The 72,089-nt window shown below is 41.2% G+C and overlaps 2 protein-coding genes and 2 pseudogenes across 2 annotated transcripts; 1 reads left to right on the top strand and 3 right to left on the bottom strand.

Moving 5' to 3' along the window:
* Window positions 1-23,832: 23,832 nt before the first annotated feature.
* Window positions 23,833-24,915, bottom strand: LOC120101040 (TD and POZ domain-containing protein 2-like). The gene has a single exon (XM_039103932.2). It carries the CDS (start codon window positions 24,913-24,915, stop codon window positions 23,833-23,835), a length of 1,083 nt encoding a protein of 360 aa, XP_038959860.2.
* Window positions 24,916-27,010: 2,095 nt separating this feature from the next.
* Window positions 27,011-31,117, bottom strand: LOC134485936 (zinc finger CCCH domain-containing protein 11A-like). Its single transcript, XM_063282906.1, has one exon. It carries the CDS (start codon window positions 31,054-31,056, stop codon window positions 28,675-28,677), a length of 2,382 nt encoding a protein of 793 aa, XP_063138976.1. The 5' UTR covers window positions 31,057-31,117; the 3' UTR covers window positions 27,011-28,674.
* A 17,899-nt stretch (window positions 31,118-49,016) lies between these two features.
* Window positions 49,017-50,346, top strand: Nip7-ps8 (nucleolar pre-rRNA processing protein NIP7, pseudogene 8; annotated as a pseudogene).
* A 21,224-nt stretch (window positions 50,347-71,570) lies between these two features.
* The window catches only part of Nip7-ps13 (nucleolar pre-rRNA processing protein NIP7, pseudogene 13), a 614-nt pseudogene continuing 95 nt past the window's right edge, over window positions 71,571-72,089 (bottom strand).

Genomic DNA, 72,089 nt, shown 5'->3' with positions numbered 1-72,089 from the left:
GTCCAAGTCCACCACTGCCAACCCTGCATACCTGATTCTGTTCTGGATAAAGCCACTCCCAATTATGATGCAGATTTGCTCTGTATCTGGCCAGGATATGTCAGTCAAGTCCAGCCTGATGTTCTAGACATGCCCAAAATCTATAGAGAAATCATGCTGTACATTTGAAGATAGGCCATGGACAAGGGGGACTGGGTTTAGGGCAGATGATGAGTTATATCTTATGTGAAGGGGATCCAAAAGTAGCACCTGGAAGTGAACCAATCTGGTATTGGACAGCCATTGGCTAATAGGATTCTTGAGGCTCCTCTCAATAGCACAGTAGGTGGTGATAACAAATTTCTGTTTCATGGTTTTCTTGTCAGTGTCCTTAATGAGCAGGACAGTAGTAGATCCAAAGGCAGGCTGGCCATCCTTGAGTCACAAGGCTCAGCTTCTCAGCTATGTAAGCCTGTTCTTTTTCATGACCCAAAGTTTAGGTGAGCACCCCCTTGGCTACCCCTTTTCTTTCACCTATGTACAGGTGGAAGGGTTTGTGTATATTTAGAAAGGCCAGGGCCAGTGACTCTAACAAGGGTGTTTTCAAGCTCTTAAAATCCATGTCTATCTCAGGGATATATTCTATCTCATCTTCTTGACCATATTGGCCTCATATAGTGGTTTGACTATTTCAGTGAACCCTGAAACCTAGAGTCTACAAAACCTGACAGATCCCCAAAATTCTCATACTTGTCTCATGATGGGATGCTAAGGATGGTTTGCATCTGGCATTTGGACTCCTGACATATCTCTAGTTCAGGGGTGATATGTGGATAATCTCCCTTCTGGCCTCTCTGAAAATTGGGTATTTCCTGATTCAGACTGGGGTGAATTCAGCCTTCAACTTGACTAGAACTGAGGTCCTATGTTAGGCAAGTCATATTGGGATCTTCTTTCCCAGACCTCAACATTTTCTTCCAGGAACCTCTGAAGGAAAAGAGAAGGTGAGAGATGTGAATGAGGCACCAATTTGTAAGTGAGAACAGGGATGGAGCCATTTTTACCCAACACTCATACTCTCTGGGTCAAAATGTATTTGGGTTTCCATTTGGTGAGGAAATCTCTTCCCATCAGGGGATGTGAGCACTCAGAGATAACCATGAATGAATGAGTTATCCATCCCACTTACAAGTCTTTCTTTCTTTGGTTAGGCCATGGATAGTTCTTGGTGACATTTGCCACTGTACCCCAAGTTTTTTTTATTTGAAAATGGTTCCAGTGCTTGTTTCAAGACAGAATGTTGCACCCTGTGCCCACAAAAAGAATATGGCTTCCCCCTCCACCTTTAGGTTTACCCGTGAGTCATAGAATGGTTTTGAGCCCCAAACCTGGTCTGTAGCCTTTGAATTATCCTGCTTTTCTCCACTACTCTGGAATTTCATTTACTGAAAGTCATTACCATTGACTTATTAAAGACCTTACAAAAGGAGCCAGTGAACCTGAGGTTCTTATTCACCATGTCACCTAGACTCCTTTCCTGAAAAACCTCAGGACAAACCTGTATCAAAGGGTGTCAGTAGAAGGAAAGGTAAGGACCAACTGCACTCAACTGGATTAATTATATTATTCTATCAATTCTATTACTTATATTATGATATAAGTAATATAAATCTAGAAAGTGAAAACAGGGCTTTGTACCTGCTGGGCAACATGCTTTAATGGTCACCCATATACCCTTAGACTAAGAGTAGTTTTCACAATTCTTTTAGAAGTGTGACACCTGTGACAAAACATCATTAAGGAAATAAATGTTAATGTATGGAAGTTCCCAACCTTTGTTGGTGTATCACTATCACTACATTAGTTATGACAAATGTGTCACACCCATGTAAGATTCCACTAAGGCAAAGTTCATTTAGGGGAGAAGAAGCATAAGGAAGAGCAGAGAAGGAACATGAAATACTGTATGATTTTTCAATTACAGTACAAGATGAAAATATTCAGTGAATAATTCGATTAAGGAAAGGATCCATAACTAATATAAAACGGTGTATATTTCGGTAGGTCAGAGGTTCTAAGAAGTTGGCAGCCACAGTTCGATAAGAGGGATATCGAATCTCTCTGAATTAGTACAGGAAAGCACAGAAGGAGCTCGCTCATGGACTGAGGCTGACCTTGCTCCCCACAGTTCATATGGTGAACTCAATCTCCTAAGATGATGTTAAGCAAGACAAGCCTCAACTGGGCAATGTGCAAAGAGTGAGAGACTTTGGAAGACTTCATATATAGAGGTATGCCATTTATGAAGAAATGAATGTGCTAACTTTCATCCTTCCTGACCATTGCACTATGGCAATTAATTCCAAGGTTTATAAATTATACACTGTAATGTAATTTATTATACCAGAAATGCATGTTATCCAAGTTCCAATAAGACAAGAAAGAATTAGACAGCAGATCCAAAAGCCTGCAAACATTTGCAATAGAGGAGACAATGAAATACTTCCATGGACTCCCAATCTGCACAATATTCAGAATAGTCAGGAAAAAGATTGGATAAAACTGAGAGTGGGAAGATGGAGAAATGATAGGGCCAGAGGCTGAACTTCTGATTCCAAAGAACAAGGCAGAAGACTAACCTGAAAGGAGAGATTGTGCTCTGCTACCTCTGTACCATAGAAGCTCTTAAAATTCATTTGTCCAGTTCCCCGTCAATAAGACCTCATGCTGAGGACAACCACAGGGGTGTTATCAGAACCAAGTGTGACAGGGTCTGAAGAGATGACTGAGTACTTAGGAGCACTGGCTGACATTCGATAGGACACAGGTTTCATTCCTAGTAGCAAAAGTCAACTCACAAACATCTGGATGCCAGTCTCATGACATTAAGTGCCTTCTGGCTTCTGTGGGCAGCACACATGAAAGTAGTGTACAGGTACACATATAGGAACAACACTATGAACATGAGGTAGACCAGTTTTTTTTTTTTTGAAGGACAGCATTTAATTAGGGTAGGCTTACAGGTTCAGAAAGATTCAGGCAGATATGGGGCTGGAGGAACTGAGAGTTTTATGGGTAGACCAGTTTTCTAAAATAGTATTAAGAAAATGTAAATAGAAAGGAGGAAGACAATATTTTCATCATAATTGGGAAAATATCCAAGAATCTCAAAGAGCAAGCTTCTGAAATATATTTTGCTCTTTTTGTTATGTTGTGTTCTGATATGTGTTTACCACCACATTTGAATGTTCCTAATGGCATTACACTAAAAACAGCTTCAAAACACTTCTTATTTCATTCTGAATGATCTGGAAAACTACTATATTTTTTTCTTCCCATGCATTTCCTCCTCCTCCCCCTTCTCTAATTAAACATAGGATCTTTATTAATACTGTATAATCTTGATGAGAGTGAAATGTTGAAGTCCCCCACTATTATTGTGTGAGGTGTAATGTGTGCTTAGAAATTAGGAGTTTCTGTTTTGAATGTGGCTACTCTTGCATTCGAGGCATAGATGTTCAGAACTGAGAGTCATTTTGGTACATTTTTCCTTTGATGAGTATGAAGTGTTCTTCCTTATTATTTTTTTAGAACTTTTGGTTGAAAGTTGACTTTATTCAATATTAGAATGGCTACTCCAGCTTGTTTCTTGGGACCATTTGCTTGGAAATTTGTTTTCCAGCCTTTGACTCTGAAGTAGTTTCTATCACTGAGGTGCATTTCCTATATGCAGCGAAATGCTGAATCTTCTTTACATATCCAGTCTGTTAGTCTATGTGTTTCTATTGGGGAATTGAGTAAATAGATGGTGAGATATTAAAAACCAGTGATTGTTGCTTCCTGTTATTTTTATTGTTAGAGGTGAAATTATGTTTGAGTGGCTATCTTCCTTTGGGTTTCTTGAAAAAAAAAAAAGATTACTTTCTTGCTCTTTCAAAGGTGTAGTTTCCCTTCGTGTGTTGGAGCTTTCCATCAATTATCCTTTGTAGAAATGGATTTGTGAAAAGATATTGTGTAAATTTATTTTTGTCATGGAATATCTTGGTTTCTGTATCTATAGTAATTGAGAGTTTTGCTGGGTATAGTAGCCTGGTCTGGCATTTGTGTTTTCTTACAATCTGTATGACATGACATCTGCCCAGTATCCTCTGGCTTTTAGAGTCTCTGTTGAGAAGTCTGATGTAATCCTGATAGGTCTACCTTTATATGTAACTTGATCTTTTCCCTTACTACTTTCAATATTCTTTCTTTGTTTTGTGCATTTTATTATTATGCGTTGAGAAGAATTTCTATTCTGGTCCAATTTATTCAGGGTTCTGTTGTCTCTGTGTATGTTTATTCGCCTCTCTTTCCTTAAGTCAGGGAAATTTTCTTTTCTAATTTTGTTGACGATATTTACTGGCTCTTTATGTTGGAAATCTTGACTCACTTCTATATCTATTATTCTTAGGTTTGGTCTTCTTATTGTATCCTGGATTTCCTGGGTGTTTTGGGTTACTGTTGGGAGCGATGCCCTCGAAGCCCTCCATTGTTGATGGTTAGAATGAAGTATGACTGGGTTCATGGAAAATCCCCAGCAAACTGCAGAAGACTAATACAAAACTGGTGGTCAAAATGAATAATAACATCTGACGCGTTAAGATACCCAATGTGATGACTTGTAACCTTTCTGAAAAAGTAACATCCTGCTGACTAATAGATATGACAAACCTGTGACTTTTCTGACATCCTTTCAACATCAGCCAATACCCTGACCACACGAATATTGTGTTCTTGACCTGGGTAAGTGTGTCTTACTTCCTCCCTCCCTCTGTTACCCATGTTATGGTATAAATTCAGCCTTGGAGGAAAATAAAATTGTCACCTTGATCAGACTCTTGGCGTCCTTCTTCGTGTCTCTTGTCCCCCATTCTCTTCCAGGTACACCCCCGGACTCTTTGCCTACAGGTTAGGAGCTTTTTGCATTTTGCATTTTCTTTCATGTTTGTGTCAATGTTTTCTATGGTATCTTCTGTATCTGAGAGTCTCTCCTCTATCTCTTGTATACTGTTGGTGATGCTATGACTCCTGCTCTCTCTCCTAGGTTTTCTAAATCTTGGGTTGTCTCCCACTGTGATTTCTTTTCTTTTTTTTTTTCATATAAGGACGACATTTAATTGAGGCTGGCTTACAGGGTCAGAAGTTCAGTCCATGATCATCATGGCAGCATCCAGGGAGGCATGATGCAGGAAGAGCTGAGGGTTCTACACCTTGTTTCAAAGGCAAACAGCAGAAATCTCTTCTAGGGAGCTAGAACAGTGGTATTAAAGCCTATGCCCACAGTGACATACCTGCTTCAACAAGGCCACACCTCCTAATGGTTCCACTCCCTGGGCCAAGCATATACAAACCATCACATTCCACTACATGAACCCCATATGCTTTTTAAACACATGAGTCTATGGGGGCCATACCTAGCCATAGCATAATAAAAAAGCTATATTTAGTCTAACTTCTAAAATACCCATAGTCTATAGCAGTCTTAACAATGTTAAAAGTTCAAAGTTCAGAGTTTCTTCTACTGTAATCCCCAAAGCAAGACAGGAAAGCAGCTGGGCAAACTCCAGACTCGGCATCTCCATGGCTGATGCCAAAGCTGTCTTCAGATCTCCAACTCCTTTTTCATCTTTGTTGACTGCAACAAACTTATTTTTCCTGGGCTGGTTCCACTCCCTGTTAGCAGCTTTCCTCAGTACATATTCTATGGCTCTGGCATCTGTCTTAGGGTCCCCTAGGCAACTTCAATGTACAGCTTTTTGTTTCAATGTCTGGGATCCACACATGATCGTCTAGGTTTTTCCAAAGGGCTTGCATCATATTCACAGCTCTGCACTCTGTAGCACTCTAAACTCAGGATGATCCACTCCACTGATGCTGCTGTTCTTGGGGGTCATCCCACAGTACTGGCACCTCCAATACGCTGGGGTCTTCTGCTGCAAGTTTGAGGCTTTACTCATAACCTCTCATAAGTACTCTCCATGATGCCAAGCCTCAACTTCTTTGCATGACCCCTTCAGTCCTGGGCTGGCAAATGCCACCAAGGCTGCACCTTCACCAATGGCCTTCCATGGCCTCTCGCAGTGCCAAGTCTCAACTGCCCTTCATGATCCCTTCGTGTCTTCAAAACCAGTAACACCTGGGTGACTCTTATACATTACCAAGTACAGCAGAAGCATGAGGTGGCTATCTCTGGGACACAGCCTCTTTGTGCTCTCAGAAAACACTTTCCAAATTTCACTTCAGTGATGCTAGTCTCTTCTTAATCATGGCTAATTTCTTAGCTCCAGCTAACCAGCCTCGATTGTCCCAGTAGTGTCTTTCCCGTCTTAACTATAAAAGCAGCGCCTGATGGTCAAAGTTGCTGAGTTTTGCTGCTCACTGGGGCAGGATCATGGCCCCCTTGTTCTATTACATTATCACCAACTTTAGATTCTCCAAATCCCCCACTGCCTAAGCTTGGCTGTCCTGGAACTTGCTCTGTAGACTGACCTTGAATTCAGAGATCTACATGCCTTTGTCTCCTGGGATTAAAAGTGTGTACCACCAGGCCTGGGCCTAAGCTTTTCATAGCCACTGTTCCTCAAGATCCAGATCAAAAGCCTGTGTCTTTCAGTAGAAAGACCTGGATCACAAGTGTGATTTCTGGATTTTAGTTCATTCCAGATTAAAAGTCCAAACTATTCCTTGTTCAGCTGCAAACACAAGCAATAAGCTTAGCTGGGTGGGGTCCTGCCCTGGGCTCACCACTCCCTAAATCTCCTTGGACATAGAGTTCAGCTCCATTTTACATCCTGGTGCCCCTTTGTTATTACTTGAATCATACTTCTTACTTTTTTTTCCCTAAACTTGCTTGTTAACTCTATTTGTCAGACTTAACCAGAGAACAAAGTCTCTGTTGGACTTTCTTGAGACTTCCTTTGTCAGTGTAATTAATATAGATCTCTTTACTCTAGCCTAAGGTAGACTCTTCGGACAAGGAAGAAGTAGCCACATTCTTCACCAAAATACAACAAAAACAGTCTCTAGGCCACATACTGAAATTCTTCTCCAATGAAACTTCTTGGGCCAAGTCTGCACAGTTCAAATCACTCTCAGCAGCATAGTCTTCCATATTCCTACTAGAACAGCCCATTAGGGCTTAAATCATTCTGCTACTTTCCAAATCCAAAGTCCCAAAATCCACATTCTTCCAAACAAAAGCGTGGTCAGGCCTATCATAGCAATATTCCAGTCCCTGGTACCAACTTCTGTCTTAGTTAGGGTTTTTCTGCTGTGAAGAGACACCATGACCAAGGCAACTCTTATAAGGACAGCATTTAATTGGGGCTGGCTTACAGGTTCAGAGGTTCAGTCCATCATCATCAAGGCAGGAGCATGGCAGTATGCAGGAAGGCATGGTGCAGGAGCTGAGGGTTCTACATCTTGTTCCGAAGGCAAACAGGAGAAAATTCTTCCAGGCTGCTAGAATGAGGGTGTTAAAGCTTATGCCTATTGTGACACACCTACTCCAACAAGGTTGCACCTCCTAATAGTGCCATTCCCTGGGCCAAGCATACACAAACCATCACATCTCTGTATCAGCTCTTGTCTCCGGGTTCCTGTCCTCCTTACATTCCTATCGTGACTTCCTTCAGTGACAAATATTAATGTGGAAGTATAAGCCAAATAAACTTACTCCTCCTCAACATGCTTTCTGGCCATGGTGTTTCATTGCAGCAGTAGAAACCATAACAAAAGGCAGAGGCAGAGGCAAGAAAATCACAAGCTCAAACAGCTAGCATGTAAAACCATGCTTGAAATTAAAAAGTGCAGTGGGAGATGCTTCAGTGGAAAAAGTACCTGCTGTGCAAGTGTGAGTCTCTGAGTCCAAATACAGAGCAAAAGTCAGATGTGGCGGGGTTGGGGATTTAGCTCAGCAGTAGAGCGCTTGCGTAGCGAATGCAAGGCCCTGGGTTCGGTCCCCAGCTCTGGAAAAAAAAAAGAAAAAAAAAAGTCAGATGTGGCAGTGTGCACCTGTAACCCCAGGGGTGGGACCTGGGAAGACATGTGGTCCTCACTGACCAGCCAGTCTACTTGACTGGCAAACTCCACATTCAATGAAGAAATCCGATCTCAAAAAGTAAGTCAGCAAGCTGTAGCCAAACATTTGGTTAGTTTATGGCTTCCTAATTCTACCACCCTTCTCCACCCTCATCCCTTCCAGCCCTGCAGCACTAGGTAAGAGAGAAAGAAGGCTAGAAGAGAAAGGGGGTGTCCGTAGATTAGGGGCATCATATTCCTTGGGGCAATTTTGATTGTCATCGGCAGGATTTCTCCAACCAGCTACCAGCAAGCAGGAATCATCAGCAACAAGCAGCAGCAGCAGCAACCACAGCCTCTCACTGGGGCTGAAGGATTTTATACCTTTCCAAGGGTCCCCAGAATTCCAAATAACACACACTTGCCAAAGCTATCCGCAGCTTGCAAAATTGCACCCCTGTTAGAGCACGAGGCAAATCATAGGCAGTTGCTCTGTACAATCTGAAGCAGCCCCACCTCCAACACAGTCTGTAGTCCAACTCCCCAACAACGATCAGCAGCAGCTGTGAATGGAAGCCCAAGGATCTCGCAGCAGAGGCTCTGTTCCATGAGGCAGGCAGGTGTGCAAGAAAGAGAGACCCACTGTGATGGGGATGTTGATACAGTCTTAGAAGAGTTGGCTGTTTCCTTGCTTTCAAGAGCCTATGGAACCATGTATAGGTAGAAGGAGCAGGTTCAGTTGAAGCATCTGTGTCTGTGAGAGTAGAATGGATCATGCAGGCTGCTTCTCTGGAACTGTCATGAATGTTGATTTTGAGTAACTCCTGGACCTGACAAGATACTAAAACATTCTCTCTCTCTCTCTCTCTCTCTCTCTCTCTCTCTCTCTCTCTCTGTTTACCTGTGTGTTTCTCTTCTGTGTTTATCTCTGTGTGTATTTGTGTGCGTGTGTGTGTGTGTGTGTGTGTGTGTGTGTGTGTGTGTGCGTGTGTGTGTGCTAGTAGAACTAGTAAATTATTCATAGTAGAGAATAAAGTTAAGTGCTTTGGGAGAAAAGAATTGTTTTAGGTGTACATTTGAAACCTTAAGGTATGGCGGTTGGGGTGAGGGGAGTTTCAATCCCAGGGAATAGAAGAGGAATCACACCCTCTAGAATAAGTCACAAGTGGGAACTTAGGCCATTGATTAACAGGTTACTTATCCAGGTGGAATCTGTTTGGTCCATGGGAGGTAGGCCTGATTGTGTTTCTTGGGGCTTATCAGTTTATAAAAGAGATACATTTGTTAACAGAGTGAACAGCCTTTAAGGTGAGCTAAGGGAAGACAAAAACTTTCCTGGAACAGAAGGTGAGGGAAGGACTTTTACTTCAGTCTAGGAGACTGAATATATATATATATTTAGTATAATGAGAAACATTTTGAAGTAATTATTGAAAAGACAAAGAAAACTGGATAATTTAAAAACCTTGTGAATATGAAAATTGAACAAACAGTTTGGAATGAGAAACATCTTCAGTCTATAGTTAAAAGGTAACGAAAGGTAACTTATATTTGTAACTATGACAGCTAGATAGTAGAGATTTAGCACAAGAAACATTTTAAGTCTTTAGTTTAAGGGCAATCTGAGGAAACGTAAAATATGACCTTGTGATAATAAAAGTTGGATCATATAGTGGAATGTTTTATTAGGATTAGGCTAATTTATAAGAACTCTAACAGTTCATATTAGGACAGTGCCCTAACTAGCAGAGAATATATGGAGCACTTAGTCATGGGGAACTGAGTTTAGCAAAGAAAGTAACAGAAGGTTATATATGTGAAAGGTTACATTTGAACTTGTGTATCATCTATCCTGAAGCCTGTGAGTAAGGCAAACCTGTCTGTCTTTGCTAAGAGATCTGGTAGTCATAACTAGTTCACAAATTGATTACTGAGATAATAAGGTGGTAGATTACCTTGAGGTAAGGAGCTAGAGGTCTGTTTTCTGCATGTACTTAGCTTACCTACCAATGTAGTCCAAAATTGGGGAAAATAAATTATAATCAAAATGTTGTTAATTAAAATAACAGAGGTTGATCAATAGTCTACCACCCAGACACTTTTCCCAGGTGTCTGTGGTCTCCATTGCAACTTGGGAAGAATCAGTGTGTCCGTTAGGCCCAAAAGAGGAAAAGCTTTTTTCTGTAGGAACAATGGAAAAATGACTCACCTTGTCCTTGGAAATATGAGACAATTAAATCTCTTGTGTCCTCAGTTTAACAACAGTCTAGACTGAGCCTGGGAACTAGCAAGGCTAGGAGCTCTCTTTCTCAGTGGTTATCACCCCACAATCTAGGCAGTCTTGTCACTGTGCCTATATGAAGGAGAGAGAGCAAAGAAATAAAGTAGCAAGTGATGGAGGTGGTGGGGGAGCCTACATAGAAATCTTTCCATTCTTCTGGATGGCTGTCGAGAAAATTGTAAAAGTTTTATTTTTTTAAGTGCATTTAAACGGCCATGTAGACTTATTGTTTCATAGATTGTGGCCAAATTTACCTTGTGAATTTAGAAGCCTTTAAGAGTGAGGGCTTTTCAGTAGGAAGCTTACAAGTGGCTGCAAAAACATACACTTCTGGGTGAAATGACATTTATTAATCACGCCCAAGAGCATGCTGAGGATAAATTAATAACTAGAAAAACAGAAGGCCAGATGGTCAAGTCGTCAAGCAATGAATTGTGGTCTGAGCTTAGGCCAGTGCCAGAGTGGGCAGTGTGGTGAATGTTTCATTCGGGACTGGGGTTTGCAGCAGTGAGAAAATGAAATGATGCAGAAGAGAGAGGAAAATTTCACTCAAGGGAAAATGTCCTAAAATGGGGATTCAGCATAAAGATTCTGAATGTTTCCATCAATAAGGACACCACAGTGTGGCTGCAAGCTCAACGGACCGACCTTTAGTGTGACCAGAGAATGTTTACCCAGACCAGTCTGGAAGACAAAGCTTAACAATTTGCTGGTTTTCAGAAAGATAGGTTTAGAGAGCAACATGTTGATTAGATATGTTTGTTAGAATTGATTGATGTACTGTGTGGGTGGGAGTGGTACCCTGACAGGCCCATGCTGAGGCATCTTTTCCCCATGAGGTACCAGGTATATGACAGACTTAAAATAGAGTTGTTTTACAGCATGGGAAGTGGAGTTGAATATAGAGGAGAATGGAGGGGAGAGAGAGAGAGAGAGAGAGAGAGAGAGAGAGAGAGAGAGAGAGAGAGAGAGAGAGAGAGAGGGATTCAAACTGATTTTACAGTAGCCTGGATTGTTTTCTCTAAAACTAATATTGAAGTCTAGACAGAAAATTTTAGAGAGACACAAGTTTTCAACAAAATAGAAGGGGCAATTTAGGAGAAATTAAAATTTAAATCTAAAAAATATTTATAACTGTAGGATAAAGAGTAAGTAATTTTGAGTTCTTCTTTTCAGGTTCCTGTTTTACATTCAAAGTACCTCAAGCAGAAATGTCAGGGGACCTGGATGTCAAGAATTGGTATGACACACACAGCAGTGATGAAAAATTCTGCTACAGGTGGTCCATTAGCAAATTCTCTTTTCTTGTTGAGGGAATGGAATAATATATTACAAGCCCAATGTTCTCATCAGCTGCCAATAACAAAGTGATGTGGTGTTTGAAAATATACCCAAACAGGGTTGATGAAGAAAGCAAAGGTTACCTATCACTTTAACTGATGTTGCTCAGCTGTGAAAAGAGACCAGTTTGGGCAAAGATTGATTTTGTATCTTAAATGCCAATGGGGAAAAATGCAATAATGCAAAGAGCACAGGTGTCTACCATTTGCTGCCACACCAAGGCTATGGATAAAAAAGTCCATCCTTTGAGATTTCCTCTTTGTCTCAAACCCATTCGCTATGACTGGATGACAAACCACCCTTCTCTGCAATGTGAGTGCGGTCCAAGGCTCCTTTTGTATGTCTGGAGAGAACACAAGACCTTTGCTCAAGGTTCCAAGATACATATCAGCAGATAATGTTGAAGAGCTGTGAGAGAATTCCCTCTTCACAGACTGCTGTCTGGTGGTAACTGGCTATGAATACACGGCCCATAAGGCCATCTCAGCAGCTCACTATCCAATTTTCAGAGTCATGTTTGAACATGAAATACAAGAGAGCCTAAAGAACTGAGATGAGACTATGACCTGGATCCCCAAATCTCCAAGGAGATGATGAGTTTCATTTACTCTGGGAAAGCACCACACATCCACAGCCACTCCATGGCTACTGGTATGCTGGCAGTTGCTCTTAAGTATGGCCTAGGAAACTTGAAGGCCACATGTGAGGATGCACTCTAGAGGATGCTCTCTGAGGAGAATGATGCACATACTCTCATCCTGGCTGACCTCCACCGGGAAGAGCAGCTAAAGACATTACAGTTCATAATTCTGAGGTCTCTGAGACCTCAGGATAGAAGTTAATAATGGAGTCACATCCCCACTTGGTGTCTCAAGTATTCCACTGTCTGTCTTCTACAAAGAGTGTTTCCTGGGCCCTCCACCTGAAATGTCTTAAGTGTTCTTTAAGAGCAGGTCAGCTATGACCTACACATGTGTTCCAAAAGCAACAACCATTATTGGTCCTATTAACTCCTGGTTACACAATTGTACTGCTGTAGCATTTACATTGGACTTCAGGGGAAATAGGGTGGGTCAGGACAACTTACAACAGCTCTAAATATGTTGGAATGTTTGGTGGTGGAAGGGGCAGCACTAGAGTCTGGGACACTAACTGAAATCTACCCTGTTGATATTTTTGTTTGAATTATGTCTGCTGAATTTCAATCTGGGATTCAACTTAGGAAATAGCGTGAAGCACTGCCCAAAAGTGTTTCTTCAGAGAAACCTGTGTGTATTGGACTGAGCAGAACAGCTATCCAGGGTCAAGAACAGAGGAGAAATCAATCATGATTGTTTGGTCATAATAGAAGGGACAGGAAGAGAAGGCTTTCTTTATTAAAAACTGAGTTTGGTGGTTTGAATATGCATGGACCATGGGAAGTGTCACTATTTGGAACTGTGGCCCCTTTGGAGGAAGTGTACTCTTGTAATTGGATGTGTGTCACTGTGCAGGCATGGCTTTGAGATAATGTATATGCTCAAGTTCTGACCAATGTCACACAATCTCTTCCTGACACCCTTCATATCAAGATACTCAGTTCCTCCTCCAACACCATTTCAGCTTGTACACTGTAATGCTTCTTGCCATAATGATAATGGAATGTACTTCTGAAACTCTGTGCTAGCTCCAATTAAATGTCCTTTTTAAAAGTTGTCTTGGTCATGGTGTCCCTTCACAGCAATGAAACCCTAACTGTAATATTTATTTTGTGGAACTAGAAAGAATAGTAGACAATTTTTACTCTCTTGGAGAACACTTGTTAAGTGCCCAGCATACACATACAGGTTCTCAATCATCTGTAACTGGTGATTCAGAGCATGTAAGGCCTTCTGCTCTCCATGGTTATGATGTTCTGAATATGCTTAGCCAAGGGAGTGGCTCTATTAAGAAGGGCGTCCTTCCACACATAACCCATAAAGGTCACTCCTCCAAATAGTGCCACTCCCTGGGCCAAGCACATACAAACCATCACAGAAGGATAATCTTTGTCCTTAGTTGTCTTCCAAACATAAACGTACTAGGCTTTTTAAGGCATATTTCCTAAGCCATAGATACACAAATAATCCTGGCAAAATTCAATGGGTCACAAAACAATAATAAACAAAAACATCGTTAATGAATCTAAGAAAATGACTTGTGGAGAGGAAGGGCTGGTATCAGAAATGAAAGGGAGACAGGAGGGTAGGGGTAACAGTAAAATAACTGACTTATTTTCATGAATTAAATTGTTCAAGAACAAATTTAATCAACAACACATGGACAAATAAAATTATACAAAAAAATAAGTGTGCCATCATTGGAGGAAGGGCGGCCTTATTAGAGGAAGTATCTCATTGTAGGTGGGGGCTTTAATAGCACCATGCTACCTGGAGGCATCTCCTAGAAGACTTCAGATAAAGATGTAGAACTCTCAGCTCCTTCTGTGCCATGCCTGCTTGGGGCTTGCCATGCTCCAGCCTTGATGATAATGGACTGAACTTCTGAATCTGTAAGCCATCCTCAATTAAATGTGGCCCTTTTAAGAGTTGCCTTAGTCACAGACTAAGCTCCAGCTGCATATATAGCATAGTTTGGCCTTGTTGGGCACCAATGTGATGAGAAAGCCCTTGGTCCTGCCAAGGCTGGACCACCCCCCAGCGTAGGGGAATGTCAGGGTGGGGAGGTGTGAAGGAATGGGTGGTGGGTTGGGGAACACCTTCATAGAAGAAGGGGAAGAGTGGATGAGATAGGGGGTTTATGGATGGGAAACCAGGAAAGGGATATCGTTTGAAATGTAAATAAATATAAATCCAATTTTTTAAAATTTTTCCTTAGACAGGGTGTCTGTTTACATCGTTAAAATCATAACTAAGACCATGCTCTCTGATACAAGTCCAGGGTATGGATAATGTTCTACTGTCCATAATTGGGCCTGGGAGCCCACAAATCCACATGGAATCGGCATAAAAACAGACTTGTTGATCAAGGGAATCAAACTGAAGACCCAGCTGTAAATCCACACGAGTATCAATAATTGATTTTTTATTAAAAAAAGAGCAATAAGCACCGAACAACAGACAACCCCTTTAATAAATGGTGCTGGTCAAACTAAATCGTTAGATGTAAAAAGTGCAAATATGTCCATAGCTATTATCCCGCACAATCTCAACTCCAAAAGGATCAAAGACCTCAAAATAAAACCAGGTACTGAAACAAGAAAAGAAAGTGGGGAATATCTTTGAACTCATTGGCACTGGATAAGACTTTCTGAACAGAACAGTAGTAGTTTTACCACTAAGGTCAACAATTACTAAGTAGGACCTAATAAGACTGAAAACTTCTGTAAGGCAAAAGACACTGTCATTTGTACATAGCAGGAGTGTACAAAATGGGAAACAATTTGACTAATTGCACATCTGACTATATCTGGTAGTGAGGATGTACTTTTTTTAAATCAAGAAACCTGATGATAGATCATTTCTTTGCTGGTGAAATGAGCCTATTCAAGTTAGAATAGAATATATTAAAGGCAGGTTTACTGGGGAGTTGCTCTCAGGCTGGAAATTTCACTGGCCACAAGGCAGGAGGCCAGGGAAATAGCCATAGAAGAGGGGAGTAGAGAGAGAGAGAGAAAGGGTACATACTCTAAAAGAAGTCAGGAGAGAGAGAGAGAGAGAGAGAGACAGAGAGAGAGACAGAGACAGAGACAGACAGAGACAGAGACAGAGAGAAAGAGAGACAGAGAGAGAGAGAGAACGATAAATGTGTGTGTTATAAAGGAAATAGCATCTGTGGGAAGGGCAACCTAAAACTGGGCTGGAAAGTTCAAGGTTGGGGACAGAGTATGCCAGATAGGAAGTGAGGGACGCTCAAAGAACCTGGAGGCATGGTTTCTTTTGACATCTAAAACATGCATCTTAGTCCCTTCACCTAGAGTCTGAAACCAAACCCTTGATATTTATACATATCTCCAAGTAACTCAACTAAAAATGAGTATAGGTATAAATAGAGAATTCAGAAATTTAAAATGGCTGAGATTCACTTAAAGAAGTGGAAGTGCAAATCAAAACTACTTTGAGTTTTCATCTTATATCTGTCAGAAAGGCCAAGGTCAGTAAGATAAAGGACAAGCCATTCTGGCAAGAATGTGTACCCAGGAGAACAGTCCTCCATTGCTAGTAGGAATGCAAACTTTTACAGCCACTATGTAATTCTTATGGTGAATTCTCAGAAAGGTAGGAATCAATTTACCTGAAGATCCACCAACACCAGTGTTGGTCATATGCCCAAAGGATGCTTCATTCTACCACAGAGACACATGGTCAAACATATTTATTGCTCCTCTACTCATAATAGCCAAAAATTGGCAAACGAACTTAACATCCATCAACAGCCAAATGTATATTTTTTAACATGTGGTGTATTTACACAATGGAGTATTACTCAGGTGTTTTTAAACAGAACTGAAAGGCTGTGCTATCATGAGTTGCAGAAGGCCCATATGTAAAAATCCCTGGACTAACATATCACATTGCTAATGGCTACTCTTTGAGCCTGGCAACAATCTGTCTTCTAATCTAGTTCCCAAGGCATGTTACCACCATGCCAGACAAACATATTGCAATTCCGTGGCAGCCCAGTGTCTCCAGCAACCACATAATCTCTTCAATTTAATTAAATCACCACATGACAGAACACACAACACAACAACCTCTGATCCAGTTGATAATATGTAATTGCCCACCTAGACATACAAAGCGCTGTACACAAGCATCCCTTAAGCATATTCATAAAAACTTGTGAATATACAGAGAAAAACCTTATCATCCTCCTCCGGGATCTCTCGGCTGCTTCTCCCTTGGTTCCAATCTCTTCTTCCTTGGTTCCAATCTCTTCATCCTCTCTAAAACTTTCGTCCTGCCCATCCTCTTGTCATCTCGTCCAAAGACAGGCCTCGCTCTATTTTGTACCTGCTTTTACCTACATAATGACTTCATCCTATATGAATGGACTGAATCTCTGATCCTGTAGGCAAGTGCTAATTCAGTGTTTCCAGATAAGGAGTTGTGGTCATGGTGTCTCTTCACAGCAAAACAATACTGACTGAAGTGGTAATCACAAATCAGACAGTATATAAACCAGTGGCCTGGAATAAAACCAAAAAGAACTGGTCTTAAAGACAAGGTAACGGTAAAATAACTCCTAATAATCCTTTGTTATCTCCTTAATCAAAAACATATTCAGTCATCATCAGAGAAGCAGGTTTTGAACAAATATAGAGATCAAAAGACAGACATTATGCAGAATGAGAGATAGAGACTGAGACAGAGACACACGGAGAGAGAAAACAGAGATCTTAAAACACACAGCTCTTACTGAGATGCTTCCATTGAATCCATGCCCTCAGAGTTCAGAAAGCCCCAAGGAAGATAACAAGAATGAGTGAGTGAGACAGAGGAGATGGAAGATATCAGGAAAACAAAACCCTTTGAGTCCCCTTTAACTAACAGACTGAGGCAGCCGTCTCAGTGCCTTCAGAGATGTCTGTATATATCTTAGCTTGTACTACAGATCTTTTATGGGTCTTCTGAGTGTGTGAACATGTGAGACTCTAAATCTTGTGCCTTTCCTTGGGTCTTTTATATTTTTCTGTTGGTTGATCTTGTCCAATTGGATATGATGGTTTTCGTTTTATATTACTATATTTTATTTCAAATTTTGGTTGTTATCTTGTAGAAAGCTGTCCTTTCGTAATGAGAGACAGAGAGTTAGATGATCTATATGGGAGAGGAAATGGGAAAGAATGAGAAGTATTGAGGGAACCACTACTCACTCAGATGATAGAGTATTAATATAGAATCTATTTTTAATTGCACAAGGGGCAGAAGGAGGAGATGCATGGGAGGAGAAAATACAGTCGTTGTCCAGAACTTTCAGAATGAGATAAGAAGTGTGACTAAGTAGAGCCCCTCAGGTTTTGTTTTAGTGTAATGTCATTAGGAACATTAAATTCAGTGGTAACTATGTAACAGGACACAACACAAGAAAAAGAGAGTAAAATATAGTACAGAAGCTTGATCTTTGATATACTTCACTGTTTCTCCAATTGTGATGAAAACTTTATCCTTCTCGTTTTGGTTTTCATTGTCTCAATCGTATTTTAGAAAACTGGTTCACCTCATGTGTATAGTGTTGTTCCTGCGTGTGTACCTGTACACTACTTGCAGGTGTGTTGCCCACAGAAGCCAGAAGAAGGCATTAGATCCCATGAGACTGGCATCCAGATGGTTATGAGTTGGCCTTTGCTATTAGGGATGAAACCTGGGTTCTACTGAATGGCAGGCAGCCAGTTCTCCTAAATACTCAGTCATATCTTCACACCCTGCCGTACTTGGTTCTGATTACATACCTGGGGTTGTTCTCAGCATGAGGTCATGTGACAAGTGAATTCTTTTATTTTTCCATCTTCATTAACTTGAGTATTTCTTCTTTACATTTCGATTGTTCTTCCCCTTCACTGCTTCCGGGGAAACATCCCCCTCCCCCTCCCCTCTATATGGGTGTTCCCCTCCTCATCCTCTCCCCATTACCACCCTCCCCCCAACAATCACGTTCACTGGGGGTTCAGTCTTGGCAGGAACAAGGGCTTCCCCTTCCACTGGTGTACTTACTAGGCTATTCATGGCTACCTATGAGGTTGGAGCCCAGGGTCAGTCCATCTATAGTCTTTGGGTAGTGGCTTAGTCCCTGGAAGCTCTGGTTGGTTGGCATTGTTGTTCATATGGGGTCTCGAGCCCCTTCAAACTCTTCCAGATCTTTCTCTGATTTCTTCAACGGGTGTCCCATTCTCAGTACAGTGGTTTGCTGCTGGCATTCGCCTATGTATTTGCTATATTCTGGCTGTGTCTCTCAGAAGACATCTACATCCAGTCCCTGTCAGCCTGCACTTCTTTGCTTCATCCATCTTATCTAATTGGGTGGCTGTATATGTATGGGCCACATGTGGAGCATGCTCTGAATCTGTGTTCCTTCTGCCTCTGTTCTAAACTTTGCCTCCCTATTACCTCTCAAGGGTATTCTTCTTCCCCTTTTAAAGAAGAAGTGAAACATTCACATTTTGCTCATCCTTCTTGAGTTTCATGTGTTCTGTGTATCTAGGGTAATTCAAGCATTTGGGCTAATAGCCACTTACCAATGAGTGCATACCATATGTGTTATTCTGTGATTGGGTTACCTCACTCAGGATGATATTTTTCAGTTCCATCCATTTGCCTATGAATTTCATAAAGTCATTGTTTTTGATAGCTGAGTAATAGTCCATTCTGTAGATGTACCACATATTCTGTATTCATTCCTCTGTTGAAGGCAATCTTGGTTCTTTCCAGCTTCTGGTTATTATAAATAAGGCTGCTATGAACATAGTGGGGCACGTGTCTTTGTTATATGTTGGGGCATCTTTTGGGTATACGTGCAAGAGAAGAATAGCTGGGTCCTCAGGAAGTGGAATGTCCAATTTACTGAGGAACCTCCAGACTGATTTCCAGAATGGTTGTACCAGTCTGGAATCCCATCAACAATGGAGGAGTGTTCCTCTTTCTCCATATTCTCTCCAGCATTTGCTGTCACCTGAGTTTTTGATCTTAGCCATTCTCACTGGTGTGAGGTGAAATCTCAGGGTTTTTTTGATTTCCATTTCCCTTATGACTAAAGATGTTGAACATTTCTTTAGGTGTTTCTCAGCCATTTGGCATTCCTCAGCTCTGAATTCTTTCTTTTCATCTGAACCCCATTTTTAGTAGGGTTATTTGATTGCCTGCGGTCTAACTTCTTGAGTTCTTTTTATATTTTGGATATAAGCCCTCTATCAGTTGTAGAATTGCTCGAGCTTACCTCTGATCTCTTCACCTATTGTGGTCTAGGGTAGCATGATTTTGGGCCAATGCACCAAAATGTTGTAAGACCCTATAGTGGCCTTACCCCAGGAGTGCCACCCACAGAGCACAGATTGACTAAGTGACAAGTGCAATAGCCTAAGGGTATAAGGTTTTAATCCACATGTGTTGGGTTGTAGGGAGAGGCAACCCGAACCCAAAAAGCACACAACTTTTATTCATTACAGAGGACAGACTTCAGCAACAGTGTTAGCTGGCTTATTCTCATTGGTGGTACACAGGACAAAAGATCTTGTCAGGTATTGTCTATCCTGCTCAAGGGGCAGTTCTTGCCTCAGTTAGATATTTTCCTCATCCAGTGCTATGATTGGCCTTGGTGAATCACTGGGAAAGGGTTAAGTTGGCATATCCCTTGTGGTGGAGTTGAACTGGGTGGTCTGGCAGGGTCAACATGGCATCTTTGGTCGTTCTCAGAACTTACCACAAGGAGGGGTAAGGAGTCTTTCTGAGAACATTTGTTTTTGTTTTGTCCTAATTAGCTTGGCCTTGGTCTGTGAGGCCTGGTCATTCTTGACTCAATACTTTGATCACCGAAACTACATCATATCACTTGGCATCCTGACATCAGATGTATCTCTCAGAAAGGTCATAAGTTTGTTATAGGCATCCTGACCACCAGATATATTTCTCAAAACCTTGTTTATACAGCTTTGTTTCTCATATCGATGAAACTATGATACTTTATTTCATCAGCATCAATTCTCTTCTTCTCCTCTTAAATATAAAGCCAGAGACACATGGCTAAATCTGCTCAGTTCTGCTTGCAGGAACTGGAACATGGACCCCTTACTCTATTATACTATCACTAGCCTCCACTTTTCTAACTCCTTCACTGTCTAAACTTGGCTGTCCTGGATATTGCTCTGTAGATTGACCATGAATTTAGACATCTATATGCCAGTCTCCTGGGATTAAAAGTGTGTACCACCACACCTGTATTTAAGCTTGGCCTCACCTAGAACTTGCTCTGCTCTAGTCTGGCCTTGAAATCAGAGTTCTGCTTGTCTTTGCCTACTAGGATTAAAGGTTTGTAGTAGGTTGCCTGGAGCTAACTTAGTTGAGTGGGATCTTGCTCCAAGGTCATTACTTCCTTAATTAAACTTAATATCCTTGAACACAGGATTCAACTCCATTTTACTTCCTGGTATCCCTTTAATACTCGAATCACATAATTTGTTTCCTCCTTTTTAAACTTCCTTTTCTCATTAAAATGCTCTTCGTAACAGTGAATTTTAGTAACCGTACAAGAGAAGTTACACTAGGCTGTTTTGAGTCTTTCTTTTGCAAGGAAATTAATCTAAATCTCTTCACCTTAACCTCAGGCAGACATTTCAGATACGGGCAAAAAGTGGCCACATTCTTCACCAAAATACCACACAAGCAGCCTTTATAGCAGATACAGAAATTCTCTAAAACCTCTGGGGCCAGGCCTGCACAATTCAAATTACTCTCAGAAACAAAATCTTCCCCATTTCTACTAAGATGTTCGATTAAGCGCCATTTAAAACATTATATGGCTTTCCAAATCCAAAGTCGCCACATCTATATTCCCCCTAACAAAATCTTGGTCAGCCCTATCACAATACCCAGCTCCTGGTACCAACATCTATCCTAGTTAGGGTCATATTGCTGTAAACAGACACCATGACCAATGTAAGCTTTATAAATGACAACAATTATTTGGAGCTGGCTAACAGTTTCCAAGGTTCAGTCCATTATCATCAATGAGGGAGCATGGCAGCATCACAATATCCAGGCAGGCATGGTGCAGGAGGAGCTGAGTTCTACATCTTTACCCAAAGGAAGCCAGGAACACACTCAGCATCCTCAAGTAACTAGTAGGAGGTCATCCAATCCCAACCCCACGATGACACACTTCCTCCAACAAGGCCATGCCTTCCAATAGTGAGAGTCCCTGGGCAAAGCATATGCAAATCATCACAAATGGAAATATTTTATCCAGCACTTTCACACCCTCTGGGTCAAAATGGAACTGTGCTCCTTTTTGGTGAAGAAATGTTTTCCATCTGGGAGTATGGACATTCAGAAATAACCATGAATGAATCCGATTTATTACAAAATCAATCTTTCTTTGGCTAGACCTGGATACGTCGTGGTGGCTATTGCCCCTGTACCCATATTTTTTTTACTTAAAATTAGTCCCAGTGCTTGTTAAAAGACAGAATTTTGTGCCCTATGCCCACCAAAAACTATCTGGCTTTCCCCTCCTTCTTTAAGTTTACCCAGGGCATGGAATGGAGCTGAGCCACAAGGCTATCAGTAATATCGCTCTTCTTATATAAAGTTATAGAACGTTGCTTACCAGCAAAACAATCCAGGCACTGAAGTTCCTGACAGATATCAGGGTCTGTTTGTTGAAAAAAAAAGCCAAGCTTCCCACTGACAATTTTCTCTCATTTCTGGGTCTGAGAGAATGTAAATCTTATGGGTCAAACAATTCTTTTTAAATATTCTGTAGAGCTCTCATTATTTCACCTGGTTACCATAGGCAAATTTATAGGCCAACTTGATTGAAGCTTCCCTGAGGCTCATCCAACAGAATCTGGTAGTAGACACTTATATTCTCCCTACCTTCAACAGCCTTAAAATCCCAGTTGGGTATGGTCAAAGTTAAGGCTGTATCAATATTTGCCTGGACTTGTGTGGGCAGACCATTTACCTCTGGAACCAATTTCCAAGCTTCTCCAACAATTCTCTCACTTTCTTCAGTTGTGAAAAGAACATGGAACTGTTGTTGACAGTCATCCAAGGTGGGTTTATGAGTCAACATGATTGAATCTAAAAGACCTAGGGGATCTGAGGGTCTTTTTGAAAATGGAGGGAGGAGGACTATAACTTCCAATTATAAAGGTTATTACTGGTCAATGGTACATAGGACACAAACTGTCTCCCCTGTACATCTGGGTGTTCAGATGACTAGAGGAGTAAGGTCATAGTAGAGTCAATCCCTCTGGGCAGTATGGCATGAATGTGTGTTGAACTCATATTAGGTAAGGACACTAATACTCATCAAATTAAAAATGCCTAAGCTGCCATTTAAATTCTCACTATGTGTGCACCAAATCAAAGGCATCAAAGTATAGCAGCAGCCATTAAAAACTCCCCATTAAAAAATGCCCAGGACCATAATTTTCACCTGCTAAACTAAGAGGTGTTATGGCATATATTCCTCAAATCATTTCACAAAATAAAAAAAGAAGGAATATTTCCCACTCTATTTTATGATAGACTACAGTTACACTGATATGTAAAACACGAATCAATTTAACTTATGGACTCATGCAAACATAATCATTAAATAATTACAAGAACACATTAAAAATATCATTAACAAAACCAAAGTAGGCTTTATCTCAAGGTGAGTAAGGGTGGTTCAATATACAAAAATCAATAAAATTCAATTGACCACATAAACTAACGGAAAGAAAAAAGCAAAACAAAAGGAAACAAAGAAAAAGCAAACATGATCATTAAACTGGATCAGGAGATGGACTTTAGGAAGTGATCCCTTAATGATAAAACTTCTCCAGAGATTGGCACAGAGATTATATGGCTAAATATAATAATGGTAATATAGAAGAATCCCGTATCAAGATCAACTTAAATGGGGAGAAACTCAAATCCAGTATACAAAAGCAAAGGTAAGTCAAGGTTTCTCATTCTCTTAAGTAGACTCAATACAAGAATTGAAGTCTTAATTAGAACAATAAGGCAACTGGCAATTAAGAGGACAAATACAGTAAAGTTGAAAGAATTTTTATTTGCAGATAGATAATACACATGAATTAGGTGGAAAACTTTACATGTCAGTTAATGCATACAAGTTAGGTCACCTATACTGTTCAGTCCAATGCAAACAGGTTTCTCCAAAGAAAGTCAGTTAGGCTCTGCTTCAGGCCAGTTGAATGCCAGTTCCAAGACATCAGACAAGAATAAGACAACATCAACAGGATAGATGCCAGGTAGAATGTCCAAGACCCTAGTGCTGCCCTTTCCTCACACACCATTTTGAAATATTACAGCTGTATGAAATCCATAGCCACCATGCTACCTTGACCCAGATTCACTGTAAATGTTCCAGCAAAACTGTAATCTAAACAGAAGTCATTGTTAAAAACACTAGGTGTAGCTGTTAGAAACCAGGTGTCGGTCATATCTGTCAAGCTCCTAAAATATCTTTCAGTGTTTGAGTGAAGGCTCCGAGGAAAAACACTGTATAGAAGCCAGGGAGAGAAATGCTTCCTCCACCAAGTGGGGATGTGACTCCACCATTGACTTCCACTCCAAGGTCTTAGAGACTTCAGAAGCATGAAGTATAATGAAATCCATGACCCTAGTCTTCAGGTGCTCTGTGCTGTGGAGGTCAGCCAGGATCAGAGTTGGTACAGCATTCTTCACACTGAGGTTCCTGCACAGGGAATCCTCACACATGACCTTAAAGTCCTGCAGGTCATACATGTCAGCAGCTGCCAACAAATCAGTGGCCATTGAGTGGCTGTGGAGGTGTGGTGCCTTCCCTGTGTAAATGAAGTCCATCATTTCCTTAAAGACTTGCAGGTGAATGTCATGGATCTCCACGCGGTTTGTTAGGCTCTCCAGCATTTCATGTTCAAACATGGCTCTGAAAACTGGAGAGCGAGCTGCTAGAATGGCCTTGTGAGCTCTGAATTCCTGGCCAGCTAACACCAGGCTGCAGTCTGTGAAGAGGGAATATTCCCACAGCTCTCCTATGTCATCAGCAAGCTTCTGCGTTGGATCCTTGTTTGCAGGTGTCATGTTATGTCCAGGTGTGCTAAAGGAGGGTCCTACTATGAACACCTTACAACACAGGATGAGCTGGTCTTCAGGGAGAAGCCAATGCCTAAGGGAGAGGAGGAAATCTCGAAGGATGAACTTCCTCAATCCCCATTGTTGTTTTGGACTAAAGCTTAAAATATTTGGGATCTCTTTAATTTGATGTTTCTCTCCTTGGGCATTTATGATCCAGAAGTGCACCTTTGCCAAAACTGGGCTCTTTGGACAACTGTGCAAACGCAGGGAAACAGACAGGTAATCTTTGCTTTCTTCATCAACACCATTTGGGAATATTCTCAAACACCATTTTACTTCTTCATTGGCCTCTAATGAGAACTCTGGGCTTGTAATATTTTCCCAAATTCCATCCATGCAAAATGAAAAGTTGCTAATGGTCCACTTGTAGCAGAATCTCTGAACACTGATATGTGTGTAGCCACAGATCTTGGCTTCCAGGTCCCCTGACATGTCTTCTGGAGGTAGTTTGGAGGTTAAAGTTGATCTGAAAGAAAGTAATAGAATTTACTCAGTCCTTGTAAGATACAATTATAGATACCATTTAGATTTTATTTTCATTTTCTGCTAAATTTCCCCTTTTATATACTTGGAAATGTCTATTTCTATGTAGGTTCTGTAGGTTTTCATATTTGTTCTACCAAAGATAAAACAGACCCTCTATGACTGTTAAATCTCTCTCTCTCTCTCTCTCTCTCTCTCTCTCTCTCTCTCTCTCTCTCTCTCCTTGTTTGTTTGTGTCTGTATGTCTCTGTCTTTCAGTGTTCGTGTCTCTCTCAGTCTCCACTACCCCCACCAAACCTACCTTGGTTCTATATATCTCTGTGGATGTTTATTGAATCTTAGGTCAATGTTAACTGGTTTTGACTATTGTATCCAACTTTGGAACTGTTTGGAAATGTGTAAACACTATCATTTCAACTGTGTTGTACTAATCAGGGTCCTCTACTAAACATAAGGGATAAATTTCTCTATATAAATAATAAGTGGTTTTATGAGAAAAATCTGTAGGCAGAAGTGAAACTAATATAAAGTCGTCTAATGTCAATACTTACTTATTCCACAAGTTGGAAGTCTCAGGTCCTCTTCAGAATTAAAAAGAATCCTGCAGAATTAGGTTCGGATGCCAGTGAAGAAATGAGCTTGCTAGTAAAATGAGAGCAAGCAGGCAGACTCACAGCTTCCTTCTTCTATGTATTTTTATAGGCCTGCAATAGAAGTGGGCCCAGTTAATGGTGTGTCTTCTAGACTCAGATTAAAGGTGTGTTTTTCTACCAAAAGAGTCTGTAGATGAGCTGGATCTATCTACTTCAACTTAAGCCAAAAACTATTAAAAGGCATCCCCTCCAGCTTTATAGGTTACTTAAGTCCACAGTAGTCAAAACAGGAAGACATTTGGTACTCCTTCACCACCAAAATGTTGTTTCATGACTGTGTGCATTGGGGTGGTGAGAGGTGGGGGTGCCTGAGGTAGAAAAGAAAATAAAGAAACTGCTATGAGTTTTGTCAGATAGACTCCTGTCTGTTATTTGGGGGAAGGGAGTGGTGAAGAACTCTGCAAGGATAAACTGGAATGGGGTAACATTTGGGATGTAAAAAACTAAATAAATAATGAAGGAAAAGAAACCAGTACAGAGAGAAAAGTAAGAGGGGAGGCAGTTTTTCCGGGAGAGTTTTTCAGAGACAGGTTGAAGAGAGAGAAATGGAGACACAGGGAAAGACAGAATGATTCAGAGAACAAGAAAGGAGCCAGAAGAGTATAATAGTTGGTGAAAGTTAGTATGAGGCAAAGAAGAGCAGCTCAGGAAAAACTGAAATAATTCAGATTGAATCAGGTACAATGGAGAAGAGTTTTAAACTACCCATCCAGACCTCAGAAAAAACTAAATAGGAGTGACTTATTCACCTATAAGTTTCAGAGGCTAAATTTTCTCTAGGCCTAGAATAGACTAAGAGTCTGGAAGCTTTAAGCTCTAAGCCTAGGTCGACAGGTAGAGGGAGAAAGTCTCACAGATGACAATAAATACAGATAATAGTTGATATTTTTACTATAAAAACACTAGAAAGTCTTTAGCAGCTCTAAACCAGATGTGACAGCTGAGATGCCACGAGAACAGGTCAAACAGTCTGCTCTGCATTCAGCAATAGAGGATGAATGACCACAGGGAAAGGAAAGACCACTTATCCCTCAAAGAACACATGCCCATTTATCTCTTTGTGTTTTTCTCTCTTTTTTTTTGCTGATACACAGCCATTTCTGCCAATTTCAAGATATAACAAAGCTGTGACTTTCCTTCAGACAGAGGTGTAGCTTCAGCACCATCTTCATTAAGGGCAGTCCGCTGAGTGACTGCCATCTTTGTTGTGGGCAGGTAAAGTTTTCCTATTCTATTGTTTCAGCACCATCTTATCTAAGGCAGATCATATGACTGGTTGTAGCTTCAGTGCCATCTTAGTTAATGACAGACCCTTGGCCATCTACCGTATTTGCTATAGGCACTTACTTAAACAGTGCTTCCTTATATTAGAACAGCCTTAGAATCTCTAATTTCTTTTTTTTTTCCTATATCAGTTTTATTTAAAACACAAATAAGTATTTCTCTTTCGTTAATGGCAAATGGTTCAAATAATGTTGAACACAAATCATTGACTAATACAGGGCATTAAATATGAACAGACTTTTTTTTTTTAAAGCAAAAGAATAGAGGTTATATACAAAAGAGACCTACAATCTATAGGCCAATTCAAAAAAGGAAATGTGTTTATAAATGTGTGGTGAAACCAGAACCTTCCACCTCTGCTTTGGAGAAGGGCTATCATACAACATTCAGTCAGCTGAAGATGGATTGGTACAAGTGTCTATACAGAAACTTCAAGTCATTTGTGCATGTGCAGAATCATCCAGATCTTCCCGACTGAATTGGCAGTCCTGTGGCTTTCTTCCTTTTCCATATTCCCAACAAGGCTACATGAACTTCAACTCTTGGTGAGCCGCTTACAACAGCAGTTCCTTAGGAGCCAACATGACAGGTGATCCAGGACTTCCCTACGAGAAACAAACTGGCCACCCACACAAAGTATCACAATGAACGAGTCTTTCCTTTCCTTCTTCCAGTTCTGTACAGTGTCTCATTTCAAGACTATTATCCTCAACAGACTTGTTCCTTCACAAGTCTAAACCTCGAGGTGATTATGAAGACCAACATTAAGAAAAGAAAACTCAATCCGGAAATGAAGAAACTGGAGGTATCCAATACACCCCAGAGCATCTTGCCGTCCCTAAGCCAGTACAGCCCCGTGTATTGGTACAGTCTGTTGATCAACACTGGCAGCTTGAGGTTTTCCCCTCCTCCCATGGTTAAAGCACATCAAATAAATACTAGGCAAGAGGAGTTTCCTGGGAGAGTTAGAAATTAAAAAAATTACCAATTTTCTGTCTCTGATAATTCAATGCCAGTAAGATAAAGGTATTGAAGGAACAATTTTCATACTAAAAAAAGAATTTCTAGTCATGTCACCATCTCTTATAAAGAATCCAGGGAACCCCAGAAATAGAAACGTAGTTTCAGGGGACCCCTGAGGCACTTTAAAGCCTTTAAAAAATTACAGTAGTAATAAATTAGCTATTGCTCTTCAGAGGCCATAGAGCAGCTGACACAACAGAACCGGTCCAGAGTTATGTCCGCATCTCAGGTGCTCAAGCTGCCTGGCCCTCTTTAAAGCTTAGATGAATCTCCAAATACCTTTAAAAAGACATACGATTTTACACAGACTGAGTGGGTCTTTTGTTTAGTGGTAGCATGACATTTGGTCCACAATGGTTAGCAGCCGTCTTCATTTTAAACTCTGATAAAATTAAGACAATACATAAATAAATACAGCAGGGGAAGCTAGCCCACACTGACAAACACCTCAAGGACCACTGAGTTCTCGTGCACCGTTTCATTTGGAGCTCAGTCCCATGTGGAGAGAAGGGCATTACAGAACTTTCTTCTCAAGGATGCTGAACAATGGCATTGAATGGACAAAACGGTTATCAAGGGATGTAAAAGATCCGACCCCAGGGAGGACACACACAGGTACTTCAGAGGTATACTTTTGATTTAGGTAAAATTTGAGACTTAAGGAAATTATCACCTCAGGTAAATAGATAAAAGTAAGTCCAGTTTTGGGTGAAGGTTTTTTTTTTTTAAGTGTCCTCACTGTCCCCCTTCAGCTGTCAATCATCTCTGAGAGCTCAAGCAGAAGGTCGTCTTCATCTTTCCCAGGATCCAAGTCAATCTCAGCTTCTAATTTGCCCCCTGAAATTTCCCATATTAGTTTCTCAAAGTCATCTTCCACGGAGAGTGGAGGCTTTCCTGTGGAGGCCGAGCTCAGCCGGCGAGGTTTCTTTGCCATCTGGGATGAGGAAGGGCCAGAGCCTTCGGGGAGCAAGGGTTCTGAAGAAGCTTGGGCTGAAGACAGCGCAGAACTGTCTTTCGGTTTTTCTGTCTCAGACATGGTGACGGATTTATCCTCAGAGAGGAGTGGGCCAACAGCCACGGCTGCTTTCTTGGCGGGGCTTTCCTGCAGGACACTGCTGGAGCTGAGCGGCTTCACAGCTGCGATGACAGCAGAGTGCACCTCCACAGCCTTGCGCTTAGGAGCCAATTTGGGGGCTGAGACAACCTTGACCACAGATGGCTTCACATTTACTTTGGGCTTGGCTTTACCCCTTTTCTCCAGAGTCTGTGCCGCACACTTCACGTGCAGTATTGAGTCTCCAATCCCGGAGGTCTCCACCTCCCCTTTCTGGGATGACTCGGTGGGGAGCCGTTTTGCCAGGTGCCGAGTGACGCCCGATACAGCAGTGAGCACCGGCTTCCCCACCACTCGGGTATAGTAAGAAGCCTCATCTGTCCGCACAGATGCCAAGGCTGGCTTCTCCTTTTGTGACGCTCCTCTCTCCTGCTGTCTCTGTGTGTGTTTCTCTTTGACAATGTCACATCTGTTGACTGGAAGTTTTGTGGGATCACTTATGGTCTCATCTGAAGTCTCACTAACTCCCATCTTAGTCACACTGCTCTGAGAGGGAGCGCCACCATTGTCCTCAAGTTCAAGTTTTTTCTCTTCTCTTGTACCTGATCTCTTGGTGATGCGCAGCAGCCTCTTGGCCACTGGGGCAGCCTCCGCTTGAGGCCGGGAGCTGCCACTCCTCTCAGCGCTTTGCTGCACCCTCAGGGCCTTTTCCAGCTTAATTTCCTCTAGCATCTTAATATGCACCTCCTGCATAGGCCTGGCTCTGCCTGCAGGCTCCTCCTCAAGCTGTCCTTTGCTAACAGCAACAGTCGGCAGGCTCACAGTCTTTTTCACTTCAGAATCTTCTGTTAGCATGAGGCAACTTGTATCCTTTTTGGATTTCTGTCTTTCCATTTCCTGCTGCCGATGTTTCTTTTCAGCCAGGACCTCAGAGAAGGTTTTGATCCGCACTGAAGAACTTTTTGTTCCTGATGGAGAATCCTCAGCTCCTGAAGGTTCTTCTGTCTTTAGTTTAGTTTGCAATTCTCCACGTTTCTGATTGGCTCTTTCAAGAAGAATTTCTTCCAGTGTCTTAACATGGATCTCACCAGTTTTATTAACTCTCTCTTTCTTTGGTGCTTTATCAATGTTAGTTTCTGGTGCTTCCACTTTTTTTCCCAGTCTCTGTGCAAGACTTCGCTTTAATGGGGGATCATTGTCACCACCTCCTGGAAGTTTTCGTTTCCCCAGTCTCTCAGTAAGACTCAGTCTAATCAAGGGCTCTTCTTGTTTGCTTGACAGAGTTACGGTTCTCACCACAGTCCGAACATTCTCCTTCTCAGGGCCTGGATTGGGCTGAGGCTGATGTAAAACACTGGACATTCCCGAGGAGCCTTCACCTTGCTTCTTGGATTTTTCCTTCATTTTCTTTGATTTAATTTCCTCAAGCGTTTTTATTCCAAAATTCAAAGAGTCACCTGGCTTTAAGCTGGCTCCAGGTTTGCGGGTAGAGGCCACTCGTAGTCCATTATGGGCGTCCGTTGTTGGCTGCAGGGCAGGTGTTTTGCTCTCATCACCCTCCTCAGAAAACTGATCGTCGTCATCTTCATCATCATCGGCAGCATTGATCACGACAGGCGGGTGTGTGGGGCTGGGAACGTTTTCCGAACTCTCCACTTTCATCACGCTCCGCAGCTGAGGGCAGGGGTTGGACTGAACAGACAATTTGTTCTGTTGAACCATGAGCTGGCTCGTCTTTACTTCCTCTTCTTGTGACTCAGGCACAGTGGGTAACACAGTTTTGCTTGGAGGTAGGAACAGTCCATCGACATAACGACTTCTGTTGTGATGGAAAGCGCAATTTAATTTTTGACATCCCATTGGCTGGTTTTCCCAATAACAAGGAATTTCACTTCGTTTTTTGTCAATTTCCATGTGGCGAAATCTGCACACCTGTCGAAAACAACGACCTTCCTGCCATAGTGTGCAAACAGTTTCATTTCCTAGTGCAGCTTCACAGTGACGGAATGGGCAGCTGTCACCTTTGGTGCATGTAGAATAGAAATAAAAATAGCAGTCTTCTCCCTGATTAGGCATACTGGGTAAATTCTCAGGCCAAAAGTGGCTTCCTGGAATAATAAGCCACTGCTTCCTCGAGGTGAAGACCAGCTCCAAGTACTCTTGAAGTGGACTTATTCTTCCAATGACAACTCAACCACAGAAATCGTCTTTAAAACGTAAATCACGTTCAGTGTTTCAGTCCGTTATCATTCAGGCAGACACGGTGCAGGAGGGGCTGAGAGTGCTATATCCTCACCTGAACACTGCTAGCAGAAGACTGAGAATCTCTAATTTCTATCCTGACTTGGTAAATCTTTATTTAATATTAATTTAAAGATTTACAGCAGTAAAAACTTAAGATCACAGCATTAATGATTCCATAACTCGTATGCTTAATAGATATTCACTATCAATCTTTTCAGAAATCTGCTAAATGTAACCTTACATGTTTAAAGTTATTAGGACAGAGAATCCCATGGATAGCAGTTACAGCTGCCCCACCCGCACCCACCAAGGTCTCTGAGAAGAAATAGGCATCCTCACAAGACTGCCTAGATTGTGGTATGAGAACCACTGAGAAACAGTGCTCAGTTGCCTTGCTGCTGCCAGATATCAGCCTACACTGCTGTCAAACTGAGGATACAAGAGTGTTAAATGTCTCATATTGCCTAGGACAAGATGAGTCATTTTTTCCAAAGTTCCTACTCCACAGGAAAAATCTTCTCCTCTACTGGGCCTAATGACTGCACTATCTCTGGCTGAGTTGTGATGGACCACAGGGACCTGGGAAAACTGTCTAGATAGTAGACTATTGACTAACCTCTGACATTTTAATTAATGACATCTAGATTAAAATTCATGTTTTTCAACTTTCTGACTGCATTTGTAGCTAAGATAACTACAACTAGAAAACATATGTCTACATCCTTAGCCAAGGTAATCTACCACCTTATTACCTCAGTAGTCATTCATTAACTAGTTAAGACTACCAGATTTCAGAAAGGCTTGCATGAGTCACAGGCTTCAGGACAACGGATACGCATATTCAGATATACTCATGCTAAACTATATGATCAATTATCTTCAAAATGTTGTCAAATATTCAAGGTCCTTTAATTTTCTTTTCAATACATACCTAAAAATATTTCCCATTATACTAAATTTATATACATTCAGTCTCCCAGACAGAAGTAAAAGCCCTTCTTGCTTCTTTCTGTTCCTGGAAAGGTTTTGTCATCCCTAAGTTCATCTTAAAGACTACTCACTCTGTTAACGAATCTATCTATCTCTTCTGTAATCATATAAGCTCCAAGAAACACAATAAGACCTACATCCCACAAACCAATTAGACTGCATCTGCATAAGTAACCTGTCAATCAGAGCCTAATTCCCACTTGTAACCTATTCCAGAGGGTGAGATTCCTCTCCTGTTCCCTGGGATTGGAATGTTCCTCATCCAAACCAACAAGAACTAAGGGTTTCAAATGTACAGCTAAGAAAAATTCTTTTCTCCCAAATACACTTAACTTTAGTCTATACTATATATAATCTACTACGATTACTATTAAATCCACCTCCACACCCCAGCCTCGCACACATAATGTTTCAAAATCATGTCAGGTTCAAGAATTTACTCATAATCAATATTCATGACAGTTCTAGAGGAGCAAGCTACATGCTCCAATCTACTTTCACAGATAGAGACTCTTCAAATGGACCTGCTCATAGTACCTACAAATGGTTCCACAGACCCTTGATAGCAAGGAAACAGTCAACTTTCCTAAGACTGGATCAACAACATCCACATTTTCTTTGTTTTCCCAGAGACATGTCATTCCAAAGTCTGCAAGAAGTAGTTAAAGATCATGATGAACCTATTCCTGTTCCACCATAGTTTCTATCAAATTATTCCTCTAACTTTAAATTAATTCATAATGATGGAATTTTAGCATTCCTCCTAGGCTCCACCTAACAATAACCTGGCAAAAGACAGATACACATGACTCACTATAAAAAGGCTGCTAGCCCCCTTCCTACTCTCTCATTCTCCTACTCCTAATCTCCCTGATTCTTTAACCCCTATCTCTATCTCTTTCCCCCTTTCCCCATTCTCCCTCTTTCTCCACGTGTTCCTGGCCAGCATTTCTGTTTCTTTTTCTCTCTCTTTTTGTCTTCCTCCCTCTCTGACTCACACAGTCTCCTCATATGTATGTATATAATAGTATTTGTATATCCAACTACCTACTGATCTATCATCTATCTGTACTATCTATATTAAAAATAAACTACATCTAAACCATATAATAAACTATATTCTATACAATGGCTGGTAACCCTGGGGGAAAGGATACTTCAGGATGGGCCTGAAAGTGCAACCCTCCAACCCACATAATACCTAGTCCTAACAAATCTATCCTGGCTCAATTTTCATAAAACAAAACAGATGTAATGTCGACCTATCAATGGGTTTCAAAAATGTTCTACATTCTGATTTCAAACTTGTTATGTTAGTCAGAGGCCTCTAGAGGATGAACAGAATGTTTGTCTGTATGAGTAGAAACTGGATATATGAGAAAAATTTAAGGGTGAGGTCCAGCTACCCAACAATGGCTAAAGCCAGTACTTACCTAGTCAACAAGGTTTGAAGTATCAGGTCTTCTTCTTCAATATATAATAGAATTCTGAAGAAGTGGGCTCTAAGAGGAAATGGGCTGCTAGTAAGATGAAAGCACTCAGGCAAAGACAGAAGGCTTCCTTCTTCCAAGTGCTTATATAGGCTTCCAGCAGAAGGTGTGGCCCAGTCCTGTAGTCCCAAAATCTGGATTAAAGGTGGGTAAGTTTCTGACTCAGCTTTCAGATTAAAGGCGTGTTTTTCTAGCGAGTCTCTATTTGAACCAGCTATATGTATTTCAACTTATGAAAAAATTAAAAGTTATGTATGCAAACTAATTTTTGACTTGAATTAATTCCAGAGTTAGTCCAGATTGGAATATGAGTAGCCATAACCAGTGTACTTCGGGAACTGTGGTCAATCTTCCATAAATGAATGGAATTTTCTGCAGAGCTACTATGTACACTTGTGCTAGACTTACAATAATTCCTTCCACAAACATCATCAGAGATGGGATCTGAACTTGTTACAAGTCTGAGTGTTCACAAAATGGAGAGCAGGTGGTAGAACTCTTATATGGTGGGCATAGCAGAGCCCCAAACCTCTGATAGTGGCTTTCTTCTATCATGTAGTCCAATAAGACCCACAGACCTTGTGGTGACTCCTCCAAATTTGTTTGAGGGGGTTGTAATATCCTCTGAAGAATTCCTACTTAAAAATCCTTTCCAAGATTTACTTAAAGGTGTGGTTTAGGAATATCCTAATTGCTTTTCAATTCAATCACTTTAACTATCAGGATTCACCTCATTAGTACTTCATAGTCTACATCCTCTACAGGTGAGTTCTGAGGTGGACAGAGCAGGAGAGAGGAGAGAGGAGAGAGGAGAGAGGAGAGAGGAGAGAGGAGAGAGAGAGAGAGAGAGAGAGAGAGAGAGAGAGAGAGAGAGAGAGAGAGAGAATGAATGAGGTAGAGAGAAACAAAGATGCACAGAGAGATAAAGACACAGTGACACTACACAGACAATGAGTTGTGGGTGGCACACGTCCATACTCCTAGAAAGAGAAGAATCTGGTGATGTCTTTCACAGTCTGTAGAAACTGGTACCTAAACTGAATAGGCTTTATCCATACTTACCTCTAGAGGTTTCAGTCCAGGCAGCAGTCAAATACTTTCCTGTAAAAGTCACTTTTATTTACACATATTAATTGTCATCTTTGAGGCTTTTTGCCTTGGTCTGCTGACATAGGACTAGTCCTGGAAGGTTCTAGCCTCTGTCCAATCAAACTAGGCTTAGAATGTTCTCAGCTTCTGATATTTATGGCTAAATAAGCTCACCACTTTCTAGTGATTTTTGATCTCTGGCTGCCTGATTTCATTTGTTCTGGTTTCAAACTTCCCTCCACTGTAACTGATTCATTTTGGCTTTTCTCAGCTTCCTGTGAATTGCTCATTTGGTCTCATACTAACTTTGGAAATCAGTTCTAATCTTCTGTCTCCACCTCACTCTCTGATTTGTTCTGTCTTTACCTGTGTCTCTCTTGTACTCTCTTCAACCTCTCTCTGTACCATTGTCCCATTAAAACTGGACTCTATCCTTTACTCATAGCACTGACTTCTTGAATAGCTTCCCTTCCTATATCTTCTTGTCAAAGTTGGGCACATCCTTTTCTGTCTAATACCTCTCTGATTTTTCACTTTCCATTCACGCTGGTGCTTCTTTCTACAAACTAACTCTACCTTCAGTGTTTGGAACTAATGGTGGATACTAAGTGTTTATCTGTATTACAACCAGAGGGATGAAAGTTGTCTCCCAAAGCTGAGCCACTTCACAACTAAAAATTTTATTTATATCAATGGAGTTTTGATTTCTTTGTGTAGGCATTTTGGGGTTGAGGATTTACTGTTATAAATCTGGCTAATAAATTACAAGCTGGGGAAGATTTGATTTTATGGGGTCACAGGTACTTGTACAGACTGGCAGCCGGCTTTCTGGTGGCTAGTCAAAGCTTTTGTTTGTTTGTTTGCTTTTTGTTTTTTTTTTTAAGGAATTAAGACAATTATGATCAAGTATGCTGTAACAGTTTCCTTTTTGTGGTAGAGGTGTCAGGCTCCTTGTAAGTGTTTTAGGAAAAAATGGATCTAACAAAATCTTCCCAATCTGGAACTCAGGTTGAACACACTCTGGAATCCCTTGTTCACTGCCCTCTCTTCCTTGCTCTGAAGGGGTTAGACCCTAGCATCACAAAGTGAAGTTTCTAGAATTACTGTGGAGCCTCCAGGAATCTTGTTTGAGAGTCTCCTGAGAAGTCTTGAACATGAATCATTTCCTATGGTATTTTCATATTTATTGATTTTTTTCTCTTATATATTACACCTTAGCAAGAGTTTCTCCTCCCTCATTTCCTCCATATACCACCCCAACCCCAATATTCCCTCTTTCACATCAACTCCTTTGGTTCCTTCCAAAAGAGAGCAGGCCTCCCACGGATGTCAACCAAACAGGACAGGTTACATTAAGCCTGGCACATGCCATCATACTGAGGTGGGACACTGCAAACCAGTAGGATGAAAGAGGTCCCAAAAGCAGGCAAAACTGTGAGAGACACATACCTGTTGATTATAAAAAATGGTTCATGGTATATCCTGCTGCCAACAACAGTGGTCTTTTCTGCCCCCTTGGTTCCCATGGATAGCAGGGTTCAGAAATGCCCTGGTCTTCCCAGGCCAGCCTGGAGAAAGAGGGATCCTGTTGGAATAAGTCCTCATAACCCCATTGAATCAAATGTACAGAGTCTTGTAATTTATCAGCCAGATTTATATCAGTAAATCCTCAACTCTGAAAAAGCCGAAACTAAAAACTGAAAACTCAATTGATATAAATCCAAGCCGCATACCCAGATGGGGCAAATGTAGCCTACATTACTCTTCTGCCTTTGATAGCAACTTGGGGCTCTTTCAGGCCATGTGGTTCTGGTTAAACATTTCTCTCAATATCCTGTATCATCTCCCCCTCTGTCTAACTCTGTCTCTCCCCTCTGTAAACCTTCAGCTCTGCCCCTTCCTCCCACTCCCCTATTCCATGCTATAGCCTTATCTGACTAATTAAGATCTTACCTGACTTCACCTGAATAGAGGCACTCTTGAGAAAGCAGAACATACACACAGCAATCCACAATAGAGACAGGCTGACTTCCAGTTGTTACGAATACCACCAGAACACCAATCTACTCAACTATAAAATATATAAACAGGGCATGTGTGAACCGATTCAGGCTCCCTAATTTTACGTGAAGGCTCTGCAAGCTCCATGGGACTAGGTTAGGTCAGTTAATATTTTGAGTCCTGAGCTTGTGGTGTCCTTGACACTTCTGCCTTCTACAATGCTTCTTCCCCTCTTTTGCAGGATTCTCTGACTTCTGCATAATAGTTGATTTTAGGTTTCTTCCTTTACTCCAATCTATTGCTGGATGAAAACTCTCTGGTGACAGTTATGATAGACTCCTTTCTACAAGTATAGCAGAGGATCATTAGGAACAACTCCATTGACATTTTCCCCAGTTGTATTTGATTCTACCTAACATCTCTGGACTATTCATCCTCTGGGTCCTGGCCCTCCAGACACTGCCAGGTAGGTATGGGCTCCTGCTTGAGGCATGGGCTCAGGTTGTACCAGTCACTTGGTATCCACACTCACAATTTCTGTGTGATTATTACCCTAGGACACCTTCCATATGGAATAGATTATAGGTTGAAGATTGAGTGGCTGTGTAGGTGTTCCAATTCCTTTCACTGGATGCCATACCTGTTTACAGAAGATGGCCAGTTCAGGCTTCAAATCCTTACTAAGGGTCTTTGCTAGAATTGCTCTTGTAGATTCCAGGGAGTTTCTATTGCACTGGATTTCTTTCCTCACCCCTGAAATGAGTCTAACTTCCACTGATCTCTCCCAGTACTCTCTGCTTCCATAATGTTCCCTCATCTTTGCTTTATCCATCTCCAACTGCCCACTGTCACCAGGGAATCTATACTATTGTCCCTCCGTGGAGAGGACCCTGTATTCCACACTTGAGCTCTCTTGGTATTGATCCCATGGGTCTGTTGTATGATTGTTCTTTGCATTACAGCTAATAACCAATTTCAAGTGAATTCATTTCTGTGTGAATTTCTGGGAGTGGATTACCTCACTACGGCTTTTGCCTGCAAAATTTATGATTTTTTTTTCAACCTTGTAATGCTCTATTGAGTAAATATGCAATTTTCCCTATCCGTCCTTCTTTTGAGTGTCATCTAGGTTTCCAGTTTCTGGGTATTATGATTAAAACTGCTCTGAACATATTTAGGAAATGACCTTGTGGTAGGATTGAGTGTCCTTTGGGTATATGTCCTGGAGATGGATTCCCAGTTATCTGAGAAACAGACATAGTGATTGTCATAGCGTCTGTACATGTTACCATTTCTACCAGCACTTATTTCATAGCCTTAACTGCATGGGCTCTCACTTGTGTTTTTGAACTTAGCCATTCTGAGAAGTATCAGATGGATTTTTAGAGTCATTTTGATTTGCACTTTTCTGAGAACCTAGGATGTTAAACATTTGCTTAAATGCTTCTTAGATGTTTGAGATTCCTCCATTCAGAATTTTCTATTCAGATCTGTACCCCATATTTAGTTGGTTTATTTGGTTTCATAGTGTTTAGATTCTTGAGATTTTTGTATATTTTGTAAATTAGTCTGCCATCAGATGTTGGTTTGGTGAAATATTTGCATTTCAATAAGCTGCCATCTTGTCCTATTAACACTCTAAAAATCTCTCATAGAAGCATTTCAGTTCCGTGAAGTCCCACTTATTAATTCTTGATCTTGGTGCCTGGGCTCTTGTTGTTGTGTTAAACAAGCTATCTAAGCAAGTTTCAGGGCTCTCATGGTTATTCATGTAAACTTTTCAATAGAGGAAATGAAAATCCTACTGATTTATGAATATGGGAGATCTTTTCACCTCAACTGTTCTTCAATTTGTCTCTTAAAGACTTGAAGCTTTTATTATGTAAGACCTTCATTTGTTTGGTCACAGAGTATTCTATTTTGTCTGAGGCTATTTCTTTCTCAGGCTGTTTGTCCTTTGTATAAAGGGGGACTGATGAGTTTCTTTATTTGTAGTTAATGTTGTATCCAGTTCCTTTGCTGAAAGTGTTTTTCAGCTGTACGAATTCTCCAGTAGAGTTTTAGGGTCAGCAATGTTTCTCATATCATCTGCAAACAATATTTTAATTTCTTCCTTTCTGAATTGTGTCCCCTTATCCTCCTTCACTTTTCTTAGTGCTCTACATAAGACATCAAGTATTATATTAAATGAGTATGGAGAAAGTAGAAAATCTTACCTTCATTTTGTTTTTGCTGGAATTGTTTTGAATTTCTCACCATTTAACCTGATGCTGTTTATGGTTATGGTCTAAATTGTGCTCTTATTTTTAGCTATGTCCCTTGTATCCCTAATCTCTCCAAGACTTGTATTAGTTACCACGGGGTCCTGATTTTTGTCAAAGGCTTTTCTACATGTAATGAGATCTTCATGTGGCTATTTCTTTCAGTTCTTTTATATGGTAGATTGCATGTATTGAATTTTGTCTGCAGAAACGTCCCTGCCTCTCTGGGATGAAATTTTCTTTGTCCTAGTAAGTGATTCTCTTGATGTGGTCTTGGATTTGGTTTGCAAATACTCTATTTCTTGTTTTTGCATCTGTGTTCATAGAGGAAATAGGTTTGTAATCTCCTTGCTTTTCTGGGTCTTTGTGTGATTTGATTCTCAAGGTAACTGTGGCCCTCTAGAATGTATTGTCAATTTCTTCCTCTACTTCATTTTGTGAAATCATTTGAGGAGTACTGATGCTAGCTCCTCTTTGACATTCTGGTAGAATTCTGTCCTAATGTCACCTTATCCTGAGATGTTTTTTTTCTTGTGGAGAAGTGATTTATAATGACAGGTTCTATTTCATTAGGGCATATAAGTCTCTTTTTATTCTTTTTTTCAAAAAAATTGTTAGTTATATTTCTTTACTTACATTCCAAATGTTATTCCCCTTCCTCGTTTCCTGTCCATAAGCTGCCATCACTTCCCCTCTCCCTCCCCCATGATCATGATTTTACTGTTGTAAGTGGGAGCTATTGAGGAATTTAACCCTATCTCTTAGAGATTTCACTGTAATGGAGTAAAGGTTTTTAAATATGTCCAGAGGATTCTCTGGCTTTCTCTAACGTTTAGTTAATTTCGATAAGGGATTGCTGATCTTATGATTTTCTCAAAGAACAAACTCTTTGTTTTAGTTTACCTTTTTTTTATATGTCTGTGATTTGTTTTGACAATATTCAGCCTTCGTATCCCTCTCTTGTCCCCCTCCATTCACCCTGGAATGCTTCCCTTCCAAATATCTCCCTGATTCTTCAATATGTATGTGTGTATGGGGGGTATGCAGAGTGCATAATATGTAATGATCAAATCATGGTAACGATGATTGCCATATTTTTAATTGCTATCATTTGTAATCTGAGCATCTCTACTTGTTTTTTTTTAAATTACACTTATTTTTTTATTGAAGATTTCTATTTACATTTCAAATGTTATTCCCTTTCCCGGTTTCCCAGCCACAGGCTCCCCTCTCCAATCCCCTTCTCTTTCTTCTGTGAGGGTGTTGCCCCTCCCCAACTATCCACCTGTCTGACACCATCCTTACATTCATCTGTCCTTTTGGGGTCCAGCCTTGGCAGAACCAAGGGCTTCTTCTCCCATTGGTGACCAAAAAAACCATCCTCTGCTACATATTCAGCTGGAGCCATGGGTCTATCCATTGTAGTCTTTGGGTAGTGGATTTCTGTCTGAGAGACATTTGTTTTATTGATACTTTGTATTGTTTCAACTTTATTAACATTAACGTTCAGTTTGACTATTTCTTTCTGACTACTCCTTTGTATGTGTTTTGGCTTTTGTTTTGTTTTTGTTTTTGTTTTTTTTTTCACATTTCTATCTAGAGCTTACAGGAGTGCTCCTATGTCTCAAGTATGATATCTCTCCACGTGTTTTCTGTTCTAAATTATCTTTGACAGTTGGGTTGATGGTTTCTATGGAATCTTCTGCTCCTCAGATTCTCTCTTATATCTTTTTATTCTGTTGGTGATGCTTGTATCTATGGCTCATTGTCTCTCCTTTGGTTTTCTATATCGAGGGTTGTCTCCCTTTGTGCTTTCTTTATTGCTTCTATTTCCATTTTTAATTCCTTCACCTGTTTGATTGTATTTTCTTGGATATCTTTCAGGGATTTTTGTGGTTCCTCTCTGTAGGCTTCTACCTGTTTATTTATGTTTTCCTGCGTTTCTCTAAGGGAGTTCTTTATGTCTTTTTAAAGTCCTCCATCATCATGATCAAATGTGATTTTAAGTCTTTCTGGTGTGTTTGGATATTCAGTGTTTGCTTTGGTGTAAGAATTGGGCTCCGATGATGCTATGTAGTCTTGGTTTCTGTTGCTTGGGTTCCTGTGCTTGCCTCTTGTCATCAGGATGTCTCTGGTTTTCCCTTATTCTGCTATTTCTGACAGTGGCTAGACCGTCCTATAGGCCTGTGTGTAGTGAGTGGTGTAGACCTGTTTTCCTGTTTTCTTTCAGCCAGTTATGGGAACAGAGTATTCTGCTTTCAGAGAGTAGTCTTTCCTGTCTACTTGTCTTTACCTGTTCTTGTGGGCCTGTGTCCTGAGTCCACCAGGCAAGTCACTTGGATCAGAAAAGTTTGTCTTGTCTGTGGTCCCAGGGCTGAAGTTGCACATGGGGGGGGCTGCTTTTGAACTCTCCATGAGGGCTGCAATCAGGAGGGCCTGAACTGGTTTTCCCGGGGATTCCAGTGCACTGGGGTCCTAGATGGCTTTAGGTGGATTCCACTGGAGTCAGAAATGTGGGAAGAGTGTAGTCTCTTCTGGCTTCCCAGGCATGTCTGCCCCTCTGAAGGTTTAGCTCTCTCTCCCACAGGTTTGGGTACAGGGAGCTGTTTGACCTGGTCCCTTCAGATCTGGGTGGTGTCTGAACTGCAGTGTTGAATGCCCCTATCTTCCTGTTTCCAGAGGCCCTATACAATTTCCTCTTGGGCCAGAGATGTAGGCAGGGGTGTGCAGTACTTGTGGTCTCTCCTGCCCTGAAGTCACAGGAGTGCCTACCTGTCTGGGTGGTGAGCTCTCTCTCAACGGGTTTGGGAGCAGGGAGCTGTTTGACAAGATAAGCAAGGTGCCAGCTCCAACTAAAGACCGGAAGTGTCCGATCCCAGAGGAATTTTGCCCCTGTGAGTCCTGAGTCCACCAGGCAGGTCGCTTTGAGCATAAAAGTTGGTCTTATCTCTGGTCCTGCGGCTGAAGTTGTTCCTTGGGGGCTGCTTTTTAGCTCTCCGTGAGTGCGGCAACCAGGAGGGCCTGAACTGACTTTTCCCTGGGCCCCATGCACCGGGGTCCCAGATGGCATTAGGCATTTTTCTCTGGAGTTAGAAATGTGGGCAGAGTGTAGTCTCTTCTGGCTTTCCAGGCGTGTCTGCCCCTCTGAAAGTTTAGCTCTCCTTCCCTCGGTTTTTGGGTGCAGGGAGCCGTAGATGGGGTCTGTTCTGGTCCAGACAGTGTCCCTGGTGCTCCAGGCCTGAATGCCCCAATCTTCTGGTTCCCAGAGGCCCTATACAGTTTTTCTTGGGCCAGGGATGTGGGCTGGGGTGAGCAGTATTGGTGATCTCTCCCTCTCTGCAGTCTCAGGAGTGCCCACCTGTCCGGGGGGTGAGCTCTCTCTCCCACAGGGTTTGAGAGCAGGAAGCAGTTCTCTCCACTTTTCAATTAGTCACATATTGCTATGAACTTTCCACTTATATCTACATTCACTGTGTCACATAAATTTTGGAATGATGTATATCCATTTTCACTTAATTCTAGAAAGTCTTTGATTTTTCTTTAAGCGCCTCTATCATTTTCATAAGAATGCTCTAAGGTCTTGGCCCATTCTTTAGCTGTGTTGAAATATTTCTGCTATGGTAGGGTTGCTGGGTTCCAATGGGTACATGCTGTCCTGGATGTTATTAGTTGTGCTCTTCAGGCTGACATCTAGGCACCTGAAGCTCTGAAGATTATAGGTCTGGGTGATGAGATCTGCTTTTGTCTCTCCAGGATGAGTATTTTGTTCTTTCTCTCTGATTCCTGGATTTTAGGAGGATAGTATGGTGGCTTTCTGGTGCATTGTAGAAACTTTGTATGCATCTGTTCTTATAGCCTGCTCTGCTTGCATGTTTCCAGCCTGTGCCTGCTGGGATTGGAGGGTGCGATCATGGGGTCATTAGGAGGAGTTAGAGTTAGAGATCTTTGTGATCCCTGTGATCCCCACTAATATAGCAGGGAAATGGAGACTGCAGCAGGTTTTATGCTACAGATCTGGGGATGGGACTCAGAGTTTGTGTTTGGAGAAGCAGAAGGATTTCTATGGATCCAACATCATCCTACATGTAGCCCTGGCAGTAGTGACCTTTGAAATTAGCAGGAATGGGAACAGTGGTTGTGTGTTCGGACAAAGCAACAAGTGAGGAGAGGGAGAACAAGTGAGGAGAGGGAAGGTCTTCAGGATCCACTGATGAGAGGAAAGGATGGGGCAGGTAGAAAGCCACAGGGGTTTGATGCATTCTAGGAGGTGAGACTGCGGTTGAGCATCTATGGGAACTGAGGGAGAAATGAAGTTTGATAGGCAGCCTGCCAGGTTTAAAAACTTTCAAGTTAAACTAAGTTTAACAAAATAGAATTAACATTTGATCTAGCCAACATTGATATACTTTTTAAAATAGTTAACATAGGCCCACATTCTAATCTTCTAGCTTTACACATAGAAGGTGTAATTATAGGCTGTAATTTATGAATAGGTAAACAATATGAGGAACTAAGTGTCTTCCTAAGGGCACAGTACTATGACTTTATAAAAAATAAATCTTAGAAAGGACTGAAAGAGCTTGAAGGGGCTTGAGACCCCATATGAACAACAATGCCAGCTAATCACAGCTTCCAGGGACTAAGTCACTACCCAAAGACTATACATGGACTAACCCTGGGCTCCAACCTCATAGGTAGTAATGAATAGCCTAGTAAGAGCATGAGTGGAAGGGGAAGTCCTTAGTCCTGCCAAGAGTGAACCCCCAGTGAATGTGATTGTTGGGGGAGGGTGGTAATGGGGGGAGTATAGGGAGGGGAACACCCATAGAGAAGGGGAGGAGCATTCGTTAGTGATATGTTGGTCCAGAGACCAGGAAAGGGAATAACAATCAAAATGTAAAAAAGAAATACCCAAGTTAATAAAGATGAACGAAAAAAAATTACTGACCTATCAACAGTTTGTATTTGAAGGAAAATAAGCTTGTGTCCTGTAGGATTGTGGGGTCTTCCTGGTGGACACCCACAACTGTAGCAAACACTGTTTTCATTGACATCACTTTAAATGTTTTTGTCTGGTGTTTGAATTATGTATAAATGAGACATCAATGGAATCCTGTATGTTGGGATTCTTCTCTACACTGGGATGTGAGATTCACACAGGCTGAGTTGTGGGGAGGGCCTTTCGCCATCCTTGAAATAAGGAAACTATTCCTTAAGTTTGCAGCAAATCGAGGCTTCTGCTCACAGACACCTTGCTTGTTTCTACTTCAGTGTTGTGGTAACTGTGAGGGACACAGGGGAGGGTCCTCCTTGCCTTTTTATTAACTCATTTATGTTGCAGATATCATAGGAGTGGAAATATTAGGGCCAGAGCATCCTGAAATTTTTCAGGTTGGAGGGACTGCCAAAAAAGTAATTTTGTCAACTCAGACGTTTTCCAGACTAGACAGTGGAAAACTTCATTTTTCCACAGGTTCACTACTGCCTGGTTCTGACAGATTTTAAGGATAATTGTGATAGATGATTAACTTGTGATTTTCATTTTGATGATTTACATTTTGTTTTGTATCATTGAAAGGATTAGTATTGCTGTTAGAAACACTATGACCTGAAATACTTTAATCAGCCAACACCTACACGCTCACATTGCTATTAATCCCTGAAGGAAATCAGGACTAGAATTCACACAGGAAGCAGGAGCTGATGCAGAAGGCATGGAGAAAAGAGACTTATTGCCTTGCTTCTCCTGGCAATGTCAGCTTGCTCTCTTATGGAACCCAAAGACTACCAGAACAGGGAACACATCATGAAAAACGGTCTGGCCCTCTCCCATCAGTCAATATAGAAAATGCCTTGTAGCTGGATTTCCTGGAGGCATTTTCTCAGTTAAGATTCCCTTCCATCAGATCCCTAAACTCTGTCTTGTTCGTTAATATAAGACAGGCCAGCATTTGTAGTAAAGCTGGAGATCCCTTGACTTTATTATGAATCATGTGCACATTCTCCTTGATGATGATGTGCCTGCTCGACTGTTGTCATAATTGTGCAACTTGTTGTTGTTGTTTCTTTTATTTAATATTTGCTTGGCTGTTTTTGTTTTGTTTTTTTGATATTAATTTGTTTAAGAAGAATGACATCAATTCAAATAAACTAATTTCCCATGGCAGCCTTACTCACTGTGCATTTCATGCCACCACTTCAGTTTAGGTCCTTCTGCTTCTACTTCTTGAATATAATTTTTAGAAGGACACCTCTGACTTTTCAGAGTTGATCTTTTGGGGAGTTATAAATAATAGTGTGAATATTCATGTGGAATCTGTGAGTTTGTTTTCGTTTTGGAGAGAGAGAATCAACATATATGTGACAGACACACCTATCAAACATCCAGGAGACCAACTTTTTCCAACACAGGCCCCTTAGAATATACAGTTTTTCGGCATATAGAGAAAAACAGAGATTTTCATCTCTTCTAGGCAGAATTTTGAATCATTTTTCACAATGACCTTCTTGTATATAAGCAATTTCCTCTGACAATCACAAGAAAATTGTGAACTAAAACATTAATCACTCCAAACATAACCACAGACCAATTTCAGGTTGATTCGTTCTCTCTCTCTCTCTCTCTCTCTCTCTCTCTCTCTCTCTCTCATTTGAAATAGAATATCTTTATATAGCCTTGGCTGTTTTAAATTCACTGTATAGAGCAAGCTGGTCTAAAAATAACACAGAGATGTTCCTACATCTCCCCCTGAAGTCTGGAATTTAAACTTCTTAATTCATAAGGCACAATATTAAGAATGGGAAAGGATATGAAAATGGAAAATATATAATGTAAATGTATTTTTATATATATGGAATGTACATGGTTGTCCTGCAGGAATTGGGACCTATCAGTGCAGAGACAGAGGAAGAGGAATAGGTGTCCTGTAGTTTGGGCTGCACACGGAGCTCACCACAGTAGAAAGAGATGAATGGAAATATCAATGTATAACTTTCCACCCCAAAATTTGCTTGATATGATTATTCCCTCTGGCAAATGCAAACGGAGATCTTTCTCATGCTCTCTTCTTCTCCTCATATGTATACATTCTCAGTTTGTTACTGTTGTAACATCTTTCTGCACTCCAGGCTAGCCTTCATCCTCCTATCCTATCTCTGTCTCCCTGTTAAGATTAGTCATGAGTACCACACACCCTGACTCACTTACTCCATTAATGAATGCCCCAGAGAACAATCAAAGTAAATGTTCAGTGTGCCTCTGGCATCCTCTGCTTAGTCTACAGGCAATTTTCTTTTTTCTGGAATCAATCTACAAATACAGGCAGGAAAGTTGCATCTGTGTGTTTAGCAGAAGAGAGAATTGGGGACCTCAACATGCTAGGCAAGTTCCCTACCATTGAACTAAGTTTTTACACTTCATAACTTTATTACTCCTATGAGTTCTTTTAAAAGAAGTGTACAGCAAATCAGTAGCCAACATTAAATAAAATGGAGAGGAATTAGAATCAATATCACTAAAATCAGGGACAAGACAAGGTTGCTTACTTTCTCCCTATCTATTCAATATAACACTTGAAGTCCTATGCAAAACAATTAGAGAACAAAAAAGGGTCAAAAAATACAAATTATAAAAGAAGTATTCAAAATACTACTATTTGCAGATGATATTGTAAACTTAAGGAATACCAAAAATTCCACCAGAAAAGTCCTAAACCTGAAAAACAACTTCAGCTAGGTGTCTGTATATAAAATTAATTTAAACAAATTAGTAGCCTTTTTCTACTCAAAGGATAAACATGCTGTGAAAGAAACTAGGCCAATGACACTCTTCACAATAGTCACAAATAATAAAAAAATAATACCTTGGTGAAACTCTCACCAAGAAAGTGAAAGATCTGTATGACAAGAACATCAATTGTCTTAAAAAAAGAATTGAGGAAGATCTCAGATTTTGGAAAGAACTCCCATGCTCATGGATTGGCAGGATTAATATAGTAAAAATGGATAACTTGCTGAAAGCAACATGCTGATTCACGGCAATCCCCATTAAAATTTCAACTCAAATCTTCATAAACTTAGAAAGGGAAATTTGCAAATTCATTTGGAATAACAAATACACAGGATAGCAAAAACTATTCTTAACAATAAAAGAACTTCTGGGGCAATCACCATCCCTGACCTCAAGCTGCATTACAGAGCAACAGTGATAAAACTGTATGGTATTCCTACAGAGTCAGGCAGGTAGATCAGTGGAATAAAATTGAAGACCCAGAAATGAACCCACATACCTATGGTCACTTTACCTTTGACAAAATAGCTAAAAGAATCCAGGGGAAAAATGACAGTATTTTCAATAAATGGTACTGGTTCAACTGTCAGTCAGCATGTAAAAGAATGCAAATTGATCCATTTTTATTGCCTGGTACAAAGCTCTAGTCCTAGAGGATCAATAACTTCCAAATAAAACCAGATATACTGAAACTAACAGAAGAGATAGTGGGGAAGAGCATCAAACACATGGGCACAGGGGAAATTTTCCTGAACAGAACACCAATGGCATATGGTCTAGGATCAAAAGTAGATGAATGCGACCTCTCAAAATTGCTAAGCTTCTGTAAGGTAAAGGATACTGTCAATAGGAAAATATCGCAACCAACAGATTGGAAAAGATCATTACAGATCTCACATGCAATAGAGGGCTAATATACTATATACACAAAGAACTCAAGAAGTTAGACTCCAGAGAATCAAATAACCCTATTAAAAATGGGGTACAGAGCTGAACAAAGAATTCTCAACTTTGGAATATTTAATGGCCGGGAAGCTCTTAAAAGAGATATTCAACATCCTTAGTCATCAGGAAAATGTAAATTAAAACAACCTTGAGTCACAAAAGCCAGAATGGCTAAAATTAAAAACTCAGGTGACAGTAGATGCTGGCAAGGATGTGAAGAAAGAGGACTACTTCTCCATTATTGGGGGATTACAAACTGATATAATCATGCAGATATCAATCTGGCAGTTCATCTGAATTGGACATAGTACTTTCCCCCAATATTACAAGGATATATGCACCATTATATTCCCAGAAGCCTTACTTTTAATAGCCAGCAGCTAGAAAGCACTCAATTGTTCTTCAACAGAGGAATGGATTCTGAAACTGTAGTACATTTCCATAACCAAGTACATTGCAGAGGCCAAGAAGTGCTTGCTGACAGGAGCCTGATATTGATGTCTCCTGAAGATGCTATTCCAGAGCTTTACAGATACAATGGGAATGCATGCAGATAAGCATGGGGCCCCAATGGTAGAGTTAGAGAAAGGACTGAAGGAGCTGAAGGGGTTTGGAAAACCATAGGTAGAAAAACAATATCATCTAACCAGAGAACTCAGAGCTCCTAGGGACGAAACCACCAACCAAAGAGTACACAGGAGGGACCCATGACTCCAGCAGCATATGTAGCAGAGGATGGCCTTATCTGCCAACAGTGGGAGGAGAAGCCTTTGGTCCTGTGAAGGCTGGATTCCCTAGTGTAGAAGCATGCCAGGGCATGAAGCCAGTAGAGAAATGTTGGTGTTAGGGGGCACATCCTTATATGAGCAGGAGGATGGGGATGGGAGTGGGGGTAACCAAAAAGGAGATAAAGTTTGAAAAGTAAATACATGAAATAAAATAAAAATTCTTAACCAGTTTTTCTAAAGAAATCTTAGGTCAAGAAGGACACAGAGCATATATTACTGTGTTTCCGAGACTGATGTCACTTATAATTTGTTATATCAGTACATGGGGCAGCTGAGGTCTCTAATCCCAGCACTGCAGAGTATAAGACAGAGCAATCATTATTACTTAGAGGTCAAAATCATCTACATCAAAAATTTTAATATAACAAAAAAATGTAGGTTTCTGTAAATCCAATAGAGGGGATTCAAAAAGTTCATTTATTGGGCTTTCTATTCTCCCATGGTCATTGGTTTCTCCCTAAGAGCAGCGCAGGCTCTGCTGCAAGGTGAGCATAGTACAAGGGTCCTTTAGCATTTCTGGACAAACCAGTAAGTTTTTAATCAACATTCCAAGAAATGTGAAGCCCCACCTGGCTTGTTATGTCTTCACAATGATGGGTAAAAAAACCTTCTATTTGGAAAAATAGGAGAATTCAGCCAGGATCAGCTGATTCAGTGTCCAGAACATTTATGATATGCTACCAGATTTTTAGTGTAAGTCAGTCTGCAACCTCTGCACACACAATGCACTACCTGTCAAATCAGAAACCAAGGAGTATTTGATCATAATCCATAGTGTTGGAGTGTAGTGCCAGGGAACTCTTCGTAATCTCCTAAAACATGGACAGAAGCTAATCTGAAACAAGTTAAATCAGGGTCTTTATTCTATTCTAGCTAACGCAGGCCCCTCTAACACATCACATTTACTGGCACAGAATGATTATATCAAATTTGATATCAGGGCCTACAGGAGGACTCCTTTTCTGATGTTAAAGGTAACCTTGCCTATCCCTTGTTGATCTGCATTCATCAGTCCAGTGGCAGAATTTGACACACTTTTTGCATTTTCCAGAAGGCTGAAGTTTTCTCTTTGTATTGTTTCTAGGTTAAAAAATTGTTTCTAGTCATGTCTTGCCTATAATCCGTTTTCAAATTACCTTCCTTACCACAATTAGAATATCTCCCATTAGGGATGAAGATCCCGGGAGACAAGCTAGGGGAAAAAGAAGCCTTTGATTGAAAAAGAGGCCCGGGTTCTGTTTGAGAAGATTTCAAAACACATTGGAGAGAATCTACAACTCCTACTGGACAGACTGGACGGCACCTACTTTTTCCAGCTCCACAAAGACCAAGTGTATTATCTGAGTGAGATGAGCCCTAAACTGGATGCCAACATATCCAGAATAAGCTAGTGTCCCTGGGGACATGTTTTGGAAAGTTTACTAAGACCCACACTTTCTGGTTGCACATTAAAACACCTTGTACCCTATGCCAAGTATGGACAAAACTAGAGCAGAGCAATCCTTCTTGTATGGAAACCTGGTGTGAAATCCTGTCTGAGTTGAATCACTGAATACACGGCTCAGTACCAGGGAGTAGTGGTTTATTCCATGGCAGACATTCCTTTGGGTTTTAGGATAGCAGTGAAGTCTACCCAAGAGTGCAGAAAAGTGGACCCCATTGTAGTGGTCATGTTCCATCAAGCAGATATTGGAAAGTACGTATGCCAAGAAGAGACACTGATTTACAATAGTCATCCCAAGAACATTTTGCTGTGTGAGAGGACTTAGCTTTGTTTCCTATGTGCTAGCCTTCATGCTAAATCAGGATAACACTGAGATATGCAGCTTGGATTCTTATCAACAGAAATGGCTCAAAAATAGGGTTTCTGGAACTCTAGAATCAAATCCAGGTGGATAACAAAGGTAAGGCCAGCTCAGGCTATTTGGCAAGTTCAAGGCTATCTTGGGCTACCTAGTGAGATTTTTCTCAAAAATCTAAAACATGCAAACCAGAACCTGTGACTGTTTGTGTGAACACATAGAGTGTTTCTATTTTGTATCTGCATCATGTTTGTTTGAATCAGGACACTTGTTCTGAGTGACAGCTTCTCAGACACTTCAGTGAGAACAGGGGTAATCTTACTGTTAACTGTGATACCACTTTTCCAGGATGATAATAGCACAGTGGACTTTAAGGATAGTGTGCCATGCCTGTGGTTTTATATATGAAGTTTAATAAATTTTAATGGTTTAAAAATATCTGCCATTTTGATTTTTCTTGATACCTTTAGAAATTACTTCTATCATATTATCACTATAAACGTGAGATTCAATTGCAGCTATATCTCTAATTTATTCATCTATTGGGCCTGATCTTGCCTTTAAATGTCTAATCACCCTCTTCAATCTGAATTTCAATTTTCAAAAATTTAATTAGTCTTTTTCTGACTTTTGAATCTGATATTATTCTATTGTTGCTGAAGTCAATCTTTGCAAAAATTCAGGGAAGACTTCCTTTGGACCCTGTCTAATTATAGTATGTGACACAGACCTCTCTCTGGACTCTTCAATTTTATCTCAAGCATTTAAACCTGCTAGACGAAATTGGATTAAACTATGATCATGAAATCCAAGCTGGATTTGTAATTCAGCATTCTATGATAAAAAAATTCAAGTCTTTGAACAAATTGAATGAGTCAGATGACAAAAAGTTCTGTTATGTTTATGAATCAGTTGAATTAACATAATAAAATAACAGATATCCTACCACAAGTGATAAAGAGATTCAATGCAATGTCTATCAAAATTTCCTGGATGGCTGTATGTAGAAGAATGAAGCCCAAGAAGAAGGAAAACCAAAATTTGAATGCTTCATTTCTTCTAAAAAAGAGAACAAAATACTCATAGGAGGAAGTTCAGAGACAAAGACTTAAGGAAAGGTCATCCAGAGACTGCACCACCTGATGATTCATCCCATATGCTTCTGCCAAACCTAGTCACTATTGCTGATGCCAAGAACTGCTTTCTGACAGGAGCCACATATGGGTGTCTCCTGAGAGGCTCTACCAGAGCCCTACTGATACAGATGAGGGTGCTTGCAGCTAATCATTGCACATCATAGGAACATCAATGGAGAATTTATAGAAAAGACTGAAGGAGCTGAAGGGGTTTGCAATACCATAGGAAGAACAACAATATCAATCAAACAAATGTCACCAGATGTCCCAGTGACTAAATCACCAAACAAAGAATACATATAGAGGGACCCATGACTCCAGCCACATAAGTGGAAGAGTATGGCATTGTCCAGCTTCAATGAGAGGAAAATCCCTTCGTCCTGTGAAGGCTTGATTCCCCAGGGTGTTGAACTTTGTGTAGGTGGATGGGAATGGGCACATCCTCGTAGAAGGGTGAAGGGGGAGGCAGTATAGTACAGAGGGGAAAGGGGATAACATTGGAAATGTAAATACATAAAATATCCAGTCACCAAACTAGATAAAATGAATGAAGCAAAGAAGTGCAGACTGATAGGAACTGGATGTAGATCTCTCCTGAGAGACACAGCCAGAATACAGCAAATACATAGGCGAATGCCATCATTAAATCACTGAACTGAGAATGGGACCCCCGTTGAAGGAATCAGAGAAAGGACTGGAAGAGCTTGAAGGAGCTTGAGACTCCATATGAAAATCAATGCCAACCAACCAGAGCTTCCAGGGACTAAGCCACTACCCAAAGACTGTACATGGACTGACCCTGGGCTCCAACCTCATAGGTAGCAATGAATAACCTAGTAAGAGCACCAGTGGAAGGGGAAGCCCTTGCTCCTGCCAAGACTGAACCCCCAGTGAATGTTATTGTTGGGTGGAGGGCAGTAATGGGGGGAGGATTGGGAGGGGAACACTCATCTAGAAGGGGGGTAGGAGTTAGGGGGATGTTGGCCTGGAAACCAGAAAGGGGAATAACAATCGAAATGTAAATAAGAAATACTCAAGTTAATAAACATGAGGGGAAAAAGTGACTTCAAGCTGACAGGACTAGGCTTTTTTAGCAGATGCTTGTTTACCCAGCTGGCTTAGCCCCAGTAGCAAGTCATATCTCCAGTTCATCGTTGACATGTGAATTCCTGTTCTAACTTCTCTGGACATTGGGTATATCCTGATCCAGACTGGGGTAGCCTCAGCCTTCAACTGGACTAGAACTGAGGTCTTATGATGGGCAAGTCCTATTGCGTTCTTTTTTTTTTGTCCAAACCTCAAGGAATTTTTCAAGGATCATCTGAAGATAAAGAAAGGCTTAGAAATGTGACTGGAAAGGGAACAATTTGTACTCTTGTTCTTTTGTAAGACACCAAAGTGGCCTTAACACAGGAGTGCAGCCCACAGAGTACAGATTTGCTTGAGCTTATCTCTGATCTCTTCCCCAATTGTGGTCTGGGGGAGCATGATTCCTGGCCAACATACCATAATGTTGTAAGAACCCATAGTGGCCTTACCTCAGGAGCACCACTCACAGAGCACTGATTGACAAAGTGACTGATGCAATAGCCTGAAGGTATAAGGTTTTTAAATCACATTGGTGGGGTTGCTCTTCCACAGGGAGAGGTTAAATGACCACTAGGGTGGGAAAGAACACCACTCAAATCTCGAGACGACAGAAACCCCCCAAAACTAAGGAGAAACCTGTGTTGATGTAATAAACAAGAGGTGTAATTGAGGAACCAGAGCTCTGGGGACGACATGTATCTCACACATTAGACAAAGGAGTTAACCCCGAGCCCAATTAGGGGAAGGTATTTATAGGGAAAATTACAGAGGCAGTTGGCAACAGTCACACTAAGCAATTTCATTGGTTGGTTTACGTTGGCACACATGATCTAACTTGGGCTCAGTTCAACTCTAGGCCACCCTGCTTCTGGGACAAGCTGCCCCTAGTTCTTGTTTTTCTCAGGACTCAAGTCAGGCCTTATCGATGGTTTGTGGTGGCTATAGCCAGGCTACATCCCCAAAACATGTTATGTTATTCTTTGCAGTGAGATACACGTGTCCTCACAGCATGGTCAGTGGGGGATAGTTTAAAATTTTTATTCTTTCATTCCTCACTTCTGCTTGTGACTAGTTCTAACCTTAGAACTCAGGGCCTTCTTCAATTTTTCCCCCAAGGTCTTCTGAGGCATGATATTGTTGGCAAAGCATTAAAATCTGCACTGCACTAACTCTTTCTCTAATAAAGGCTATTAACTTATTAAAAATACAGGGTCCAAATGTCAAAAGTAACAAGAGAATTACTAAGGGTCCTGGGAGTGTGGAAATTAGTCTGACATCCCCAAGCAGAACAGTATAAACTTTCCAAGCACCCACAACGTCGGATGGTAGCCCAGTCTCGGCCATCTCGGGGGCAAACCTAAAACCCCAGTCTCCCCAATTGGCAACTTGCTTCTGGACTTCCGCATCTGAACCTGCTCCCAGGTGAAAATCTCTTTGGGACTTTTAAGGGCATACTCTGAGGATCTGTGTCAGGAGTTTCACAGGTGTCCAGCCCAGCTACCAACTTACAAAAGTCAGGGGTGAGAGTGGGCAACCATGTGTATGGTGGGGCCACCTTGGAGATGGACCATATTACCTCCCAGGCCTGGGAGGAAATTTGCCAAATCAGTTTCTGAGGGATATGGGGATTATAAGCTCTTACAACAGAGATAAAGCTTAAGAGGATTAGCAGTCTTTTCTAACTTCCATTCATTTCTGAGAATATCTGGTGCTGTCTTCAAATGGGAGGCATGGACCCATGCAGCATTCCCATCTACCTAACAACAGTGGGAGTGGTTAACAGTACTAGATAGGGTCCTTTCCAGTGAAGTTATCTGGTGTTGCTGGACCAGGACTGTGTCTCCTGCTGGGAATTGGTGAGGTGCCCTGGACTTCCCATCTTGTAGGCGTCCTTCACTTGGCTCCAAATTCCACTTTGGACTGTTTCTAAAGACTTTAAATGAGCAAACACATTTTAGGAAAAACCTCAGGGTAAGGGACCCCGCCCAACTTAATGAGGGAGGGTTCTCATACATAATCTCAAAAGATATTAGGCCAAAAGCGTGAGAAGTGTTCGGTACGTGGAACAGAACAATAGGAAGGAGGACAGTCCAGTCTTCCCCCAACCCGTCTCTAAGTCCAATTTTGTCAAGGTGTCTTTTAGAGTTCTATTTATCTTTTTTACCTGTTCAGAACTCTGTAGTCTCTTTGGGGGCATGGGTAAGGCTGAATCTGGAAGGGGCATTTCTTGCTCTGAATAGAGCAAGAGGGAAGAAGTGTCACCCAGTCTGTGCCAGTCTCCATGGTCAATTTGGTCAGGGCCTCTTTTAGAATTTTATTTATTCTCCCAACCTGTCCTGGACTTTGAGGTCTGAAGATGTAATATAATTTTTTAATCGACCTCTAAATGCCTGGCCAAACCCTGGCTTACCTTGGGAATGAAGGCAGGGCCACTGTCTGACCCAATTACCTTGGGCACTCCAAACAGGGGGAAGATTTCTTCCAGTATCTTCTTGATGACTACCGAGGCCATCTCTTGCTTGGTGGGGAAAGCTTCTACCTATTCCTGAAAAGGTATCTATAAACACTAGGAGATATTTGTAACCATATTTTCCTGGTTTTATCTCTGTGAAGTCCACTTCTCAGTAGGATCCAGGTCTTTCCCCATGGAGCCTCCTTCCAGAGTCAACTTTCCTGAAAACAGTTACCTTTTGGCATGGTATACATCAGTGCACTATCTGTTCCACAAGATACTTGACAGCTGTGACATAATATTTAGTTTTTGAAAACATCTGGATGAGTTTGCTTACCCCTAAGTGAGTCCATTGATGCATTTGTTTTATCATGGCCTCTGCCTCCTTTTGTAGCAGGATCTTTTTTCCCATTGAGTTATACAAGAGTCTCTTCGTCAGCCTCGCTGTGTCATGGAGGACCCTTAACATAGCCAGAAGCTCTTTTTTTCTTGCCCTCAGATATCAGTAGGCCCCTCTGCTGATGGGCTATAGCAAAGGCATACCTGCTGTCCACATAGATGTTAAGTCTCTTTCTCAGCTCAAGAGCTTTGGTGAGGGGAGCGAGCTCTACCCTCAGAGTAGAGGTGCCTTCTGGTAGGGCCTGAGCCCATATGACTCTGTTTCTATCTACCACTGCTGCCTCAGCCCATCTTTTCCTTCTCTAAGAAGCTGCCTCCCATCTATGGAACAGATATCATCTACCCCCTCTGGTGGCTCTTCAGTCAGATCTTGATAATGCCCCTGTGCTTTAGCGAGCACCTGCTAATAGTCATGAAGGGGGGGTCTAGTTCAGGGTGCGGAGCAGGGTTGCCAGGTTCAGACTCATAGGGGCAGTCTGGAATCACAAGGAACAAGTGGGATATCTGGCCCATGCCAAGGCCCACCGTTCTTCGGGTAGTCCATGAGTATTGTTTGTTGCCGGTAGTACCCTGTACTCAAGGTCTTTTGCTGGACACTAGCCTATTTCGTCATAGGAGCACAGAGTGTTGGACCCCCATATTCACAATACAATTGGATGGGCTTCCCTTCTATCTTTGCTCATAGACAGCACTCTAGGCCTTCTGGCCACTGGAGAGGCCCCTTGTTCTTCCTGGGGCAGTCCTTGACCCAGTGTCCTTTTTCTTTGTATTAGGCACACTGATCTTTAGCCAGGAATTCTCTTCTGTTGCCAGGTAATGTCTTCCTAGGTTCCATAACTACTGTTGCCAGTATATGTTCCTCTCCTGACTTTTATCTCTCTTTAGCTCTCTAACTTCCTCTTCTCTTTGTCTCTTTTTTGTCCCTAGCTTCCTGCTCTTTTTACCTTCTTTCCTCTTTCTCTTCCTCAGTCTCTCTGTTATGATATCTTCTGCATCTTCCTCTACAGCTACTAGATGCTGTCCACTTAGGTGCTCAGACCCTGAACCATACTTCAACCTTACTTTTTCTGCAACTTACACTAACTCTCTCAGCAACTTATCTTAACCCCTCAAGTTTCTGTAACTTTTTCTTTATATCTTTTTCTTACCTTAGCCAGATTGGTAGGACATTTTCCAGCCCCTCAGAGACCTATCCTTGGAGCCTGGTGGTAGACCAGGAGCACTCCCTACCTTCAGGAAGTCAACAGTCAGGAGTGAAGGTTTTCCATCCATGTCTGGAACATTTTTTCTGGCCTCTAGTAGGATTCTGTCTTTCCTTGGTGGTAAAGAAGACCCAGAACAGTTACTAACAGGCATCTCAAGTGGGATGGTGACAAAACAAGAAGAGAATCTAGAGAATAGAGGTCCACTGAAGAGGACAAATAGCATTTAGTCACACAGCTAAACCAGGAGGCCATTTTGGGACAAAAAGGCCATTGTAAAAATAAGCAGAAGCTTTTTGCCTGTGAAACAGAAAGGCAGGCAGAGAGGCAGTTGATCTGTTACCGATTGTCTCTCAGGACTTAGATTTTCCCTCAAGGGGTATCTCTCTTCAGTGTCAGCTTGGTGGCTTTGCCTCTCAATATAACCAGCCTCCAAATGACACTAGGCTTCTAGTAAGAACCAATAACAAAATGATGAAGAGATGATTAGGACCTGGCTGTTAGATGCCAAGTGGCTGACATAAGAATTGTAACCAGTTCACCTGGGACATTCAGGACCTCAGTAGCAGCCCTTTACCAAACTGTCTCACTGGATTAAAGGCCCATGGAAAAGAAAACATTAATCCTGACCTTGGCCATAACCAAAGCCTGAAATCTAAATTTTGACTGGCAAAACAAAGTTCTTCACAGCTTTAGTAGATTCTTTTTGAAACTATTTTATGGGCTTCCTTGCCCCCCAACCTGGGGCATTTTGACCACATGGGCAGGAACTGGCTGCTGAGGGGATAGGATCCCCTCGGCACTCTCCATGTCAATGATGACTTAACAGGGAAGGTGACTTAATGTTGGAGACAGACTCCTCTCTTGCAATAGGGCCAGCAGATAAGGCGAGGAAGGCAGACTCTCTCAAAGAAAGTTCTCTTAAGGCACTCTCTTTTTGCTGTCAAAGCATCAGCCCTGGATGGTGGCCCCTTCACCTTGAAACTCTTTCCCAATGGCTCAGGCTGCTGCCCATGCACAGCCTGCAGGTTGCTTCCCTGTGCACTTGCCACCCTCAGCCCCACACTTCCCTACTCTGTGCTGTTCCTTCCTTAGAAGCTGTGAATGTTTAAGCAACAGGTAGAATTTCTCTTCAGGATCCAAGTTAAAGCTTTCAGGTTCTTGTTAATACCCGCTTCAGACAGGGTCCCTCACTAACCTGGAGTCCTTCATACACAACTGTCAACAGCAGCTTGACTGGTCAAGGGCAGCAAAGGGAGTGGCATCTCTCCATGGGGAGGAGGTTCAAGAGAGAAAGATAAAACTCCCTGGCAGAAAACAATTTTTCTCAAGCAAATTATTTTTAACTTCTAAGTTAAGTACCAAGAGGACCAAGTAAAACTCTTTGATGAACAAAAGAAATAGTTCCGTGATTAAGTTTCCAGTTATAAAGATCAGAGGAGGAGAAAGGCTAATACTGAAGGGGCTGCATCCCCTTCCCTGGACCTGGGGGAGGTCTATAATCCTTCAAGGCAAAAACAAGAATCTGGCCAGTAGAGGAGTCAGGGGTGAGTGATAGCCGACTTCATGTCCCCTGGGCTGGACCAGAAGTGTCTGCCTCCAGAGGGGCAGAGGATTCAAAAGGTTGGGTACACCATAAGTGTGCAAAGGCATGGTTATTGTGGAGTCAGGCTCTGTGGGTCTCCAAGCCCTTCGGCTTCAGGTACCTGTAACCGAACATCTACTCCATGCTTCTTTTACCTGTGGAGCAGAGAATAGAGGCCACTGGGGAGAAAATGGGGGATATGAGGGAGGAGATGGCCATTCAGGAGTCTTTTCAATCTCAGGATAGGTCTTAGGAGGAGCAGAGGCTGCTGGGGATTTTGAACCAGGTTTTGCCAAACCGAGATATAAGGTTGCTGGTCCCGGTGAGCTCCTGGATTTTCCTGAAAAAAACAATAGCTTTATCATCAAGAATCATAGTCAGGTCAAAAGAGCCCTTGGGGGGCCAGCCGACACTGAAAGTCTGCCACTTTCCCTTCTTAACTTCAACTGACATATTATGTGCTCTGTCCTTAACTTCACTCCACTGATCTAATGTCAGGCTTAAGGGGGTCATTACCATCTGTCCCATCATCACAAAAAACACTAAACAGATAAACAGCAGACAACACAAAGAGACCACAATATCCACAATATCCAGACTACAACTGCCATGCCTAGTCTGCAGGCACCAGCCAAGACAGTTTCAGATAGAAAAGGTCTTTGAAGTTTCTCTTCCAAGAGGAACACACTATCCTCTTCTACTGGATAGGAGACCACCAGGAATCCCTCGATCTCCTGTTGCTCTGAAGCATCCCCAGGGCTGTAGCTTGCAGTCCTCTGGACACATCTGTCGGCCACAGCTTCTGAGCTTTACAACTTCAGAAAGCATCTGCGAAACCAAACCACTTTTCAGATAATAACCAGAACCAGAACAGAGAAAGACACAGACAGTGGCCACACACTCAGACACAATTGGAGAGCCCCCTTACCTCCAAGAAGGACTTTAGAGTCGTGGGTGGTTGAGAGATCCTGGATGAGCCCCCAAATTAAAGTCCACCTGGGTGGTGAAGACCCCCACTCAAATCTCGAGATAACACAACCCCCCAAGAACTCACGAGAAACAAATCCTGATGTAATAAAGAAGAGGAGTATTTGAGGAACCAGAGCTCTGGGGATGACACCTATCTCACACAGGAGACAGAGGAGGCGACCCCGAGCCCAATTAGGGGAAGGTATTTATAGGGAAAATTACAGAGGCAGTTGGCAACAGTCACACAAAGCAATTTCACTAGTTGGTTTACATTGGCACACATGATCTAACTTGGGCTCAGTTCAACTCTAGGCCACCCTGCTTCTGAGACAAGCTGACCCTAGTTCTTGTTTTTCTCAGAACTGTTGAGTCAGGCCTTATCAAGGTCAGATGGTTTGTGGTGGCTATATCCAGGCTACATTCCCAAAATATGTTATGTTATTCTTTGCTGTGAGGTGCACTTGTCCTCATAGCAGGGTCAGTGGGGGATAGTTTAATTCTTTATTCTTGCAAGGCAACCCTGGACCCAAAAAGCACACAACTTTTATTCATTACACAGGGCACACTTCACCAACAGGGTTAGCTTGCTTATTCTCATTGCTGGTACACAGGACAAAGGATCTTGTCAGGTATTGGCTGGCCTGCTCAAAGGGCAGTTCTTGCCTCAGTTAGATATTTTCATCATCCAGAACTACACCTGGCCTTGGTGAATCACTGGGAAAGGGCTAGGTTGGCACTAACCCTTGGGGGTGGGGGGAGGTGAGCTTCATAGTCAGGCAGGATCAGGATGACATCTTGTGGTTGCTCTCTGAATTTACCATAGGGAGTGTTAGGGAGTCTTTCGAAGGACAGGTGTTTTCGTTTTGTCCTAATTAGCTTGGTCGTCATCAGTGAGGCCTGGTCATTCTTGACTCATTATCTTGATCACCAAAACTATATCATATCACTTGGCATCCTGATGTCAGAAGTATCTCTCAGAAAGGTCACAAGTTTGTCATAGGCATCCTGACCACCAGATATATTTCTCAAAACCTTGTTTTTAAAGCTTTGTTTCTCATATCTATGAAACTATGAAACTATTACTTCAGCATCAATTGTCTTTTTCTACTCATAAATATAAAGCCAGAGACATATGTCTAAAGATGCTGAGTTCTCCTGCTTGCAGGACCTGGAACATGGCCCCCTTGTTCTATTATACTCTCACTAGCTTCCTCTTTTCTAAATCCTTCACTGTCTAAACTTGGTTGTCCTGGATATTGCTCTTTAGATTGATCATGAATTTAGACATCTGTATGCTGGTCTCCTGGGATTAAAGGTGAGTACCACTACACTTGTATTTAAGCATTGCCTCACCTAGAACTTGCTCTGCTCTAGTCTAACCTTGAAATCAGAGCTCTGCTTGTCTTTGCCTCCTAGGATTAAAGGTTTGTAGTAAGTTGCCTGGAGTGTGAACTTACCTGGGTGGGATCTTGCCCCAAGGTCATTACTTCCTTATTTAATTTACTATCCTTGAACACAGAATTCAGCTCCAATTCACTTCCTGTTGTTCCTTAAATACTCAAATCACATATTTTGTTTTCTCCTTTTTCAACTTCCTTTTTTTATTAAAATGCTCTTCGTAAGAGTGAATTTTAGCAACTATACAAGAGACCTTGCACTAGGCTGTTTTGAGTCTTTCTTTTTCCAGAAAATGAGTCTAAATCTCTTCACCTTAACCTCAGGCAGACACTTTAGACAAGAGCAAAAAGTGGCCACATTCTTCACCAAAATACCAGAAAAGCAGCCTTCATAGCAGGTACAGAAATTCTTCTCCTCTGAAACCTCTTGGACCAGGCCTGAACAATTCAAATTACTCTCAGTAACAAAGTCTTCCACATTTCTACAAAGATGGTCCATTAAGCCCCATTTTAAAACATTATAAGGCTTTCCTAATCCAAAGTCTCCAAATCTACATTCCCCCAAACAAAAGCATGTGTCAGGCCTATCACAAAAATACCCGGCTCCTGGCACCAACTTCTGTCCTAGTTAGGGTCATATTGCTGTAAACAGACACCATGAGCAATGTAAGCTTTCTAAAGGACAACAATTATTTGGAGCTGGCTTACAGTTTCCAAGGTTCAGTCCATTATCATCAATGAGGGAGCATGGCAGTGTCACAATATCCAGGCAGGCATAGTGTAGGAGGACATCTTTACCAAAGGAAGCCTGGAACAAACTCAGCAACCTCAGGCACCTGGCAGGAGGTCCTCCAAGCCCAAACCCACAATGACACACTTACTCCAACAAGGTCATGCCTTCTAATAGTGACACTCCCTGGGCCAAGCATATGCAAACCATCAAAAAGGGAAACATTATATCCAGCATGTTCATTCCCTCTGGGTCAAAGTGTATCTGTGCTCCTATTTAGTGAAGAAATGTTTTCCATCTGGGAGTACTGGCATTCAGAAATAACCATGAACGAATCTGACTCATTACAAAATCAATCTTTCTATGGCTAGACACGGATAAGTCTTGGTGGCTGTTGCCCCTGTACCCATTTTTTCATTTGAAATTGGTGCCAGTGCTTGTTTCAAGACAGAATTTTGTGCCCTGTGCCCAAAGAAAACTATTAGGCTTTCCCCTACTCCTTTAAGTTTACCCAGAGCATGGAATGGAGCTGAACCACAAGGCTGTCAGTCATATAGTTCTTTCTACATAAAGTTATAGGACATTGCTTGCCTCTAAACAATCCAGGCACTGAAGTTCCTGACAGATATCAGCGGCTGTTTGTTGAAAAAAAAAAAAGCCAAGCTTCCCACTGATAATTTTCTCTCATTTCTGTGTCTGAGAGAATGTAAATCTTATGGGTCAAACAATTCTTTTTAAATATTCTGTAGAGTTCTCATTATTTCACCTGGTTACTGTAGGTAAATTTATAGGCCAACTTGATTAAAACTTCTCTTAGGCTCAGCAAATGGAATCTGGTGGTAGACACATATATTCTCCCTACCTTCAACAGCCTTAAAATCCCCAGTTGGGTATGGTCAAAGTAAAGGCTGCATCAATATTTGCCTGGACTTGTGTGGGCAGATTATTTGCCTCTGGAACCAATTTTCAAGCTTCTCCAACAATTCTCCCACTTTCTTCAGTTGTGAAAAGAACCTGGAACTGCTGTTGACAGTCATCCCAGGTGGGTTTATGAGTCAACATGATTGAATCCAAAAGATCTAAGGGATATTAGGGTCTTTTTGAAAATGGAGGGAGGGGTCTACAACTTCCAATTATAAATGTCATTACTGGTCAATGGTACTTAGGACACAAACTGTCTCCCCTGTACATCTGGGTGTTCAGAAGTCTAGAGGAGTATGGTCATAGTAGAGTCAATCCCCTGGGCAGAATGGCATGAATGTGTCTTGAACTCACATTAGGTAAGGGCACTAATACTCATCCAAGTAAAAATGCCTAAGCTGCCATTTCATTTCTCATTATGTGTACACCAAATCAAAGGCATCAAAGTATAGCAGCAGCCATTAAAAGTCTCCCCATCAAAAATGCCCATGATTTTCACCAGCTATTATAAGAGGCATTATGGCATATACTCCTCAAATCATGTCACAAAATAAAAAGAGAAGGAATATTTCACACTCTATTTTATGACAGATTACAGTTACACTGATATCTAAAACACATATCAATTTCCCTTATGGACTCATGCAAACATAATCATTAAATAACTGCAAGAACACATTAAAAATATCATTTTCAAAAACTAAGTAGGCTTTGTCTCAAGGTGAATAAGGGTGGTTCAATATAGAAAAAAATCAATAAAATTTAATTGACCACATAAACTAACTGAAATAAAGCAAAACAAAAGGGAGCAAACAAAAAGCAAAAAACATGATCATTAAACTGGATCAGGACATGGTCTTTAAGAAGCAACCCCTTAATGATAAAAGTTCTCCAGAGATTGGCACACAGGTGATATGGATAAGTATAATAATGGTAATATAGAAGAAGCCCATATCAACATCAACTTAAATGGGGAGAAACTCTAAGCCAGTATACAAATGCAAAGGTAAGTCAAGGTTTCTCATTCTCTTAAATAAACTCAATAAAAGAATTGAAGTCTTTTTTTTTCAGTTTTTCTTTATTTATTTAATACTTAATAATAATTCTTTGGTTTCCGGGCAAACATCCCCCTCACCCCTCCCCTTCGTTATGGGTGTTCCCCTCCCAACCCTCCCCCCATTGCCGCCCTACCCCCAACAGTCTAGTTCACTGGGGGTTCAGTCTTAGCAGGACCCAGGGCTTCCCCTTCCACTGGTGCTCTTACTAGGATATTCATTGCTACCTATGAGGTCAGAGTCCAGGGTCAGTCCATGTATAGTCTTTAGGTAGTGGCTTAGTCCCTGGAAGCTCTGGTTGCTTGGCATTGTTGTACATATGGGGTCTCGAGCCCCTTCAAGCTCTTCCAGTTCTTTCTCTGATTCCTTCAACGGGGGTCCTATTCTCAGTTCAGTGGTTTGCTGCTGGCATTCGCCTCTGTATTTGCTGTATTCTGGTTGTGTCTCTCAGGAGTGATCTACATCCGGCTCCTGTCGGTCTGCACTTCTTTGCTTCATCCATCTTGTCTAATTGGGTGGCTGTATATGTATGGGCCACATGTGGGGCAGGCTCTGAATGGGAGTTCCTTCAGTCTCTGTTTTAATCTTTGCCTCTCTCTTCCCTGCCAAGGGTAATCTTGTTCCACTTTTAGAGGAGTGAAGCATTCACATTTTGATCATCCGTCTTGAGTTTCATTTGTTCTAGGCATCTAGGGTAATTCAAAATTTGGGCTAATAGCCACTTATCAGTGAGTACATACCATGTATGTCTTTCTGTGATTGGGTTAGCTCACTCAGGATGATATTTTCCAGTTCCAACCATTTGCCTACGAATTACATAAAGCCGTTGTTTTTGATAGCTGAGTAATATTCCATTGTGTAGATGTACCACATTTTCTGTATCCATTCCTCTGTTGAAGGGCATCTGGGTTCTTTCCAGCTTCTGGCTATTATAAATAAGGCTGCAATGAACATAGTGGAGCACGTGTCTCTTTTATATGTTGGGGCATCTTTTGGGTATATGCCCAAGAGAGGTATAGCTGGATCCTCAGGCAGTTCAATGTCCAATTTTCTGAGGAACCTCCAGACTGATTTCCAGAATGGTTGTACCAGTCTGCAATCCCACCAACAATGGAGGAGTGTTCCTCTTTCTCCGCATCCTCGCCAGCATCTGCGAGGATGAGCAACCTGAGTTTTTGATCTTAGCCATTCGCAATGGTGTGAGGTGAAATCTCAGGGTTGTTTTGATTTGCATTTCCCTTATGACTAAAGATGTTGAACATTTCTTTAGGTGTTTCTCAGCCATTTGGCATTCCTCAGCTGTGAATTCTTTGTTTAGCTCTGAACCCCATTTTTTAATAGGGTTATTTGTCTCCCTGCGGTCTAACTTCTTGAGTTCTTTGTATATTTTGGATATAAGGCCTCTATGTGTTGTAGGATTGGTAAAGATCTTTTCCCAATCTGTTGGTTGCCCATTTGTCCTAACCACAGTGTCCTTTGCCTTACAGAAGCTTTGCAGTTTTATGAGATCCCATTTGTCGATTCTTGATCTTAGAGCATAAGCCATTGGTGTTTTGTTCAGGAAATTTTTTCCAGTGCCCATGTGTTCCAGATGCTTCCCTAGTTTTTCTTCTATTAGTTTGAGTGTATCAGATTTGATGTGGAGGTCCTTGATCCACTTGGACATAAGCTTTGTACAGGGTGATAAGCATGGATCAATTTGCATTCTTCTACATGTTGACCTCCAGTTGAACCAGCACCATTTGCTGAAAATGCTATCTTTTTTCCATTGGATGGTTTTGGCTCCTTTGTCAAAAATCAAGGGACCATAGGTGTGTGGGTTCATTTCTGGGTCTTCAATTCTATTCCATTGGTCTATCTGTCTGTCTCTGTAGCAATACCATGCAGTTTTTATCACTATTGCTCTGTAATCTGCTTGAGTTCAGGGATAGTGATTCCCCCTGAAGTCCTTTTATTGTTGAGGATAGTTTTAGCTATCCTAGGTTTTTTGTTATTCCAGATGAATTTGCAAATTGTTCTGTCTAACTCTTTGAAGAATTGGATTGGTATTTTGATGGGGATTGCATTGAATCTGTAGATCGCTTTTGGTAAAATGGCCATTTTTACTATATTAATCCTGCCAATCCATGAGCATGGGAGATCTTTCCATCTTCTGAGGTCTTCTTCAGTTTCTTTCTTCAGTGTCTTGAAGTTCTTATTGTACAGATCTTTTACTTGCTTGATTAAAGTCACAACGAGTTACTTTATATTATTTGGGTCTATTATGAAGGGTGCCGTTTCCCTAATTTCTTTCTCGGCTTGTTTCTCTTTTGTGTAGAGGAAGGCTACTGATTTATTTGAGTTAATTTTATACCCAGCCACTTTGCTGAAGTTGTTTATCAGCTTTAGTAGTTCTCTGGTGGAACCTTTGGGATCACTTAAATAAACTATCATATCATCTGCAAATAGTGATATTTTGACTTCTTCTTTTCCGATCTGTATCCCCTTGACCTCCTTTTGTTGTCTGATTGCTCTGGCTAGAACTCCAAGAACTATATTGAATAAGTAGGGAGAGATTGGGCAGCCTTGTCTAGTCCCTGATTTTAGTGGGATTGCTTCAAGTTTCTCTCCATTTAGTTTAATGTTAGCAACTGGTTTGCTGTATATGGCTTTTACTATGTTTAGGTATGGGACTTGAATTCCTATTCTTTCCAGGACTTTTATCATGAAGGGGTGTTGAATTTTGTCAAATGCTTTCTCAGCGTCTAATGAAATGATCATGTGGTTTTGTTCCTTCAGTTTGTTTATATAATGGATCACGTTGATGGTTTTCCGTATATTAAACCATCCCTGCATGCCTGGGATGAAGCCTACTTGATCATGGTGGATGATTGTTTTGATGTGCTCTTGGATTCGGTTTGCCAGAATTTTATTGAGTATTTTTGCGTCGATATTCATAAGGGAAATTGGTCTGAAGTTCTCTTTCTTTGTTGGGTCTTTGTGTGGTTTAGGTATAAGAGTGATTGTGGCTTCATAGTAGGAATTCGGGAGTGATCCATCTGTTTCAATTTTGTGGAATAGTTTGGATAATATTGGTATGAGGTCTTCTATGAAGGTTTGATAGAGTTCTGCACTAAACCCATCTGGACCTGGGCTCTTTTTGGTTGGGAGAACTTTAATGACTGCTTCTACTTCCTTAGAAGTTATGGGGTTGTTTAACTGGTTTATCTGTTCCTGATTTAACTTCGGTACCTGATATTTGTCTAGGAAATTGTCCATTTCCTGCAGATTTTCAAGTTTTGTTAAATATAGGCTTTTATAGTAAGATCTGATGATTTTTTGAATTTCCTCTGAATCTGTAGTTATGTCTCCCTTTTCATTTCTGATTTTGTTAATTTGGACACACTCTCTGGGTCCTCTCATTAGTCTGGCTAAGGGTTTATCTATCTTGTTGATTTTCTCAAAGAACCAACTTTTGATTCTGTTGATTCTTTCTATGGTCCTTTTTGTTTCGACTTGGTTGATTTCAGCTCTAAGTTTGATTATTTCCTGCCTTCTACTCCTCCTGGGTGTATTTGCTTCTTTTTGCTCTAGAGCTTTTAGGTGTGCTGTCAAGCTGCTGACATATGCTCTTTCCTGTTTCTTTCTGCAGGCACACAGCGCTATGAGTTTTCCTCTTAGCACAGTTTTCATTGTGTCCCATAAGTTTGGGTATGTTGTACCTTCATTTTCATTAAATTCTAAAAAGTTTTTAATTTCTTTCTTTATTTCTTCCTTGACTAGGTTATCATTGAGTAGAGCATTGTTCAATTTCCATGTATATGTGGGCATTCTTCCCTTATTGTTATTGAAGACCAGTTTTAGGCCGTGGTGGTCTGATAGCATGCATGGGACTATTTCTATCTTTCTGTACCTGTTGAGGACCGTTTTTTGACCAACTATATGGTCAATTTTGGAGAAAGTACCATGAGGAGCTGAGAAGAAGGTATATCCTTTTGCTTTAGGATAGAATGTTCTATAAATATCCGTTAAGTCCATTTGGCTCATGACTTCTCTTAGTCTGTCTACGTCTCTGTTTAATTTCTGTTTCCATGATCTGTCCATTGATGAGAGTGGGGTGTTGAAATCTCCCACTATGATTGTGTGAGGTGCAATGTGTGTTTTGAGCTTTAGTAAGGTTTCTTTTATGTATGTAGGTGCCCTTGTATTTGTGGCATAGATATTTAGGATTGAGAGTTCATCTTGGTGGATTTTTTCTTCGATGAATATGAAGTGGCCTTCCTTATCTTTTTTGATGACTTTTAATTGAAAATTGATTTTATTTGATATTAGAATGGCTACTCCAGCTTGCTTCTTCTGACCATTTGCTTGGAAAGTTGTTTTCCAGCCTTTCACTCTGAGGTAATGTCTGTCTTTGTCTCTGAGGTGTGTTTCCTGTAGGCAGCAGAATGCAGGGTCCTCGTTGCTTATCCAGTTTGTTAATCTATGTCTTTTTATTGGGGATTTGAGGACATTGTTGAGAGATATTAAGGAATAGTGATTATTGCTTCCTGTTATATTCATATTTGGATGTGAGGTTATGTTTGTGTGCTTTTCTTCTCTTTGTTTTGTTGCCAAGACGATTAGTTTCTTGCTTCTTCTAGGGTACAGCTTGTCTCCTTATGTTGGGCTTTACCCTTTATTATCCTTTGTAGTGCTGGATTTGTAGAAAGATATTGTGTAAATTTGGTTTTGTCATGGAATATCTTGGTTTCTCCATCTATGTTAATTGAGAGTTTTGCAGGATACAGTAACCTGGGCTGGCACTTGTGTTCTCTTAGGGTCTGTATGACATCTGTCCAGGATCTTCTGGCCTTCATAGTTTCTGGCGAAAAGTCTGGGGTGATTCTGATAGGTCTGCCTTTATATGTTATTTGACTTTTTCCCTTACTGCTTTTGATATTCTTTCTTTATTTTGTGCGTTTGGTGTTTTGACTATTATGTGACGGGAGGTGTTTCTTTTCTGGTCCAATCTATTTGGAGTTCTGTAGGCTTCTTGTATGCCTATGGGTATCTCTTTTTTTAGGTTAGGGAAGTTTTCTTCTATGATTTTGTTGAAGATATTTACAGGTCCTTTGAGCTAGGAGTCTTCACTCTCTTCTATACCTATTATCCTTAGGTTTGATCTTCTCATTGAGTCCTGGATTTCCTGTATGTTTTGGACCAGTAGCTTTTTCTGCTTTACATTATCTTTGACAGTTGAGTCAATGATTTCTAGGGAATCTTCTGCTCCCGAGATTGTCTCTTCCATCTCTTGTATTCTGTTAGTGAAGCTTCTATCTACAGCTTCTTGTCTCTTCTTTTGATTTTCTATATCCAGGGTTGTTTCCATGTGTTCTTTCTTGATTGCTTCTATTTCCATTTTTAATTCCTTCAACTGTTTGATTCTGTTTTCCTGGAATTCTTTCAGGGATTTTTGTGTCTCCTCTCTATGGGTTTCTACATGTTTATTTATGTTTTCCTGGAATTCTTTCAGGCATTTTTGCGATTCCTCTCTGTAGTCTTCTACTTGTTCTCTAAGGGAGTTCTTCACGTCTTTCTTGAAGTCCTCCAGCATCATGATCAAATATGATTTTGAAACTAGATCTTGCTTTTCTGGTGTGTTTGGATATTCCATGTTTATTTTGGTGGGAGAATTGGGCTCCGATGATGCCATGTAGTCTTGGTTTCTGTTGCTTGGGTTCCTGCGCTTGCCTCTCACCATCAGATTATCTCTAGTGTTACTTTGTTCTGCTATTTCTGACAGTGGCTAGACTGTCCTATAAGCCTGTGTGTCAGGAGTGCTGTAGACCTGTTTTCCTGTTTTCTTTCAGCCAGTTATGGGGACAGAGTGTTCTGCTTTCAGGCGTGTAGTTTTTCCTCTCTACAGGTCTTCAGCTCTTCCTGTGGTCCTGTGTCTTGAGTTCACCAGGCAGGTCAGTTGCAGGGGAAAAGTTGGTCCTACCTGAGGTTCCGAGGCTCAAGTGTGCTCGTGGGGTACTGCCTAAGTTCTCTCCGCGGCGGCAGCAACCGAGAAGATCTGCGCCGCTCTTTCCGGGAGCGTCTTTGCACCAGGGTTCCAGATGGCGTTTGGTGTTTTCCTCTGGCGTCTGGATGTGCGCAGAGTGCATTCTCCTCCGGTCTCCCAGGCGTGTCTTCCTCTCTGTAGGTTTAGATCTCCCTCCCGAGGGATTTGGGTGCAGAGAACTCTCTATCTTGTCTGTTTCCTTCCAAGAATTGAAGTCTTAATTAGAACAATAAGGCTACTGGCAATTAAGAGGATAAATACAGTAAAGTTGAAAGAATGTTATTTGCAAATAGATAATACACATGAATTAGGTGGAAAAATTTACATGTCAGTTAATACATATAAGTTAGGTCAACTATTCTGCTCAGTGCAATGCAAACAGGTTTCTCCAAAGAAAGTCAGTTATGCTCTGCTTCAGGCCAGTTGAATCCTAGTTCCAAGACATCAGACAAGAGTAAAACATCCACAGGATAGATGTCAGGTAGAGTGTCCAAGACCCTAATGCTGCCCTTTCCCTACACACCATTTTGAAATATTACAGCTGTATGAAATGCATATTCACAATGCTGCCTTGCCCCAGATTAACTGTAAATGTTCCAGCAAAACCGTAATCTAAACAGAAGTCATTGTTAAAAATACTGGTTTTAGCTATTAGCAGCAAGGTGAAGGTCATAGCTGTCAATCTCCTAAAATATCTTTCAGAGTTTTAGCAGAGACATAGACTAACAGAAGTTATGAACCAAATGCTCTTAACTGATGTTTATAGAACATTCCATCCTAAAACAAAAGGATATACCTTCTTCTCACCACCTCATGGTGCCTTCTCTAAAACTGACCATAAAATCATTCACAAAACAGGATGGAACAGATACAGAAAGACGAAAATAGTCACATGCATACTATCAGACAACCAGGGACTAAGAAAGTTCTTCAATAACAAAAATAAGGAAAGAAGGCCCACTTATACATGGGGGTTGAACAATGTTCTACTCACTGATAACTTGGTCAAGGAAGAAATAAAGAAAGAAATGAAAGACTTCTTAGAATTTAATGAAAATGAGGTACAACATACTGAAACTGATACGACACAATGAAAGCTGTGCTAAGAGGAAAACTCATAGCTCTGAGTGCCTGCAGAAAGAAATAGGAGAGGGCATACATCAGCAGCTTGATGGCACACCTAAAAGCTCTAGAACAAAAAGAAGCAAATACACACAGGAGGAGTAGAAGGCAGGAAATAAACAAATTCAGTGCTGAAATCAGCCAAGTAGAAATATAAGAACTATAAAAAGAATGAACAGAACCAAAAGCTGGTTCATGGAGAAAATCAACAAGATAGATAAACCCTTAGCCAGACTAACCAGAGGGAACAGAGAGGATGTCCAAATTAACAAAATCAGAAATGAAAACGGAGACATAACAAAAGAATCAGGAAATTCAAAAAAACGTCAGATCCTACTACAAATGTCTGTATTCAACAAAACTTGAAAATCTGAAGGAAATTGTCAATTTTGTAGACAAATACCAGGTACCAAAGTTAAATCAGGAACAGACAATTTAAACAACCCCATAGCTCCTAAGGAAATTGTAGCAGTCATTTAAAGTCTCCCAATAAAAAAATGCCCTGGATCAGATGGATTTAGTGCAGAATTCTATCAGAACTTCATAGAAGACCTCAGTCCAATACTGTCCAATCTATTCCATAAAGATGAAATGGATGGAGCACTACCAAATTCCTTCTATGAAGCCACAATAACTCTTATACCGAACCACAGAAAGACCCAACAAAGAAACAGGACTTCAGACTGATTTCCCTTAGGAATATGTACACAAAAATACTCAATAAAATTATTGCAAACAGAATCCAAGAACACATCAAAACGATCCTTCATCATGGTCAATTAGGCTTCATTCCAGGTATGCAGGGATGGTTCAATATACAGAAAAGCATCAATGTAATCCCCTATAAAAACAAACCCCAAGGAAAAAAAAACCACACAATCATTTCATTAGATGCAGTGAAAGAATCTGACAAAATTCAACACCCCTTCATGATAAGAGTCCCAGAAAAAAAAAAAGGAATTCAGGGTCCATACCTAAACTTGGTAAAACCATATACAGTAAAACAATAGCTAACATTAGCCTAACTGGAGAGAATCTTGAAGAAATCCCACTAAAATCAGAGACTAGACAAGGTTGCCCACTCTCTCCCTACTTATTCAATATAAACACTACTCCCTGGTATTGTAAATCAATGTCTCTTCTTGGCATATGTACTCTCCAATATCTGCTTGATGGAACATGACCACTACAATGGGGTACAGTTTTCTGCACTCTTGGGTAGACTTCACTGCTATCCTAAAACCCAAAGGAATGTCTGCCATGGAATAAATCACTACTCCCTGGTACCAAGACGTGTATTCAGTGATTTGACTCAGACAGGATTTCACACAGGGTTTCCATTCAAGAAGGAGTGCTTTGCTCCAGGCTTTATTCATACTTAGCATAGGGTGCAAGGTAATCCAATGTTGTAATGTGCAACCAGAATGTGTGGGTCTTAGTAAACTTTCCAAAACATGTCCCCAGGGACACTAGCTTATTCTGGATATGTTGGCATCCAGTTCAGGGTTCATCTCACTCACACTTGGTCTTTCTGGAGCTGGAAACAGTAGGTGCCGTCCAGTCTGTCCAGGAGGAGCTTTAGATTCTCTCCAATGTATTTTGCAATCTTCTCAAACAGAACCTGGGCC

Source organism: Rattus norvegicus, chromosome 2 (assembly GCF_036323735.1).
Source record: "Rattus norvegicus strain BN/NHsdMcwi chromosome 2, GRCr8, whole genome shotgun sequence".
NCBI lineage: Eukaryota > Metazoa > Chordata > Mammalia > Rodentia > Muridae > Rattus > Rattus norvegicus.
This window is presented reverse-complemented; position numbering and strand designations above follow the sequence as displayed.

Bases quoted from the DNA above. Each gene is read 5' to 3' on its own strand.
- LOC120101040 (XM_039103932.2), bottom strand. From the start codon at position 24,915: ATGTCAGGGGACCTGGAAGCCAAGATCTGTGGCTACACACATATCAGT.
- LOC134485936 (XM_063282906.1), bottom strand. From the start codon at position 31,056: ATGCCTAATCAGGGAGAAGACTGCTATTTTTATTTCTATTCTACATGC.